Raw genomic sequence first — 55,185 nt, 5'->3', positions numbered from 1 at the left:
GAAAATTAAGGGAAACTGGGTGTGTGACTAAGGGATTTGCTTTGGCTGGGTTGGCAAGTAGGGGGGGGGGGGGGGTGCATAGGGTACAAGGGATGTGCACACGGTTCAGGGGTGTGTGCACAGGGAATTCTTTTTAGACGCAAACGCACCGTATGAGGTTCAAGAATTCAGACAGCTGCTGTATGGGTGATTCATACTAATTGAAATCGGTCCTGGAAAACGGTTGAAATTGGACAGCATATTCAACGTACCTGTTTGCTGTATTGAAATCATCATGATTCATCCTGTACGTGTTTGCCTGTGCAAACTCACTGCTTCACCCCACCAAAGCATACGTAACCTATAATAGTGTATTCGCCTATTTGTTAGATGCGGCTATTGAAAAAGCGGTTTCCATGTTTGAGTCCTAAGGTTTCCCGTGTAGTTTCCATCTGTCCGGGTGCCAGATTTCCCCCGATTTCCCCCGACAACAACTGCCGGACGCACCTAACCGAACCACAGTACACTTACCGGAGGCATTGGCCATAGCAGACACTGCAAGCAGGGCCATCAATTGGACGCAGAAAATATCTGAAGCACAAATTGTCAATAGAATGGGAAGAAAATGGAAGAAAAATGAATAATGACTATCTTTGCAGTACAAACAAAAGTAAAGGGTGTAAGCGCCCGCCGGGGGCTCCCTTGGTTTGGGACAGAGACATGAATTCACTCTCCTTTTTTACGATCCAAAGTTTGTGTTCCCATTCCGCAGTAGGTATGACTGCGTCTTCTCACAGAGGTTCAGTGCCCTCCGCCACTCACTCGCTGCTACTATGTGCCTGTCGTGTACGGAAATGCAGGTTTGGATAAGGACTTCCTCATTATACGCATTCACGCGGCAGCGTCAACCAAGCAGTTATGCTTGATCAACACGTTCGCTTAGGCTGGACATTGAAACAAAGCAGATGTAGATATCTCCTAGAGAATGGCGCTCTACAAAACCAATGATCAAAGTTAATACTTCAGTAGCATGGGGCGTCATAAAACTGGTCTTATTAGGAAAACTTCACTAGTTTGAGGGAAAGAGACAAACGGGAAAAGTCTGAAGAAAAAATTGACTGTCACCACCAGGACTCGAACCAGGGACCCTCGCCTGCAGCTAGCGATGCTCTAACCACTGAGCTATGGTGTAGTCGTCATCCCAGCAGAAACTGTTCAACATTTTCTTCAGACTTCGTAACTCACACTTTCTGTGAATCCACACAGGCGGGTGGGACGCAGCCCTCACTATACCCACACACTTCACGTACACTCTAGCACGCGGGAGCCCCAAGTCATAAAATCTTCACTAGTTTGAGGGAAAGAAATTCTGAAGAAAAAATTGACTGTCATCACCAGGACTCGAACTAGGGACCCTCGCCTGCAGCTAGCGATGCTCTAACCACTGAGCTATGGTGTAGGCGTCATCCCAGCCGAGACTGTTAAACATTTTCTTCAGACTTCGTAACTCACGCTTCCTTTGAATCCACACAGGCGGGTGGGATGCAGCCCTCACTGTACCCACACACTTCACGTACACTCTAGCGCGCAGGGAGCCCCAAGTCATAAAATCTTCACTAGTTTGAGGGAAAGAGACAAACGGGAAAAGTCTGAAGAAAAAATTGACTGTCACCACCAGGACTCGAACCAGGGACCCTCGCCTGCAGCTAGCGATGCTCTAACCACTGAGCTATGGTGTAGTCGTCATCCCAGCAGAGATATTAGGAAAACAGTCATCAGTATTGGGGTTCCTTGGATATTGTAAATCTGGACTGCTGCTTTCTGTCTGCACTGCCACACTGAACTTTGTAAAACAAATTTTCAGCCACAACACATTTTCGGGCAAAATAGCTGAAAATTAATACCAAGAGTACATAACCCCCCAGAGTGTGCAACGCCTGATCCAGCTCTGCATAGGGTCTTGGTCGAGCGTAATCGGATCTTCTGATGCCATGCATACACTTCACACCAGCGGAAGGCCAGTCTCGAGGCAGGGCACCGTTATTTTTGATCCGAGAATACCCGTGACTCCCCGGGTTCCCCTCAGATATGTACGATATTATGGTGCAACGATCCGATTACGCTCGACCAAGACCCGATGCAGAGCTGGATCAGGCGTTGCACACTCTGGGGGGTTATGTGCTCTTGTTAATACCGTTATGCGCCGAATATTTGTTGACTTGCAGTCTCTGGAGTTTTATGCGCACTAGGCAAATCACCAGACAGCAATGGCCACATACTGTATTTCACTGGTTATACGGTGTGCTCGATCATAGGTCGATCACAGGTCCATCATAGGTCCATCATAGGTCGATCACAGGTCGATCACAGGTCGTACCGCCATTATCAGGTTTAAGACATGTTGTTTCAATATGTTCCCATAGGACAAATGTCACGCTCGACCGCAAGTCGCGACTCGCTACTTTGCCCTTGAAGTTCTGCGCAGAAAAAAAGGTGCTACTTATATCCGGGGGAAAGCTGTAGCGTGTGTCACTGTGTACTGTAGAGGTTGTGATAATGACCTGAGATAGCTCTCCTCTCTTGTGAAAGATGACCAACGCATTATCTTGCTATGCTCAATGAAATCCAACCGGGTCAGTCACGCCGGCATGTGCTGTGCAGCTGCTGACACCAGGCCACGCACTGGTGCAGGGCATGAACCCACGCAACAGGATTTCACCACACAGTAGCACTAGCGTGAGCTACTTACGGAGAGAGGCCATTGTGGCTGCACCGATTACCGGAACTTCGCCGCCAGTGCCATCCTGGTGCAAAAAATAGGTTCACACGTTCACATGCACGTGTATACAGCCACACATGTGCGCAGACGCACAGTGCACACACACACACACGCACGCACACACACACACACACACACACGCACACGCACACACACACACACACACATACACACACAAACACGTGCGCGCATGCACACACAGACACACACACTAGCATGTCTGTCATTATCGACCCACGCAGCTCATGCCAAGAGACTTAGAGTACTTAACATACGATTGTGTGTGTAATGTACTCTTGCTCATGCGAGGAGTCTACATTCTCGTAATAGGAATGGTATTATACAAACAAGTGACAGCACTTTCGACAGTTTCTGAGAACATACACTAAATCTTTATAGCCACTGGTGTGAGGGAAAGATGCAAACGGGATCTGAAGAAAAAATTTACTGTCGCCGCCAGGACTCAAACTACAAAAACAATTATAGGGACCTTCACTTGAGGCCAGCAATGCTCTGACTGCTGAGCTATGGTGTAGCTGTCATCCGAGCAGAGACCGTTCAACATTTTCTTCAGATTTCAACAGCATAGCAGCCAAGATTATCAAGAAGCATACTACCAAAAAAGTCCACAAATGAGTAAGTACTTCAAAGTACGAACTTTACAATACTTTGGAATTTAGTGGCCACACCAGGACTAACTTTCTAGCGGGCACTGACTGCGGGGCCTGAACTAACTTTCGTACCTGACTTGTGTTTAGTGGAGAAGTCACTTTCCATGTAGATGTACATACTACGAGCTGTAGGTGCGAACCATACCGTACTTATTTCTGGCAGTATGTTAATCGGGCTGAACTTGACTTCACTGAACAGACATATCCAAAGAGATGAAGGGGGTATTTATTCCCGTAGCTATGCTAAAAAAGTTACTTCAGTAACGTCTGGCGCTAGCCAGGGTGCACACAGCTTTAATTCCGTGTTTGTTTGTTTGTGCCATCGGCATGCCTGGCACTATCCCGTATCTGTCCAGTACCGTGCCGTACCGTACCATCAAAGACGGCTGGCCACAATATTCAAAATAATAGGGCTTTCAAATGCAAGATCATAACGTAAAGAAAGTTGGAAGAATGAGTATGCATGCGAAGTGTATCAGGGGAATGCATGCAGGGCGATAGTGCAGGTTCAAATCCCAGGTTGTCTTGAAAATAAAATAGGAGAAATCAAAAAAAGTATAACAACCCTATTCTTTTTTGCCTAGGTCATCAAGGTGGTAGACGGTGTCGCATTACCCTCGAATGCAAAGAGAAAGTTTGATGTAGCCAATCAATGGAAGAAAACATTAATTTTCCATCAGTTCTAAGAACATGCATGATGAGCTAGCTAGGCAAAAAAGCATAGCGTCGGGCCCTGAGCTTCCAAGCTCTCTCGTTTACGGCAGGTACTTATTTACTGACTTTTGCGGTCGTTTTGTCGACTTCTTTCACAGTGCACTACAGTGAGACTTTGAATACATTATACTAGTACGGGCTACCCTCCATATAACATACTACCCTCCATATAACATACTACCCTCCATATAACATACTACCCTCCATATAACATACTACCCTCCATATAACATACTACCCTCCATATAACATACTACCCTCCATATAACATACTACCCTCCATATAACATACTACCCTCCATATAACATACTACCCTCCATATAACATACTACCCTCCATATAACATACTACCCTCCATATAACATACTACCCTCCATATAACATACTACCCTCCATATAACATACTACCCTCCATATAACATACTACCCTCCATATAACATACTACCCTCCATATAACATACTACCCTCCATATAACATACTACCCTCCATATAACATACTACCCTCCATATAACATACTACCCTCCATATAACATACTACCGTAAAAGCCCCTATATACGCCCACTCGAAATTACGCCCACCCTCAGTGTACAAGCCCAGTAAGGGAAAGTCAACACTTTTATTCCAAAATAGCGCCCATGCCCATGTACCGTAAAGTACCGTTGATCCGCCCCCGGCCTAATTGCCGCCCCCTGTCGATGTTCTGCCTGTGAAGCGACTTCGGCGTGTACAACGAAATACGATGTTGAACCGACGCATACACTGCTGTACGCAATACGTGCCAGCGCAGGATGAAAACTATGCACAATCCAGCACCGTCAGAATGTCCACGTTCTTGTACGTCGTACTGCACTTGACAGCCTTGATCTAATTCCCGCCCCCTGCCGAAAACCCAGCTGGGAAGCGACATGGCGTGGGAGGGGGGGGGGGGGATGAATGGTACTTTACGGTATACGGCCAGGCGTGCTGTCAATACCAGTATATACACAGGTACCGGCACCCAGTACTTACTGCTATGTTGATGGATGTGTTTCAGGATTGCTTTTCCCAACCAGAACACTGTCACTGCTTCATTGAAGTGGGGATACTGTAATTATAGTGTGCATGCTCAGTTTAAAAATGAAATGGATACAGTTTCGAGTCCGTATTGAGCCAGGGGAGAATGTCAACATTTGTATTCCAAGTATACACCCCAGGGCATGCGCTAAGGATTAGAATATTCTCTGACACAATGTCCTGCCAGTTGCAAAAATGGCCGGACATGTCCGGACATGCAACTTTCACATCAAATCACACAATGTTCAGTGTAGAATTAATACCATCGAAATGTTATCACGACGATGCATTTCAGAAGCAGCATGATCTTTGAAGGCTGACGTTTTCAGGTTCCTTGAGCCAACAACGAAGGAATCAGAAAAATTCTTGCTCCTGCGAATTTTATCAACAAAACGGGAACACATCTTACACTTCAAATTTTCGACAACGCTACGATCTGAGGGACTGCGCTCATAGCTCAGCCAAACAGAAGTTGAAAGCTCCCTATCATACTCGGCGACCCACTTGTCACAAGTGGTCGTCTTGACTCCTCTGGGCTTCTTTCCAAGAGGAGCACCCGCATCAGCGGTGCTTGGCTTTCTCTTGCCAGACAACATCACTAATGGCTATGAGACAAAGGATTGAAGTGCCTTTTCTTTTTTGTACTTTGCAAAAAGGTGCGCGGACACTTTGTCCGGATATGTACAAAACATCCGGAAACTGACCGTAAACGGTCGGAAATTGTCCGATGTCCGACCATTATTTCGCGCCCTGCACCCGGTTCCAAAATACCGCCCTTGCCCTTGTATACGCCCAGGAAATAGAGGCTGCTATTCTATACGCCCGGGGCCTATACACAGGCTTTTACGGTACTGCATAACATGTAATTTTAGTTGTGAATTTTCGATAGTAGGGAGCTGCCAGGTTTCAGGTGTAATGTAGAATTAGGTGACTAGCATTCTCTGCACTTGGCCTACAGTGCATACTCCAGTACCATTTAGGTGCAATTTAAATTTAGGTGCCTGGTTTTTCTAACGTAATTAATTAAAATAATTACACCGAAAAATTGACGTGTTATACAGTATGGGATGATACAAAGAGATAAGTACTGTTTTGGAGGACCATGCACTATGCTATAACAGTTATATCGGACCTCGGATGTACAGTCCCCTCGAGGTATGTAATATACTGTACTAAAGCTTCACTGTAAGCCAGTCTACATTGTAAACTGCGGCTTGCCAGTACCAGCAGACACGACTACGTGCTCGTACAGTAGGAGGGCATTTTCGCCAACATGCCAGCTAGCTCCAAGCACCGAGTGCCCGGCTCTGGCAAACCGGAACGCGAACGAACGGAAACAGCTCAGTATTCTTACCAGTGAAAACTTCGACAACTCCTGCAGGTCGTCGGGGACGGGGTCTTTTCGCAGGAGAAACTGACTGGACCGCTGAAGGTATGCACCAATCCAAACTACACTGGCCGTAGATCTACTCGCCTCACCAAACTGGCGGCCGACTTCATGCTCTCAAGGAACACACGCAAAAAAGTGCACTACGTGCTGGGCGCACGTCGATGAGCGGGCCATCTCTTCAAATTTTCGAAGGCCGCGCGCTTGCTTGAGGGAGTCGCGTGGGTCATGTGCATGGGCTCATACGATTTCCAGGATCCAATGTGCCGAGCCGGAGCAAAACGATCTTCCATGCAGCCTACACACGCCAGGCAGCCTCCAGAGCTGCACCCGACCTGCATTTACCGGTACGAGACTACCAGTACGAGAACACGTGATGCATACGACCAAGAGTAGATAAACATCTACTCTTGATACGACCCAGTTCGCAAGGCCAAAGGAGCTCAGGTCAAGAGTCCATAACCCCGTGAACTCTTCTGTAGATACGCACTTTTTTGTAGACCACAGCTCGGCTCGGTGGACGTCTACGCGGCTTCGATAGTTTGCCGAAAGCAGGATCTGTCTGGGCCAAGCAAGTGGACCTTCTGACTCTGACTTCCCCACCTTTTGAGTTCGTGACTTTTCAAGCAGAAATGGGGACACGGCGGCCCTGGCCAGACCAGCCTGATCGGGCGCTACAAAGAGCACAAAAGGTGCATATGTACATGGCATATGCAAGCTTTGCTTGATAGTAAAGAAAAGGACCAAGGAGCTACAAGTTACGCTATAATGTTCACTAACACCACCAGCTAACCAGTTACTGGCTGTCAGCTCTAGCTGCTGGCACGTCTTGGGTGCGCATTCCAGCAGCCTTCCAACTATATTACTTGGAAGGTTCTAAATTATAATGATTATGATAACTAGTGTTGGGACGAATGTTCTTTATGAGAAAAGAATCCTTCTGTTTCAAAGGCAAACAAACGAATTTTCGAATCTTCTATTGAAGTGCAGTATACGAAGTTGTCTTCTGCGACATGATACATGTAGACAAGCTCGGCTGTAGTTTCAGCTGCTTCGCGGCCAACACAGTTCCGTCGTCTTATGCGTCTCCAAGTGGTCGTGGATATTAGAAGTTGCGGACCCGTTCTTTGATGCCAACAGCTTTTAGCCTGGTTTCCCATCAACGGACAGCTTATCGAACTGTTTCCCCGACAATTGACCAACCTGACCTGATGTAGTAGGTAGGTACATTTTTATTTGAATTCGCAGAACCAAACGGGCGGTGTCGCCTTATTACATGGAAGCGAATGGAAACAATAAACTGATATTGTAGGAAATAGCCTAACATGATGTTGTTGTTGTTGTTGAAATTTTATTTTGTATCGCAGACCAAACGGGCAATGGTGCCCTATATTATGATGGCGATAAAGTAACGGCCGAGAGCCAAGGATACAACAAGCAAGCCTCCACGAAAGAGAGAAAAACACAGAAAACACAGACTGCAAATACTCAAAAAGAAAAAAGAGGAAGGGAAAAAAAATAAAGAAGAAGAAAGCACAGTTGAGTCACGACTCCAAGTCCAAGCCTAGATGCTGGCTAACCATAAAAATAAACCTTTAAAAGTCTCTTGAATGATCTATGGCAGGCGAGGGACTTGAACTCTTGGGGCAGGGCGTTCCATAATTTAACAGCAGAAACGAGCGGCCGACAGTCACCAGAGACTCGCCTGGTGGCAGGGACAACATACGCATTTGGATCGTTGATCCGAGTGACGCCTTCAGTCTGGCGACGTAGCCGCTTGGACAGGAGATTACTAATTCTGGCGGTGTGGATACGAAGCATGAGGAGGCGGAGTTTACAATGGGCGTTTTGGATGATGGGGATGAGGCCTAGACGCGGGTGTAGATGGGATCTGTGTGGGAGGGGAATGGCTGGTTGGCAACGCAGCGGATACATCGCTTGTCGAGGACCGAAAGCTGATGCCGTTGGTGCGCAGAGAGAACCGAGAAGAAGGCATTAGATCCATACAACATGTCCGGTAGTATTAACGATCTGTAAAATAGCAGGGCTTGTTGCTTAGTTAAGCAGGAGCGAATGGCTCGCAGCGCCGTCAGTTTCTGGGAGGTCTTCCGTGTAATAGTTGCAACTTGAGTCTCCCACCGAAGCTGGGTGTCGAGATGTAGACCTAGATATCGAGCATTTGTGGTCTGAGCTAGGGGATTTCCATTGCATTCTATGTTAAGTAACAAGGGCTGCCTGCGAGACGCATGAAGGGCTAGAACGTGGGTTTTGGAGGGATTTAGTATTAAGCCTCTTTCTTCCAGAAAGTTGGCCAGGTTGGAGACTGAACGGGAGAGGTTTAAATTCAAGAATTCGACGGATTGACTGATGGCGTCTAGCAGGATATCATCAGCAAACAGCTGTGAGTGGGCTGGAGCTGTGATCTGTTCTATTTCCATTGTGTAGATGGAGAACAAAAGAGGACCCAGCACACTTCCCTGAGGAACACCACACTCACAGGGAGAGAGGGCGGACGACTGGCCATTGCTCAGGACGACTCGCTGACGGCGGTCAGTTAGGTAGCTCATGAACCAACTGAGAGCCGTTGAGGTAATACCAAGCTGAAATAGATCTGTAACCAAAATTTGGTGTTTGACCTTATCGAAGGCCTTGCTCATATCGACAAGTACAAGACCTGTATGGCGCTGCTGATCCGCTGCCTCCAAGTATCTGTCTACAGCCAATGTCAGGGCATCTTCTGTGGAGTGAAGTGGGCGATATGCGAACTGGTTTGCGGGGAACAAGGAATTTCCGGAGAGGAACTTACAGAGTCTCGTGTGGACTACCCGTTCTAGGACTTTGGAAACTATTGGTAATAACGATATTGGTCTATAGTTCTTGGCGACAGCTTTGTCGCCTGACTTGAAGAGGGGACGAACATCCGCAATCTTCAGAGATGCAGGAACAACACCAGAAGCCAGAGATGCATTGATTAGTATGGTGAGGGACGGTGCAAGGACAGGAGAACAGTGTTTGAGGATTGCAGCTGGAACCTGGTCGCTGCCTGCAGCTTTGCGCACGTCGATGTTGGAGAGCAGCTTAGCGATCTCTTGCACACTTGCTGGAGCAAATTCTTCGAGGCATTCCTTCTTCGTGGGACCCAATGGGGCTGAGAGACGTAGTGGTCTAGTTGGGTCTGACACAACACCGCTGAATTGGTCACTGAGCTGTGAGACACTGACGGCTGGTGGAACTGAGGACTTGTTACGACCGCTGAGGTAGTTGATGGTCTGCCAGGTTTTTCGTGCGTTGGCCTGACTAGCAGCAAGAAGGTCCCTAAAGTAGGTGGCTCGGAGATGTCGTGACATACGCTTGGCTTCGTCTCGGGCAGAAGTGAAGACATTGCGTAGTGCCGGGTCTGCAGGTGATGCTTTCCACCGTCGATGGGCCGCGTCACGTCGCTGGACTAGGTCATGTAGAGCTGGCGTCTTCCAGGGGAAGGATTTCCGGGTAGGAGCTCTTGGGCGGTGTAGACGGATAGGAGCATGAGTGTTCAAGGCCGCGACAAGTTTCTCCAGCCACATATCCCACATTTCATCTTCTGTCCGCGCAAAGCAGAAGTTCTCTAGATCGCTATTTAGAAGGTGGTGTGCAAATTGACCCATATCAATTCTTGATGGCACGGTGTAGTGGTAGTACATGTACAAAGCAAAGAACGCTCAGTCAATGAATGATTAACGGAAATACAACACCAGGGAGGCGGTAAACAGCACATGATTGGTACTGTGGAGTACCACAAACGCTCAATGGTTCCTGTAGTGTTCAGTAGTGGGTGCTACTGCTAACAAGACGGAACGGGAGGCAGGCTTGTTTGAACTGGTGGTACTGGGTAATACCACATGTCGGGAACAGGATTCGCCGTATTGTCCAATGGTCTTGCCAGTATCGTCATCGACATGCATGAACATCCGCCACGTCCTTCACAGCTGAGACTTTCAGCTCGTGCTTGTCTTGGTTCGCTCACCTTCCCCTCCTAACATATCCGTTTGAGAGAATGAAGTAGTTGAAGACACCACTCCAGCTGTACCGTTGATTTATTAAAATATGGCGGCAAAGACACACCTGGCAATATGGCGTTAAATACACGTCTGCCCACACACGCTCTCTAGGCTGCAAAGTTCTGGCATAGAGCTCTACTTCTCACCACCACCACCATCAGACATTTGCAGCCTAGAGTGCGTGTGTGGGCAGGCGTGTAATTACCACCATAAGTGCCAGATATGTCTTTACCACCATCAACTATCGCCGAATTTGAACAACATCGGACAGAAAGTGGTTTTTGACCTCCGATATATTTCGCGATATACATGTAGGCCTGAGCCTGTATAAATAATATATTATTATGTTATCATAATTTGAGTGTGCAATATTGAGAGTGCACATTTTCTTTTTGAATTTGATCAGTTTCGTTGCGATTTATCAAGCTTTTTGAATGCGTTTTTTTGCAACAGAAGCAGTGAGAATTCAGCCATTGCGCTGTGTCCATAACTCAGTTTGTGAATTTTTGCCATAAGCACCCTTTTGTCATGGTGCGGCTCAATTATAACTTAGAGCCTTCCAAGTTGGAAGGCTGTTGGAGCCCGGGTGCGCATCCAAGACGTGCTAGACCTTATAGCCAGTTAGAACGTCAGTGCCGTTGGTCAATGTTATCGCATGAGCTGATTGTTTGGTAACTGGTGGTGTTAGTGGACATTTAGCGTAACTTGCAGTTCCTTGGTCCTTTTTAAGTTAATCCTTGTCTCTCCATTCAAGTCTATCTTTGATTGTTAGGTTAATGTTTCCAGACAGTGTGTCCTCCGACTTGTAACATGCTGTCATCGTAAAACGTGTTATGTACTCTTGGTGCCACACTAGTGCCCAGTATGTGATTGTTATTGAACCGAGAAATGTCATATCCTAGTCTGCTGTTGCCAGTCTGCGAGGCCATCGGCACCGAGTGCCCTCAGATGCAAACGACTCGGCCCGATTTGCGGTTGCCATGAGCAGCATCGGTTAAAGCTCCCTCCCGAGGCTCTATACTAGACTGTTTTCACAGCCATTTTGCTCTCTCGACTGTTTTCACAGCCATTTTTGCTCTCTCGACTGTTTTCACAGCCATTTTTGCTCTCTCGACTGTTTTCACAGCCATTTTTGCTCGTTTTTCTTCTGGTGCTGTTGAGGCCGAGGTTGCACTCGTAATTGTGTTTATTCCCGTAGCTATGCAGAAGACGTTACTTCAGTAACGTCTGGCGCTAGCCAGGGTCCACACAGCTTTAATTCCCGTAGCTATGCAGAAGACGTTACTTCAGTAACGTCTGGCGCTAGCCAGGGTCCACACAGCTTTAATTCCCGTAGCTATGCAGAAGACGTTACTTCAGTAACGTCTGGCGCTAGCCAGGGTCCACACAGCTTTAATTCCCGTAGCTATGCAGAAGACGTTACTTCAGTAACGTCTGGCGCTAGCCAGGGTCCACCCAGCTTTAATTTGGTGTTTGTTTGTTTGTTTGTTTGTTTGTTTGTTTGTTTGTTTGGTTGTTTGTTTGTTTGTGTCACGCCTGGCTCTATCCCGTACCTGTCCCGTACCGTATCGCACAGCTGGCCATTTGCTGGCTCCCGTATCTGTCCCGTACCGTACCGTACCATCAAACACAGCTGGCTACAAACAGCTGGCCACAATATTATGTACATGTATACGACTCCCTGTGTGTTGCAACTGTGCTTGAAGGGGACGGTTGCACTTTTTGTAGCTCCGTTTTATCTGAGTTTTCAGTCGTTTCTCTTACTAGTCTTGCCAAGGAGGTGGCTCTGAGTCCACCAGAGTTGCCCCTGGCGTATTTCTGAATTTGCTGGGGCGAGGGTTCCGCGACGCGGTCGCCAAGGCAGTGTCTTTTCAGTCACGACCGTTGTCGTCCTCGTCTCTCCATTCGCGGTGAAGTAGCTGACCCCCGAATGGTTTCAAACTGCGAAGCTTGGAGGAGTACAGTGGTGGCAGAGGCATGAGCTGTGAGTGGAGACGATTGCTGGAGATGGGTGGTAATGCAGGGAGAAGAGTTACGCTGCCTGACGCCGCGTGGGAAATTGTTTGAACCTGCAATTTCAGTTCGAGCGCGGTGGACTTCTAGACGATGTGTCCTCATGGCTGTTTTTCAACACTTGGCCTATCGCTGATAGGCCTGCGTGGGATGTTCTTCCAGTGAAGTCCAGGCGGGACTTCGGGTGCCCACACTCCATCACCTGGTTGATTGTTTCGGAACTGCAGAAATAATTATTGTTTCCTATTTTGTGCGCATCTCTTGTCATCTCTCTTTTCTATACGTCGCACACCAGATGTACTACTATCGCCTTCTTCCTCTTGCTTTCTCTCCCTGCTTGCTGTTTTTTGTTTCTGTTGCCACTGTCCCTCATCATACCCATGCTTGGGTGGTGGGCGTTAGGGTAGCTGCCAATACAGTACGACTCCCTGATGTATAGAGAGACTTTCTGGAAAGAAATAGGAAGACGAGGAGGAAATGAAATTAGAATGGATGTTAGTTGCCGAATAGGTGATAGGATGCGTTAGCAAAAACATGCTTTGGAAGAGAGATCCCGTCGTCTCCAAAATAGGCGTGAACGGGCGAGTCAGCGCCGGTCACAGGAAACGTCGGCAGAGAGATCCCGTCGACTCCAGAACGCGCGTGCTCGGCAGAGTCAGCGCCGTCCCAGGAAACATTTCCATCAGTTCCCACAACATGCACGATGAGCTAAGTAACAAAGCATAGCGTAGGGCCCTGAGCTTCCAAGCTCTCTCGTTTGGTATTTGTGTGTGTGTTTGTTTGTTTGTTTGTTTGTTTGTTTGTGTCACGCCTGGCGCTATCCCGTATCTGTCCCGTATCTGTCCCGTATCTGTGACTACAAAGGCTCTACAGGATTGTACATAACAGCTGTCCACAATATTTGCCGGCTCCTGTATCTGTCCCGTACCGTACCAATATTCGTCGTATTATGCATACGACTCCCTGATGTAGAGGGGGATTTGGAAAGAAATAGGGAGACGAGGAGGAAATTAAATTAGAATAGACGCCGATTAGGTGATAGGATGCGTCAGCATAAACATACTTTGGAAGAGAGATCCCGTCGTCTCCAAAATAAGCGTGAACGAGCGATTCAGTGCCGGTCACAGGAAACGTCGGAAGAGAGATCCCGTCGACTCCAGAACGCCCGTGATCGGTAGAGTCCGGCGGTACCAGGCAACGTCAGGAGAGACATCCCGTTGAGTCCAGAACGCCCGTGATCGGCAGAGTCTAAGCCGATTGCAGGAAACGTCAGGACAGACATCCCGTCGAGTCCAGAACGCCCGTGATCGGCAGAGTCAGCGCCGGTCCCAGTAAACGTCAGGACAGACATCCCGTCGACGCGCAGAAAAACTAAATCTGCAGCCTCTTTTGCCGTCGAACAGGATACGTATTTATATAGGAGACTGTAAAGTTATGTAATGTCCAAATTTCGACGTGAGCAGCAGGTCACTCGCGTTGATTTTTTCGACGTGCGAGCCAAATAACGCGAGCTGAACTTTCGCGTCGCAGACATCCCGTCGACGCGCAGAAAAACTAAATCTGCAGCCTCTTTTGCCGGCGGACAGGATACGTATTTTAGGAGACTGTAAAGTTATGTAATGTGCTCCACAGGCAACCATGCATTCGGCGTTGTCATTGGCTCAACAGGTCAATGATTATGTACATGTATTACTACAAAAAGGCCAGAAAATCCGATTCCTGTATTAAAATCAACTAATTTTCGCTGGCGATTTAATTTCGCTGATTTCGCCGCTTGGTACCAACCGGCCAAAGTAAATCGCAGGCCAACGTTTGTCATAATTATAGGCAAATGATGCATGATTGAGCAATGGATGCATGTGAGAGCAAAAATACCGATCGATTTCAAATTTGACGTGAAACTGCGCGTCACGTCGGAAATAACGTGCATCTTAACCTCTCTAATCGAGAGGTTTCTATTTCTCATCGGCCAAAATTTGTTGATTTACAATATAAGGAGATAAAAATTAAAGAAGGAGCAAAACAAAAGTAGATGATTATTAGAGAAATAACAATCCTCAATAAATTCTGCAAATACTTTTGCCTAACTCATAATATTCAAACCGATTGAAACGTTTTTGCAATACAGTGATGTGGCTAATCAACGGAAAAAGACAATTCCATCAGTTCTTATAACATGTACGATGAGCTAGGCAAAAAAGCATAAAAGCATAGAGTAGGGCCCTGAGCTTCCAAGCTCTCTCGTTTGGTATTTGTGTGTTTGTTTGTTTGTTTGTGTCACGCCTGGCGCTATCCCGTATCTGACGGCAAAAATCATAGGGATGTTATAAATTTTTCAATTCTCCTATTTTTTTCAGGCGTATCCTGGGATTCGAACCCGCACTATCGCCCTACATGCATTCCCCCATACACTTCGCATTCATACCCATTCTTCCAAGTTGCTTCACGTTATGATCTTGCGTTTGAAAGCCCTATTTGAATATTGCGGGCAGCTGTATGTGGCCAGCTGTGTTTGATGGTACGGTATGGGAGACGGTGTCGTATTACCCTCGATCGTACCTGTCCCGTACCTATCCCTACCGTACCGTACCATCAAAGACGGCTTGCCACAATGCATATTCAAATAGGGCTTTCAAATGCAAGATCATAATGTGGAGCAACTTGGAAGAATTAGTATGTATGCGAAGTGTATCGGGGGATGCATGCAGGGCGCGATAGTGCGGGTTCGAATCTCAGGTTATGTCTTAAAAAAGGAACTTTTTAAAGACCGGGGGATGCATGCAGGGCGAGATAGTGCGGGTTCGAATCCCAGGTTATGTCTTAAAAAAAGGAATTTTTTAAAGAATTTATAACATCCCTATGCTTTTTTTTGTCTAGGTCATCAAGGCAAAAAAGCATAGCGTAGGGCTCTGAGCTTCCAAGCTCTCTCGTTTGGTATTTGTGTGTTTGTTTGTTTGTGTCACGCCTGGCGCTATCCCGTACCGTACCGTACCATCAAACACAGCTGGCCAAATACAGCTGGCGGCAATATTCAAATAGGGCTTTCAAAGAATTGAAAAATTTATAACATCCCTATGCTTTTTTTGCCGTCATCAAGGCGGTAGACGGTGTCGTATTACCCTCGATCGTACCTGTCCCGTACCTATCCCGTACCGTACCATACCATCAAAGACGGCTGGCCACAATGCATATTCAAATAGGGCTTTCAAATGCAAGATCATAACGTGAAGCAACTTGGAAGAATGGGTATGTATGCGAAGTGTATCGGGGGATGCATGCAGGGCGCGCGATAGTGCGGGTTCGAATCCCAGGTTATGTCTTATATTTTTTTTTTAAAGAATTTATAACATCCCTATGCTTTTTTTGTCTAGGTCATCAAGGCAAAAAAGCATAGCGTAGGGCCCCGAGCTTCCAAGCTCTCTCGTTTTGCCCGTACAAGAGGAGTTTTTATTCCCGTAGCTATGCAGAAGACGGTACTTCAGTAACGTCTGGCGCTAGCCAGGGTCCACACAGCTTTAATTTGGTGTTTGTTTGTTTGTTTGTTTGTTTGTTTGTGTCACGCCTGGCGCTATCCCGTATCTGTCCCGTACCGCACCATCAAACACAGCTGGCCATTTGCTGGTACCCGTATCTGTCCCGTACCGTACCGTACCATCAAACACAGCTGGCTACAAACAGCTGGCCACAATATTATGTACATGTACCGTAAAGTACCGTTGATCCGCCCCCACGCCATGTCGCTTCCCAGCTGGGTTTTCGGCAGGGGGCGGGAATTAGATCAGGCTGTCAAGTGCAGTACGATGTACAACAACGTAGAGGATCAGACTCAATGTGCTGAATTGTGCACATTTTGATCCTGGATTGGCAAATATTGTGTACAGCAGTGCATGCGTCGGTTCAACATCGTATTTCGTTGTATACGGCGAAGTCGCTTCACAAGGAGAAAATCGACAGGGGGCGGGAATTAGAGAGGGGGCGGATCAACGGTACTTTACGGTACATGTATACGACTCCCTGTGTGTTGCAACTGTGCTTGAAGGGGACGGTTGCACTTTTCGTAGCTCCGTTTAATCTGAGTTTTCAGTCGTTCCTCTTAGGCTGTGTTTACATGAGGCGTTTCAACCCGGGTTGAGTTCGACCCGGGTCAGATTTCAACCCGCCATGTGCATAAAATGAATGGCGCGTTTACATGACGCATTGCGCTTGACCCGGGTTGAAATTTCGCCCCGGGTTGATTTCAACCCTCCCCCCAAGGGGAGGGTTGAAATCAACCCGGGTCAAGAAAATCGTACAAACGTACTTCTGTGCGTATCTCGCGCCAGGTTTGAACGGCACTGCAGATGCAAATTTCGCGCGAACGGATTCACGTGACCATACAGGATTGTAGAAGTGGACTTTTGGCGGCATATCAGTATTTGACCCGGGTCAACTGACTTCATGTAAACGCTCACCTCTTTTGTCTATCGTACAGACTTTCAACCCGGGCTGAACTCGACCCGGGTTGAAATTTCTCATGTAAACACAGCCTTACTAGTCTTGCCAAGGGGGTGGCTCTGGGTCCACCAGAGTTGCCCCTGGCGTATTTCTGAATTTGCTGGGGCGAGGGTTCCGCGACGCGGTCGCCAAGGCAGTGTCTTTTCAGTCACGACCGTTGTCGTCCTCGTCTCTCCATTCGCGGTGGTGTAGCTGACCCCCGAATGGTTTCAAACTGCGAAGCTCGGAGGAGTACAGTGCAGTCTAGTGGTGGCAGAGGCATGAGCTGTGAGTGGAGACGGTTGCTGGAGATGGATGGTGATGCAGGGAGAAGAGTTAAGCTGTGTTCACAACTGGCGCGTGTACGCGTGAAACCACGCGTTTGTGCGTATTTTTGCTGGCTTTTGGGGCGCCATGCGTACGGAAACGCGCCGAAATGGAACTTCCAACATGTTGGAATTTTCAGCGCGTATCAGGCGCGTATCAGCGTACATGCCAGTCACTTTGACTGGCGGGGTCAAAAAATTAGTACTCAAAGGTGTCGCACGCGCTAAATACGACTCGGATTGCTGTTTTTTGTGAAAGGCTGAGCGCGCGTTTGGGGGCGCATGAACCGCAAGCGTACCGCGTCCACGCGCCAGTTGTGAACACAGCTTTACGCAGCCGGACGCCGCGTGGGAAATTGTTTGAACCTGCAATTTCAGTTCGAGCGCGGTGGACTTCTAGACGATGTCCTCATGGCTGTTTTTCAACGCTTGGCCTATCGCTGATATCCCTGCGTGGGATGTTCTTCCAGTGGAGTCCAGGTGGGACTTCGGGTGCCCACACTCCATCACCTGGTTGATTGTTTCGGAACTGCAAAAATAATTATTGTTTCCTATTTTGTGCGCATCTCTTGTCATCTCTCTTTTCTATACGTCGCACACCAGATGTACTACTATCGCCCTCTTTCTCTTGCTTTCTCTCCCTGCTTGCTGTTTTTTTGTTTCTGTTGCCACTGTCCCTCATCATACCCATGCTTGGGTGGTGGGCGGCGTGACCCGTTAGGGTAGCTGCCAATACAGTACGACTCCCTGATGTATAGAGAGACTTTCTTGAAAGAAATAGGGAGACGAGGAGGAAATGAAATTAGAATGGATGTTAGTTGCCGATTAGGTGACAGGATGCGTCAGTAAAAACATACTTTGGAAGAGACATCCCGTCGTTTCCAAAATAGGAGTGAACGGGCGAGTCAGCGCCGGTCACAGGAAACGTCGGCAGAGAGATCCCGTCGACTCCAGAACGCGCGTGCTCGGCAGAGTCAGCGCCGTTCCAGGAAACATTTCCATCAGTTCCCACAACATGCACGATGAGCTAAGTAACAAAGCATAGCGTAGGGCCCTGAGCTTCCAAGCTCTCTCGTTTAGAAAAGCGATCCTGTCAGCTTTTCTATTATTGTGTTCACATGTCCTATAGTCTGGATCGGCTGGTAGACTCTCTGTTCTCGATTCACACTGTTACCCGGCAAAAACGTTTGCGCCCGTTTTAGTTTGCGATTTGCGAGCACAGACACATTTTCACCTGGAGATGTTTGTGATTGGAATCATTTTCCTCAGTTTCTTTACTGCGGCTCTACAGTTCGCACCGGCTCACTTTGGCCATTTCACACCCATTGCGAAAACAGCGAAGGATTCCACATCGCAAAAGGTTTCCTGGTTGACAGTAGAGGATCATCACTATTTTCTCCATTGCCTGTGCCTGGAAACGTTCAAGAGAAACCGGTGACACCTGTTCGGCGAACTTGTTATTTCGCTTGACATCCATACCTGCATACAATATACCCGAACTTCGGTTTATCCAGACAACGAAGTGACGACGGGCACTTCGGTCTGCCGCCGGGCGCTCTTTGGGCGAGTTTCAGTGGAAATATTACTACTCTTTTGTCACTGTTTCTCAGTGTGGAGATAGTAGTGACTGGATGAACGACGTAGCGAATATCTATGTCCTTTCCCCCCCCCCCCCCATCAAAATGTATGTGTTTCGGAGTTACGGACAGTGCCCGGTCCTGGACCACCCAGATAAATGAGGCATTAGTGTACTAGAAATAATAAAATACTAAAGAACTCTTCCTCTCCTCTCCTCCATGCGCTCTCACAGCCGACTCGCTGCTACCCTCGGTAGCCATTACACACACCAACCAGTGAGTCGGCTGTGAGAGCGCATGGAGGAGAGGAGAGGAAGAGTTCTTTACATTTTATTGGCCGAATAGTACCGTTCACCATTTGAAATAAAATACTAGTTCTACTTATTCCTGGAATGAGATCAACGGAATTATAACGGATGTCTTGGTCAATCCGGTATGTGAACTCTTGGCATATAAGTTAAGTGGGTGCAATGGGCCAGTGTCAAGAATTCCGACGAGCAAAAATCGCAAGGAATATATAAATGACGACAACGCATAGACAGTGTCTGCCGGGGTGGGAAATTAGCAAACAGGAGAAACGTGGGCCAGGACAGATGGCCAAGCCAAAGCCACGCTGTGAGGCTGGGGGGGTTACACAAGGGGAAAACCTATTGAAAACGTTGCCTGCAAGCCACAAGAGAGAGAGAGAGAGAGAGAGAGAGAGAGAGAGGGCTGGGGTTGAGAGGCCAAGGAGAAGGCTACACACCTTGCAAAGGCCTTGGGGATTGATTACTGAGCGGCAATTAGGGGCAAATCAAATTGTGGCATTAATGATGTAGTATAATTGCGAGCATAAGAAAATGCACGAGTGTTCAACGGGAATAGGAGAATAAAATAATTATAATAACTGAGGAGTAGACGTCATACTTCATAACGGTTTAAACTGTATAGACAGCTGCAGTTGTGCACTCTATTTGTGTGTGCGGCATTGGACTGCTCTCTGCGACAGCAAACAGTTGATGACGTCATCAGACTACCTACCAAGAGTTGTTGGCATGGCGACCGAGAAGCAGCCAGCGTACCGAGCTAACGGACAAGCGCAGCTGTGGAACGCCACGCCGTCCACACGCTACGGGTTGCACAGCTTTGAAGAGTACAATCAGGTGTTGGTGGCGGCGGCTGTGCACAACACACGTAGTCACCAGTAGTGCTGCGAACGGCTTGGGCCCGGTTTCTCCCTGGCAGCTCACAGCAGGGCGCATTCGCTGGACACGCTCCCCCTGGGCGACGTGTTACTGTAGATACCCGGCAGCGTGCTGCAATTGTCTACGCTTTCTTTCTGCCGCAGCATGCAATGCTGGGCTATGTCCTGCTCGTACACGTTTTCCTCCTCTACTTCGGTCTGGCGGCAGATTTCGATATCACCATACTCCTCCTCGCCTGGATTGTCGCCAATGTAGATAATTTCTGATGGGTCCTGAGCGGCTGGGCTGGTGATCCGCCCGTTCTCATCGGAGCTCGCGTTAAGGGTGAAGGCAGTGTCATTCAACAGCCCCAACTCGCTGCAAACGCTGCCGCGCGGAGATTTGCCAGCGGCACTGCCCGGCGTTGGAGCAGGATCTCTCTCGCCTGGCAGTATCGGCGCTATGCGCGATGACGGTGCATCCACGATGTCGTACTCGTCTTCGTCGATGGATATGACTTGGCCATTGCCGTACAGCGCTTCATTCTGAGCAGCTGCAGTGGCGGCGCCAGCCGTAACCGGGGTGCTGCAGTTCGACGCATTCGTCTTGCTTCTTGTCACCGATGCACTCTTCTTTCCCTTGGCCGTTGCTGGGGTGCTGCCGCTCATGGCTTCTGTTGCAGCCGGTACCTTTGATGGCACTCTCGATGCTGGCACTGGCGGTGCGTGGCCTTTCCTCGATGCTGGTTTGGGAGCGGTGGCAGAAGCGGTATCTATTTTCTTCGGCGCGGGTATGTTGTCGTACACTTCGTTGGAGTCGACGCTGTCCTGCTTGATCGACTCCGAGGCCTGTTTATCCGCCGGAGGTCTTCTCTTCTGTGGCGGGATGTTGTCGTAAATTCCGTTGGAGTCCACGCTGTCCTGGGTCTCCACGGCCGGCCCTCGTGCCACCGCTGCATTCTTGCCGGCCAGTGTCTGCACGGAGATGATGTGATTGGAATTGCCGTTGTTGTAGATATTCTCTTCTTCTTGCTGCACGACAGTGTGAACTGCAGCAGCATCAGATGAAAAACAAACAAACAAAACTCGCATTATTTGTTGATGCCATCTTCAGTTGGTCCGTCAAATAGTAGTGGTATTTGTTTTTTTTCTGGTCACAAGAAAAATCTCCGTGGAGCGTCCGTGTTCTAAAAACAAGAAAAATCTACCACAAAAACTCGCAGGTTGAGCCAAAAGTATTCATGTACAAAGAAAGGACCAACATGTTAGTCACAACTCGTAACTTATTGGCCCTTTCTCTTCACACAGACATAGCCTCTCAGTTTAGTTTTAACTTCAACAATTTTGAAGTGTTATGCAACTTCTTTTTGAAGAAGAGTCTCCAGTGACCATTCACTTCTAGTCCAGGTATGGTATACAGGGGTGTCGAAAGGTATATTTTAGTGTGGTGCGATCAGCCATTTGAAGTACATTTCACTCGTGGGGAGAGGGGTGGCTGAGCGGAAAATTTTGGAAATTTACATCCCAGATAAGTGTATTAATAATTATTTTTATTCATTCACAGGGCACCTGGGAAAAAAAGTGGTACGGTCAATACCGTGGTGACCGCACCGTGTCCGACGCCCGTGGTATATCCAAGGCCAAATAACTGAAGAAAAAAAATTTGTGCAGGGTCTTCAGGAACTATAATATTTTTGGTCATATTCAGCAAAAAATTAACCTTAGACCTTTCATAAAAATCGGTGAAAAATTCAGAAAGTGACAGCCTTTCAAATTTTTGTTCACGAGTGCTATAACAACTGAAAGCAGTCCAAAACAAATTCTAAAATTGTATGGCGCATAGTGCCCATTGTATGGTGCATAGTGACTCAGTGCCCAGGCACTTTGACATTCTGAGCCCATGAAGAGGTGAGGTGCATTTAACAGTCAGGTGGTTAGACGAATGCCCAGAATTGCACCAATCAAGTCAATGGTCAGTGCCACGATAAAGTACTTGTAGCCAAGACTACAGTACAGTATCAATACGACTTCCACGTTGGAGACTGAAAACAAAATTGTGCACGCTACACACAAACACACACCGTGTACCATGTATACGCCTGTCGCAAGCGATGTACGCAAATCCGCAAATACACCGGATGTGCACCCACACATTTTCTCTTATAGCAACGATAGCGAACAAGATCTGAATGAGACAGACCAAGACAAGCGCCAGATAACTGTCTAATACACACAACTGGTGAAGCCATGTGAATCGGCCACCAATGCACACCTGGTACGCACGCGCACACACACACACACACACACACACACACACACACACACACACACACACTTGTACTTGTACTTGCTCACTGCCAAAACTGGTCACGTGGGTCTCCCCGGGAGAGGGGAGAGAGACTCAAAAGGAATCTTGGAAAGATGACTCAATTGGCCATTGAACCACCCAACGGCCGACACCCCCTGAAATCCCCAAACTAGGGTGGACTTGAAATGATCCCACTTATGGGCTCACCACACCTCAGTAAGTGGGTGAGGACAAGGTGCAGAAAAAGGATTGACGGCATCAGGGTATCCGTCCCGGGATCCAACTGCAGGTACCCCCAGTGAAGGTAATACTCGGTACTAGTGTGGGTGGCTAAATCAGAGTGGATCTGATATAAGCTTCACTAGCACCATTGATTACACAAGAATTAATCTAGCCAGAAGCAGTCCATGGTTAACAGGTATATATACTTCAAATAGAAAGTATATGAACACACACACACACACACACACACACCTTGACCTTTGACGCCCATCGCCGGAGGCGATGATAGCAATGCTACGGCAGAAGCCATAGCAACTTGTGCTGGGATTACACCATTCAACAGCTTGCAAGGCTGAAAAATTGACCGTCACTATTCAGCCCGGTCTACACCATACAGCTATTTGGAGTGGCATTTTCTGGCCAGTGAATCCCTATTTTTGGTCTTTTTATTTTAATTTTTAATTTTTTTTCCCGCACACACATCACACCACATACTCTGGCATGCACTGGCTGTTGGTAACCACCCAGGAGAATGAAAGAAAAGTCAGGAAGAGCCTGAGAAAGAGAAGAAAGACGTGTGTGACCATAATCGTCGGGAATCGAACCCGCAATCTATCGATTGGAAATCGCTGCACATACCACTGCACCATATGGGACACACACACACACACACACACACACACACACACACACACACACACACACACACACATGCACATGAGGATTCAGGATTTCCTGGTGGTATGCACCGCTGCGGTGAACAACGAATGGCGCGTGTGACAAATCTGCAGGTTCGAAGCGCAGCGCCAAGTTCGTTATGGCGCTAGTTGATTACTTATGCACGGTGCCAATTTACGAATATACAGCATATCCGAGGTAATAATACTGAAGTTTCACGATTTTTTAATACCAAATGTCTTGCTTTCCTTTGGCTGCCACAAATTGAAGAACAGTGTCAATTTTTTGACAAATTCAAAATAAGACTGCTTTTACTGCTTTCGCCCTTGAGGGTGGTGGTGCTCCTATGCATGCAGAACACTCAGCTGGACTGGATCTCACCCAAAGCACAAAAAGTTCTAACTCCTTTCTATGGTGAAAAAGGAGAAGGACAAAATGTTACTAACTGTCCACCAACGTAACCAGATCTTATACAGTCTTTTTCACCATTCACAGTTTAATTGGCTCACCATCCGAGTAAAACTCCTTTCTATGTTGGAATCTATTCACGCCATGGCGTTCAATCACGAAGTTAGTTGCTCGAAGTTTCAACGGCAACCGCTTCCTTCACTGAGATGCATTCTCTCACAGGACCGGCGGAAGCAATTTCTGATTGGTCCGGCCATACCCTAGCCTTTCATACGCTGTGTATGATATGGCGGGTATACACATGATCTCCTCAGCAGTAAACTTCACACGTCGGTGGCCAAAAAGCTGATCCAGCCATGGCCTGACCAGCCGTACCGATTCCGACGGGCCTGCCTCTTACTCACTCTCTTGCAGTCAAGGTACTTCCCTGACTGTGTGGCCTGTCTCATCACCCCCCCCCCCTCCTGCGCCTCCCCCGCCCCCGCCCCACCCCTATACCAACGTCTTTCTCTGAATTTTCCTTCAATTTGAAATGGAGAGTGCTACAACGGCACGTGAAAATATTTAGAAGCCCAAAAAGATATTTTCAAGATTTGGGTGAGATGCGCTCAGGCTGAGTTTTACACAACCGTAGAAGCGCCACCATCCTCAAGGATCTATGGCATGGATTCAATGCACAGAATGAGGAATGTTAGTGGTGGAAGGCAATATTAGCGATCGGACAACGTGCGCGGCTTACCTGGGCCCTTCTTCAGAGGCAGACATGGCTCCGGGTCTGGGTCTGGGTCAGAGGGGACCGGCTGTGCAAATGCTGCTTGTCTTAATTCCTGAGTTCTTTTCTTCAGCTGCTCTACACCTTCCTTCACACTTTCCTTCACAGTTCCTGTAGCCACGCAAAAAAAGGAAAAGGAAAAAAGTATGAGAGCTAAGCGTTGCATGTGTGTGTGTGTGTGTGTGTGTCAGCAACAACAATGTGAGAATATAGGAAAAGGTGATAAAAACCAAAAATAGAAATAAACGCAAGCAACGCAAGTTGAGAAAACAATGTAGAGGGCACAGAAAGGAAATTTCACTGGTTATCGCAACACAAGTCGAGTAACTTCATTTCAATGACGTCACTGGTTGAAGCGCATTGTTGAGCAGAGATTGAGCTGGATAGTATAGCTATGAATTCAAGCCGAAAGCAAATTTCGGTAGAGGTTTCTATTACCAGATTCTGTAACCCCTGCCCCCTGTTTCCATATGATTGTAATCACCTTAGGCCTGCAGACGTTCTGACTGGTAAGCAAGAGCACCCTAATTTCAGAAATTTTCGGTGTTCAATATTTTCGGTATGAGGGCAAAAAGGCCAGGTTAGGTGAACACTGAACAGAAATTTTAGGTACAGAGAAGCAGTTCCCAGACCAGCCTCCAAGCAGGAGGCAATAACGATCGCCGGTGCGTGGGCTTATGCAGGGCCAGGACCTTAGAACACATCATCCACTCACACAACCTTGAAGCATCTGAGTCGCAATGTCTGGCTGCAAACCCAGGCAAGGCACTAGTTGCTCTTGTGGTACCGTGTTTCCCCGAATATAAGTCGCACCTTTTTACACTAAACTTCAAGGGAAAAGAAGGGGATGCCACTTACAATCGAGAGTGACTTCCAATTTATATGCATGTACTGAAACAATGTGGATCCAACCTCAAAGTGGGGATGCGACTTACAATCGAGTCCGCCTTACAATCGAGTCTGCCTTTATACAACCGGCGAGATACGATACTTACACAGTGCCAGCATAGACCAAGCAGCAGAGAGCCTGACAAGACACTGAACAAGCAGAACTAGTTGTCTGGAATTTATTTTAGTCTTTCCGTCCCAGGCGTGTTCGGACTAACGTCGATTTGCCCAGCTTTTCGACATGATTATTATGGGTCATGAACTAAATCTTCAACCGGACAAGCTCCCTTGCTTTGGCATTGGACGGAATTATTCACCGGCAAAATGTTCTGCCTGTACAGCACAAGAGGCATCATGTGTTTTCCAAGACTATAACAAGCCCATACACACCTTGAAGCCTGATACGCATCTGATTCATCTGTTCAATGTGCTCAGGTGACTTCTTCTGGACAACAAGGAAGCTAACGGTGGCGATCAGAGCAATACCCAGTAAAGAGCAGACGGCGGCCAATGCCCCATTTGCAGAATTGCTCAATTTCGTGCCTGGATCACATGCATATGCACATGCACATGTACGTGGAGAGACAGACAGACAGAAGAGAGAGAGAGAGAGAGAGAGAGAGAGAGAGAGAGAGAGAGAGAGAGAGAGAGAGAGAGAGAGAAAGAGAGAGAGAGAGAGAGAGAGAGAGAGAGAGAGAGAGAGAGTGAGATAGAGAGATAGAGAGAGAGAGAGAGAGAGAGAGAGAGAGAGTGAGAGAGAGAGAGAAAGAGAGAGAGAGAGAGAGAAGAGAGAGAGAGAGAGAGACGCACACACATATAGACACAAAGAGACAAACACAATTATGTTCAACCACACAGACACACACGCTTGCCTAGTCCTATATAACTAGACATGCAACGTCCGGTACATTGTGTGAGAAAATACTGAACTCATCAGTAGCTGTATCACACTTCAACCCAGTCCCTTGACAGACAATGCGGTTGAGTGCCTCAGAGAGCGCTACTAGGATCCACTGTAGCATCAGTGCCAGGCTTGGCATACCGTCTCAGAAGAGTGGGATGACATGGTGACTAGTATGCAATGTTACCTGATCCTGGAGAACAGTCACTGCAATTTGTGTTGGCTCGCGGAATTAAAAAATAAATAAAGCATCTCCCAGGCAGCGTGCTGCGCTTGAATTGGCAACCATGTTGCAGGAGTGAGATGACGCAATGGCTAGTATGCAATGCTACCTGGAGAACAGTCACTATATTGGCTGGCGGAAATAGTTTTAAAAGATTCTCCCAGGCAGCGTGCTGGGCTTGACATGGTGGTATATACGCAATGCTACCAGAGCCGGACAGACAGCCGGACAGACAGCCGGACAGACAGCCGGACAGACAGCCGGACAGACAGCCGGACAGACAGCCACGAAATTGTCTGATGGGAATCTCCCAGACAGCACTCTGGCGGAGCACCCCTGGCCTGGTCCGCTGCCTACTGTTCCGACTTCCGATATCCAGTGGCCGTGCTGAGAGGATCCGCTTATCGACGTTGAGGTACATCAAGACCAGCTAGCAATGGGGATTTTCTGGTACATGCCTTGACTCCCTGGTACGAATTGATGCTCAAGGACCAACCCTGGGCAAGTGGCAACCAATAACGGCTGTAACTCTCTGGTGGAGTGACAATCGAGTACCAGAAGATCAAACGACCTTAATAATTATAAGCGATCATGCTGTATGCTGTCCTCCTCTCTATCTCTGCAGAGCCAGCATGCTGTGGAGCCGTTTACCATCATCTCCCGCAGCGCTTCCATCACCAACATGCCCGAACAAATCTCTCAGCCAGATGATCACCTATATACTCACTAAGCTGTTGGCATACCAACTCCTTGACTTTCGGAATGGCTTCGACTGGGATGTGGTATGTATTTCCTGTGTTACCTCTTTGCTTGTTACACCCTTGCTCAATGGCACACACAGTACTATAACAGAGTAGCAGGATAACAGCATAACAGTACCTGTATGACAGTATGACAGTAGAGTTAAACCAGTCAAAGCAACTACTCGGATAAGGCGACCACCTGTCCCAGACGACCACTGCAGGCAGGACCACCAAGGGATGCTATTTCCAGCCAAATGACCCTGGACCTGGATAAGGAGTCCACCTGGTAAGAGAGACCGCACTTTGAAGGTCCCTTCAGCGGTCGTCTTAGACAGGTTTCACTGTATAACATAAATATACAACATGGCAGAGGATTGAACTCGGATGGCGAGCCAATTAAATTATGGTGAAAAAAGGAGAAGGAAAAATGTTACGAATGAATGTCTCGGTACTCCTTGTCAGTTTTGTGCCATTTTTGTTGCACTCGCTGCCACTGTATAAGATCTGGTTACATGGGGGGACAGTTAGTCATAACTCGTAACATTTTGTCCTTCTCCTTTTTTCACCGTTGCACATAACTGCAGTTGTTTGTGTGCCACGTACCTGCTTCACCAAACCCGCCATGGCCGGCCGCTGTGGCGATCACGACATGGAATGCGCGGACAGTGCCACGAGAGTTCCGTGCAGAGCACGATACCCATGTAAGATCGGACTTAGGTATGAAGAAGACTTGGCTATGGGTGACTCCATCAGCCGATACCTGCAACACGAGATAAGGAAGGATGGTAATCGCAGACTTATGATGCTGCATGATGAACAGCATTTGTGATGCAATAAACTGGTCATTACAAAACCGAGGGGAAATCCTAGTGCGGTGTGTGTGTGTGTGTGTGTGTGTGTGTGTGTGTGTGTGTGTGTGTGTGTGTGTGTGTGTGTGTGTGTGTGTGTGTGTGTGTGTGTGTGTGTGTGTGTGTGTGTGTGTGTGTGTGTGTGTGTGTGTAAAGTCACTTCAATCAGCTGCGTGGTGGATACCAGGCTAAAAATAGTGGCGGTCAATTCATCAGCCTTGCAAGCTGTTGAATGGTGTAATCCCAGCACAAGTTGCTATGTCTAACATAGCTGTTCGCTATCATCGCTTCCTCGATGGGCAGGTCTGAGGTCTGAGGTGTGTGTGGTGCCAGCTAGTTTGGTTGGTGGGTACACTTATGCCAGATAGTGCTGGGTCTGCTGCCGACCGGCTCGGCTGCTTGAAGGTGTAATGTTGTACCGGCTACCGTTGTTGGTTTCAGTGTTCACTTTATTTCTATTTGAAGCATACATAAAGTAGTGTAGCGTAGAAAAGCATGACCCGTATAGAAGCATGACTTGAATAGAAGCCGATGTTTTGAAGAGCGCCGTGACACAGAAGCATGATTTGAATAGAAGCATACGTGCAAGTACATGTATGTGCACACTACATGCATGACAATGTGCACTGCACAGTGTAGACTGAAGATGGTGACGTAGAAGCGTGTTTTGAATAGAAGCATGTTTTGAATAGAAGCATAGTTTGAAGCCCGGTTTATACGGCTGTAAGCACCGAGGGGAAAGCTTTTATACGCGACATTACGGTACCTGTTAACCCTGGACTGCTACTGGCTAGCTTAACTCTTGTACAATCAATGGTGCTAGTGAATCTTCAATTGCCAAAATGAAGTTGTACATGCAATGTTGGACAGTCAACATCTTGCAGTAAAATAACAACTCGGCGCCAATAGCGACACCATCTTCACACCGTTTCAACAACTCGCAAATAGCGGAAAATCGCACACAACGGCACCTATCTCGTGCACGATCGGGCGGTCGCTGTCATCATTCGCAAGGTTGACCGTACGTGTGATGCTTACCCAAGTATTCTTGGCAACATTGGGACCGTCAAGGGGCGTGCTAGCATTGCTGTTCTCCCACTCAATGCCCTCTAGTACACGGCCGCTGAACGAACAGCGCAGCAGAGCTCCTTCACCATACAGAAGACGGTGGAACCTGTGTTGCTGCTTCGGGCTCTTCAGGCTGGGCAGAACTACAGGTATAGGCACACACCAAGGTCACACAGAACAAAGTCTCAGGAAACTCATAGCTAAACGTTGGTTTACTAGTGCAGTGTGGATCGGCTATAGAGTTGTCGGCTATAGTAATATACCTCTTATAGTGATCGTACTCTCAAATTCATTTTCGTAAACCACCCCTTTCTATACATATCGGATCGGCTGTAGTAATAATCGGCTATAGTAATATATCGGCTATAATGATACGATTTCTTTGTCAAAAAGATCTTATTGCATACATTTTTCATCGGCTATAGTGATGATCATAAAAACTTATACATCGTACTTGGCATGATCTGATCGCGGCAGTCAGGAAGCGCTGGTACGACCATGATATCCCTTGGAGGAAAGTCGAAATGTTTGGCGTTGGCTGTGCTTGTTGTTCCGGAGCATCCTCGAGCGAGAGCGGAGGCAGTAATGAGTACCAGCGCTGAAGCGCTACTGTGGTCTCCGCCGAGATGTTGGAGAAGGCATTCAGGTAACAGCAAAGACGATCAGGGACGCGGAGAAGCTTCTCCGTGACATACGACATCACGCGTCGATCGACCTGCCACTTGGAACGGTTTCAGCGGTGATGAGTCGAGCAAAGGCGACCCTGACTGAGACTCTACTCCCACTAATCGATCCTGTAGATATTGTTGATATGTGGATTGAATATGTTGAAGTGTTTCTTTTCCAAGAGAACACATTTGTTGAGCACAGCAACTCCTTCAAAACTCATGTCAAAAGTCACGAAGTTTTTGTTTCCGCAGGAAGTAGCTTGCACTGCGCGTACTGCACGGTCACATGCACAGCACGCTTCTGCACGCTTCACTGATTCGAATGACACCATACACGCATGTGTCAGGCATACCTAAGTATGCATATCGCCAAGAGTACATAAACAAGAGTGTGCAACTCCGGATCTCTCCTGCACAATCTGCAGATACTCCCGCCCACGGCGGAATTTTTTGTTGACGTCACCTTTTTTCAGAAGAACGCGCATTTCGCCGCAGAGCAGTGTGAGAGCACGTGCTGGGCACCGACCTTGTAGTGTAAAGCCGGCCAAGAGCACGAGGGAAAACTTTCCGAAAGACTCGCAGCTCGTGCGTCGTCGAAAAGATTACGTCAACAAAAAATTCCGCCGTGGGCCAACCCATCCGCGAGTTGCACACTCTTGTTTATCTACTCTTGATATCGCCTGTAGTAATATATCGCCTATAGTGATATTTTCACGAAAATCAAACACCAACGCTTTAGCCGATCCGTACTGTACCGGCATCCCTCTTATACACCAGCACCCGCTTTAAACAAGCATAATTTTCAGCAACCGAAATGTCCTTTTCATGCACATTGCAGCAGAAAATTATAATTTTTGAATCCAGCACCCTCCCTAATCCAGCACCCTCCCTAATCCAGCACCCTCCCTAATCCAGCACCCTCCCTAATCCAGCACCCTCCCTAATCCAGCACCCTCCCTAATCCAGCACCCTCCCTAATCCAGCACCCTCCCTAATCCAGCACCCTCCCTAATCCAGCACCCTCCCTAATCCAGCACCCTCCCTAATCCAGCACCCTCCCTAATCCAGCACCCTCCCTAATCCAGCACCCTCCCTAATCCAGCACCCTCCCTAATCCAGCACCCTCCCTAATCCAGCACCCTCCCTAATCCAGCACCCTCCCTAATCCAGCACCCTCCCTAATCCAGCACCCTCCCTAATCCAGCACCCTTCCTAATCCAGCACCCTTCCTAATCCAGCACCCTCCCTAATCCAGCACCCTCCCTAATCCAGCACCCTCCCTAATCCAGCACCCTTCCTTATCCAGCACCCTTCCTAATCCAGCACCCTCCCTAATCCAGCACCCTCCCTAATCCAGCACCCTCCCTAATCCAGCAGAATTTCCGTAGCACAAATGGTGCTGGAATATAAAGGGACTACTGTAGTTTAAACCCCTACTCTCTGACCAACCCCTACTCTCTGACCAACCCCTACTCTCTGACCAACCCCTACTCTCTGACCATCCCCTACTCTCTGACCAACCCCTACTCTCTGACCAACCCCTACTCTCTGACCAACCCCTACTCTCTGACCAACCCCTACTCTCTGACCAACCCCTACTCTCTGACCAACCCCTACTCTCTGACCAACCCCTACTCTCTGACCAACCCCTACTCTCTGACCAACCCCTACTCTCTGACCAACCCCTACTCTCTGACCAACCCCTACTCTCTGACCAACCCCTACTCTCTGACCAACCCCTACTCTCTGACCAACCCCTACTCTCTGACCAACCCCTACTCTCTGACCAACCCCTACTCTCTGACCAACCCCTACTCTCTGACCAACCCCTACTCTCTGACCAACCCCTACTCTCTGACCAACCCCTACTCTCTGACCAACCCCTACTCTCTGACCAACCCCTACTCTCTGACCAACCCCTACTCTCTGACCAACCCCTACTCTCTGACCAACCCCTACTCTCTGACCAACCCCTACTCTCTGACCAACCCCTACTCTCTGACCAACCCCTACTCTCTGACCAACCCCTACTCTCTGACCAACCCCTACTCTCTGACCAACCCCTACTCTCTGACCAACCCCTACTCTCTGACCAACCCCTACTCTCTGACCAACCCCTACTCTCTGACCAACCCCTACTCTCTGACCAACCCCTACTCTCTGACCAACCCCTACTCTCTGACCAACCCCTACTCTCTGACCAACCCCTACTCTCTGACCAACCCCTACTCTCTGACCAACCCCTACTCTCTGACCAACCCCTACTCTCTGACCAACCCCTACTCTCTGACCAACCCCTACTCTCTGACCAACTTCGCCATTCATCACACCAGCAACAGAACTCCAAGTAGGAACAATATCTCCAACAACTAAGCCAATCACTGATGAACAGGCTGGAAATTGCGGCTAACGGCCCTGACTAAATAGCCAAACAACAAACAAACAGAACATTATTGTGTACCGTAGGTTGTGTTATGTTTTCTTATATTTTACTTCAACATAACATCACATGCTCTCTCTATCCTGCATTCAAGATTGGCATACAAAGAGTAATTGGAAAAAGGAAAGTCGAGAGCTCATGATATCATACCAATTTCTACCTCCAAGCACTCACCATCACAGTTCCTGTCAGCTGTTTGTGGGTCGCCTCCCGGACAGACACAAGTTGCAGAGTATGCAACTGTGATCGTGCATTTGGCCGGCGGATTGCAGACAAGCTTGCCTGATGTACACGCATCCTCTGAAACCGAGTCACGGCACAAACACAACAGAGCGGGCGCGCGCGCGTGCGCGAGAGAGAGAGAGAGTGAGAGAGAGAGAGAGAGAGAGAGAGATCAATATTGCTCGCCGGTGCCAGTGCTCTTGCAAACAGGTACAATCACAACATCATGGCATATGTCTGATTGTTATCAGCTCCCAGGAAGTACAGCTGCACAATGCTCCTGCAGTGCAACCTTCGACATTAAACAAACGATCCGAGCACAGAACATTCTAATGGGTACCTTCTTTGGCTAAGGTCTAAAAACATTGATTGGGTCAAACCTTGTAATCTCTACTTGTTGACTCTTGTCTAGATGTTGGAAACCCAGGGATAGCAGTGGTTGCAGTGTAAAATTATCTACCTCACGTGCCAGCAGGTATTTCTCTCAAAAAACGTTTTTTTCCAAATAGTTTAAAAGCAGAACAACCCGAGATACTACTACTACGGACATTGTCATGTTACAATGGCCAGAGTAGCTGTGCATGTACATTCACCATCTTCACAGACTTACGGAACAGGCAGAAAACAGGCTGACGATCAGCGAGGCGTGCGGCCCACGTGGAGGTGCCGTTGCTCACGTGAACTCTGCCTTCCTGCGTGAAGGACGTCAGGGGCGTGCGCTTAGCGTACTGCTGCCCGAACCTCCGCATAAACGTCTGCGCACACGGTTGCAGCTGCTTGGGCATTATAGTCCACTCGCCGATGCTTTTATCAATCGCGTCACAAGCGGTAATGCCGTGTTTACCTGCCACTGGAGCAGATGGTAGAACCAGTCGGAGTCGTTTTCCTTGACACCAGACTGGAAAGCATTAAGTCACAGAACAATGGCCGATCAACAAGCAACACTGTACCAGCAAACCATTAAACATTGCCCTCAAATCTCTTCTCTAGAGGGGCTTCACATCTTCGTCACGTGACAACATTAATCCGTGTGGATAGTGACAATAATGGCATGTGGACATTGGAACCAACATGGCCGTCATCATGTGACCTTTCAGGATTTCCGGAAGAAATTTTGATAGGTCCGGTCACATCATAGCCTTTCTTTTGAAATCCTTTATTCTCACGATGGCCTGTTGCCAATAAGGGAAGAAGAAATACAGCCACGGGGATCGGATAAAGAGAAATCAATTCTTAAATTAATAATGCAATGTATCCATACATCTTCACTCTCCAATCTTCAAACGGTCTCTGGGCTACTCCAATCACTAAACGGTCTCTGGGCTACTCCAATTACTAAAAGAAAAAGAGATCTTAAATTTTGACAGGATTGGGAGAACTTCAAATTCAAAGGATCAATTGGGGAAGTGAACTGCCTGAAAAGAGAAAAATCGCCAGACCCACCAGGACTCGAACCCGGGACCTTGCTTGTCATGAGCAATGCTCTAACCACTGAGCTATGGGCCGGGCTGACCCTAGAAGGCGCTGACATGTCTTTCACTCCAAAGGCAGCTCACAACACGTGCCACACAAAAGTCATACTGACGGCACTTGGGTCTTTCTCTCCCCCCCCCCCCAGGGGACCAACCACGGTCAGTTTCTGGACCCTACCAGAAGTGAAAAGAGAGTGATACATTTTGAAAGGATTGGGAGAACTTCAAATTCAAAGGATCAATTGGGGAAGTGAACTGCCTGAAAAGAGAAAAATGGCCACACCGGTCCTGGTGGGTCTGGGTCTGGCGATTTTTTCTCTTTTCAGGACGTTAACTTCCCAAATTGATCCTTTGAATCTGAAGTTTTCCCAATCCTTTCAAAATTTAGCATTCTCTTTTCACTTCTGGTAGGGTCCAGAAACTGACCGTGGTTGGTCCTCTGGGGGGGGGGGGGGGGGGGAGAGAAAGACCCAAGTGCCATCAGTATGTGTGGCACGTGTTGTGAGCTGCCTTTGGAGTGAAAGACATGTCAGCGCCTTCTAGGTTCAGCCCGGTCCCATAGCTCAGTGGTTAGAGCATTGCTCATGACAAGCAAGGTCCCGGGTTCGAGTCCTGGTGGGTCTGGCTATTTTTTCTCTTTTCAGGCAGCTCACTTCCCCAATTGATCCTGTAGATATTAAATTATTCAAATTTTCCGGCAAGGCCCATCTTCAGGAAGATGGGCCTTCCTGAAGATCCTTCCTGATCCTTCCTGAAGATGGGCCTTGCCCGAAAATTCGAATAATGTAATATCTGAAACTAGGAAGGAGGCAGAAAATATTACAAAAAAATGTATTGCCTACACATGCATCTACGCAAGAATCACCACCAGCCAATTAGGACATGTGTCAAAGTATTGAACGTTTTCGTTCCCTTCTTCTCAAAATACTACAGGGAATGATGGAAATTAGCTAAGAGACTACAACTATAAGGAAAAGAAGTTCAGAGATACATCACTCCAATTATGTGTAGAAGTGACACGAAAAAAATTGATGTGAAGAGTCAAGAAAACAACATGCAAATCCAATAAGTGACAAAAACGTAGTGACACGAAAAAGAGAGAAAATATCAAGAGATCAAGGGATCTATTTCGCACCTTCACGACGAACAGTGCCAAACAACTGCAAGGACAACACATTCTCCTTCTGAACACAAAGCTCAGGGTCTAACTTACGTATGTACAAAGCTTCCAACACGGCAAGATGTAACAAAGACCTACCATGCGACAAAACAGAGAATTCATCATCGGAATTCCACTCACGACAACTAGCATTGCCCGACAGGTGACACTTGATTGCCGAGGTTCTGTTTCCCTGACCTGACGACTTGGAAGTTGTCACCTCCGATCCTGCCGCTTGCCAATCTCTCCCATTACGCCCTGCATCCCTGCAATTCCGATTGCCTCGGTCGACATCAGTGTGCTGCTCCACGTCCAGTCTGGCTGCTCCACGTCCAGTCTGTCCTGCTTCCGCGGTCTACCTCGTTTCTTCACATTAACCGTTGTTGTCACTTCCAGTATTGGTTCTTTGGCTCCTCATCAATTCGTGTACTCAATTGGCTTCTGGTGACTGGTCCGGGGCTCGATTGTTCAGATGTCAGTTTCAGTGGTTTCCGTATCGGTCTCTCCTTCTTGTTGACTGTTGTTCGGGTTGGCTCCAGCCCTGTGCCCGACGAAAAGGAGGAGGGGTCGGCAAGCGTATCCACAGCGGACTTAGACGAGTCCACCTCAGACACAGACCGCACCGGACACTTCGGCGGACGACCACGACCACGCCGAGGCCGAGAACCATGTGCAGCTACAGGGACAAGATTCAACGGTACATGTTGACGAATCCGTGCGCCCAGGTGCGGAAAGGTTCTACCTACGCACTGATTTTCATAATTTTGGCACTGAAAGAAATATATTAAATTACTTTTGCTTAGGGTAGGTAGAACGTCCTTCTTCACGCTGAATGCACGGGTCATCCCAAAGATGACATACAATTTGACACACAGATAAGAGGAACAAACAATATTCCGCACCTCCTTCTCGACACGCGAAGAACCGGCACCAACCCATGGCAAACGTAGTACCACAGGGCATCTTCCGGCCCAAAAGTCCAAAAGTTCTTCGTCTTTTCCATGTTCGGTTTCTGGTTGATGAGTTTCATTAAAAATGTCTTTGGATAGCCATTCTTTGTCATTATCGTTAAGAGTCGTTCTAGTTCCTCGTCCAGCAGATGAGGGGAACATATCCTATGTGCACGGTAGGCAAGGGCCTTGACGATGTGTGTTTTTGGACTTAGTTGGAGTAAAACTTGACCATCGGATATACAAGCCTGTGAAATTTGGCTTTCTATAAATGGTCGTGTCCATGTTGTGCGTATCCATGTTACGAGAAATACTAACATCCAGGAAAGAATGGGTATCATTATTTTCAATCATCTGATGCTGGATGTAAGGAGTTGAGAGTTTCCATGAACCTACACAGGTTTCTTTGTCGTCGTCGTGACAATACATCTTGTTTTGCAAGGCTCAATGTGACAGTGTGTACAGGCAGCAGCAGCAGTACAGGCTGAAATTTTAATGCAGCTCTAATGTGCTTTGGCCCTGGGAGGCCGAAATTTGGACGCGATGAAAAATTTGTGGAATTACAGCACGTTGTTGTCACAACACAGAATCAGAACAGCAACCGAGCAATTCAAGCAGAAGCTAGAGCAGCAGCCTCAGCAGCCACAGTAGCAGCCTCAGCAGCCACAGTAGCAGCCTCAGCAGCCGCAGTAGCAGCCTCAGCAGCCACAGTAGCAGCCTCAGCAGCCACAGTAGCCACAGCAGCCACAGTAGCAGCCTCAGCAGCCACAGGAGCAGCCTCAGCAGCCACAGTAGCCTCAGCAGCCACCGTGAGTAGCAGCTTCAGCAGCCACAGTAGCAGCCTCAGCAGCCACAGTAGCAGCCTCAGCAGCCACAGTAGCAGCCTCAGCAGCCACAGTAGCAGCCTCAGCAGCCACAGTAGCAGCCTCAGCAGCCACAGTAGCAGCCTCAGCAGCCGCAGCAGCCTCAGCAGTCGCAGCAGCCTCAGCAGCCACAGCAGCCACAGTAGCAGCCTCAGCAGCCACAGTAGCAGCCTCAGCAGTCACAGTAGCCTCAGCAGCCGAAGTAGCAGCTTCAGCAGCCACAGTAGCAGCCTCAGCAGCCACAGTAGCAGCTTCAGCAGCCACAGTAGCAGCCTCAGCAGCCACAGTAGCAGCCTCAGCAGCCACAGTAGCAGCCTCAGCAGCCACAGTAGCAGCCTCAGCAGCCACAGTAGCAGCCTCAGCAGCCACAGTAGCAGCCTCAGCAGCCGCAGTAGCAGCCTCAGCAGCCACAGTAGCAGCCTCAGCAGCCACAGTAGCCACAGCAGCCACAGTAGCAGCCTCAGCAGCCACAGGAGCAGCCTCAGCAGCCACAGTAGCCTCAGCAGCCACCGTGAGTAGCAGCTTCAGCAGCCACAGTAGCAGCCTCAGCAGCCACAGTAGCAGCTTCAGCAGCCACAGTAGCAGCCTCAGCAGCCACAGTAGTAGCCTCAGCAGCCACAGTAGCAGCCTCAGCAGCCACAGTAGCAGCCTCAGCAGCCACAGTAGCAGCCTCAGCAGCCACAGTAGCAGCCTCAGCAGCCACAGAAGCAGCCTCAGCAGCCACAGTAGCAGCCTCAGCAGCCACAGTAGCAGCCTCAGCAGCCACAGCAGCAGCCACAGTAGCCACAGTAGCAGCCTCAGCAGCCACAGTAGCAGCCTCAGCAGCCACAGTAGCAGCCTCAGCAGCCACAGCAGCAGCCTCAGCAGCCACAGCAGCAGCCACAGTAGCCACAGTAGCAGCCTCAGCAGCCACAGTAGCAGCCTCAGCAGCCACAGTAGCAGCCTCAGCAGCCACAGCAGCAGCCACAGTAGCCACAGTAGCAGCCTCAGCAGCCACAGTAGCAGCCTCAGCAGCCACAGTAGCAGCCTCAGCAGCCACAGTAGCAGCCTCAGCAGCCACAGTAGCAGCCTCAGCAGCCACAGCAGCAGCCTCAGCAGCCACAGTAGCAGCCTCAGCAGCCACAGTAGCAGCCTCAGCAGCCACAGTAGCCACAGCAGCCACAGTAGCAGCCTCAGCAGCCACAGCAGCAGCCTCAGCAGCCACAGTAGCAGCCACAGTAGCAGCCACAGTAGCAGCAGGCACAGTAGCAGCCTCAGTAGACAAACCTACTTTGATTGCATCTTGTGCCGTGGTAGTCCTTGTCGCAGTTGCATATATTCTCAGTGCTGGACATCTCCCCAGCTATGCAGGATCCTGCAGGAAATATCGGTGTTGACAAGAATAGGCAAAGCAGTTAGGGCTGTCCGGCATTATCGATACTTTTCACGGAACGAAAAAGTTTAGTTTTGACCCTCCTTCCCTCACCGATCCACCCCTTCAACGAAAAATATATTGACTTGACAGCTAGAATGGATTGATTTTTCAGCTATCCATAATTTTCAAAACGAAACTCTCCTCAACCCACCCACCCACCCCATAAACGGAACTTCTTCTCTTCATGAAAAAGATTGATAATTACGGACGGCCTCTTAGCATTGAACAATTGTATGGTGGAATAAAAAAACTGTTCTGAACATTTCTTCCTTTTACATTTGTATCCCAAATCTATCTCTCTCTCACATATAGTTTAGTTATAGGCCACTCACACGACGTGCAGACTCGCTTTTATCGTACCGTTTCCAAGGATATTTACTCGCATATGATTAACTTGGACACACACGTGCAACTGATTTTTGAACTTAGAAGAAGAAGAAGAAGAAGAAGAAGAAGAAGAAGAAGATATTCACACAAAAAAAAACAGTGGAAAATAAGCTTGATCCAGCATTATACAAATGCAATAAACACCTTCAAGTTGATACAGTGAAATGAGAATAATAAACACAGCTCACATCTTCCCTGAACCTGTCAGACAGGAGCAGGGTTGACGCTGTGAAAGAGGTCAGTGTGAAGAGTACTCTCCATATCCTAGTGTTGCACACTCTGGTGGACGCATTGCTTGGAGAGAGAAGGAGAGAGTTGGAGATCGTCCGCGATCGGGGCCAATGAGTTGGGAGACGGGTTCCCTCACCAACTATCCACTCATAACGATGCAGTATCGTTTGCGAGATCTCCAGAACGTACAGTACATTGGCAAAGAAGAACAATATGAAAACTGAATACCAAACGGCAACCAAACAACACCAGAACTCAGCGCAGAAGTAGCACACCAAACTCCAAAGCCATCACCACGCAGGTTCCACCAAAGCGGATCCGCGAAAGCGGAGAATCCGCTCGCATTTTTTTTGGCGTAGCGAAATCCAAACTTTCCGCCAAAGCGAAACTTACGGCGGGGGGGGGGGGTACTCGTTGGCGAAACCGCCAAAAAAGTGCATGTGTGACCGCGCCCTAAACAACAAAGGCTTGTTTTTGTCCTTTAATAGTCCGAGCACGATTTTGTTCCCAATACAATTATCTCTCGTCCTATCTCATGTCTTCAGCACACTTGCTGTCATCATCAATGTGTCCTGCAGGTAAGTAAAGGGTGTAGCCGGGGTGCTGCTGGAACTACAAGAAAGTGTGCGTTCAACGAGGATTACCATGGCAACTCCTGTGATCGCGGTAAGATTACCACGGTGACTCGTTGTGATTGCATTAATTCTCCGTATCTCAATTTTCTGGCAAAACAGAGAGGGAGTTAACAATTTTCATGTTTGCTTTCTCTTCACTTACATAAAGGCAGAAGAAAAGTTTAAGCTAGCCAGTCTAGAAAAAGAGAGTATCTTCATGCTCGCTTGAGACCAAGTCGGACTGAGCTCTAAATCCATCACGCAGACAGCACTTACGGCTGAGACACAATGGCTTATCAGGCAACACCCATCCTTCACGCTCCTTACAGCTGGCACGGTCAATTGTAAAGTACGCATCATGACAATTTGCCTCAATCTGGTGGGAAATCGTTGTGATACTCAGATTTCCATTGGCAATTTGAAGTTGTGGACAATAGTTCACACCTGCAGATAGTGACATGGAAACAAGCAGTATAAACTCGGATGTTGAGCCAATAATAAATGTAGAAAGGAAAAGAACATAATATATATGGATACGAGTTGAGAGCAAGTGTCCACCACTGTGACTAGATGCTATATACAGCCAGAAAGTGCAACAAATAGATTTTTGGTTGGAGGAAAGCAAATCAGCACACGAAGCACAGAAGCCATATAACGGTACTGACGTTCTACACCTAACTGGCAATCAGCTCTAACACATCTTGGAGGCGCACACCAACAGCCTTCCAGCGCGAAAATGTAGCGCCCCTACCCATTTGTCGATTTTTGTGTTTTTCAGGGAATGGTGTAAACACAAAAATGCAGTCACTAACAGAAGGTTCATAAAAGGCTCACTTGTCCGGGGTGAGGTGGGGGGGGGGGGGGGGGGGTTCAGCCCTGTACATTGCATTTTTGCATGGCAAGACAATTTTGGAAAATGGAAAAAATGCATGACGAGGTCCATAACCCCAAGAGTGTGCAACCCTGTAAATGGGTATCCGCGCGGCGGAATTCCAACATTACGTCAAACATGATGTACACGTTCATTGCGCTTGTACTACTCCCTGGTTCCAAGCACCGTGGAATGCGGAGTTTTGTCCTTTGTGGCTCGGCGGCATGACCTAATGTTGGAATTCCGCCGCGCAGTGGGCCTAAAGCAGCCAGGCCCCAGTTGCACACTCTTGGGGTTATGGACTCTTGATGTCATTGTACAGTGTTTGGGGGGGGGGGGGCACATCATGTGACTAGTAACGCCAGGCATGGCATACTATCCCGCACATGCCACGCATCGCACCTGAATACCGTACCGTACACCTGAACACACCAGTTGGCTCTCGTCACTGGCGTTACTTCAGTTCGAATAACAAGCACGATGGCCTAGTTCTTGCAAACTTGCAGGGCACTGCAAATCCTAGATACTGGTAGTTACGGTATCCGGCCTGGTGGCACCCGCACAGACTTACGTCGCTGGCACAACACGTCGGGAGCTGTTATTGACGGGTTGGTCACAGTAGTGTAGGTAATCTTCCTTGGTACAGTGTCCACCCACGTCCATATACCACCATAGGCGCCACGATAGATTGCACACTCCACTACGCCGGGTGTCAACACCTCCATCTGCTGGCTCCGACAGAATAATTGAGAGTTGTAAAAATTGTACCGTATCCCGTCAGACGAGCGAATCACAAGAAATTCACCGCCGGGCGCGCGGCAGTAGAGCTTTTCTGTCACGAGACGATCAGTCATAAGAACAGAAACAGAACATGTCATGCTTCCGTTGATTTCACTTCCTCAAAATTCAATATGTGAGTTGCAACACAAAAGGGAACACAGCATTGCCTGTATGGAAGACTACTGCAAAATCAGACCATCGAGTACTGCTATGTGTTTTACCATGTTGAGGCCAAGTAAAACATTTGATTTTTATCGTCTGCGTCTGCCCCAATTTTTGGCCCGCCCGGCCTCAGTTTTTTTAAGTACACTGTTTGTGTACGAATCTAGGGGCGTACTTGACTTTTTTGGGTGGGCACACTTTTCAAGCATGCGCTGCTCACTGCAACACGCGTACATGCACTGCATGCGTTTTTCACCTCTACGTTCACGGGCGTAAGAATTTTACGTGAAACTTCACCTCTCTAATACCATGGAAAATCCTGAAAAATGTCCTGCGCACGACTTTCAGCCGCGGCTGACTCTCAGACGGTTTGTTTCAGCCACAGCTTGTACAAGTGGCCAGAAGCCGAAAAACAAAATTAATTCTAATTATTTTGAATGCGCTTGAAAGTTGGAACACACCAATTATACCGCTTGCATGTCTTTATTCTATGCATTTTCTAATACAATTTCCTGCATCTTTCTGTGAGAACCGGACCTAAGGGACGGTGAGAAGGCAATCATGCCTGTGCAATTATTGGTGAAGTAAAATAAAAGTCAAAAACAACAACAACAACAACAACAACAACAACCGTACACTTAAGTACGCAACTCTGTATGCTCGTGTGGCGACCACCCCTGCCCGTACACTTAAGTACACAACTCTGTATGCTCGTGTGGCGACCACCCCTGCCCGTACACTTAAGTACACAACTCTGTATGCTCGTGTGGCGACCACCCCTGCCCGTACACTTAAGTACACAACTCTGTATGCTCGTGTGGCGACCACCCCTGCCCGTACACTTAAGTACACAACTCTGTATGCTCGTGTGGCGACCACCCCTGCCCGTACACTTTTAAAGTAGTCATTAACCACTAGGCCCTGCCCACCCAATTCTTCCTCACTCTTTCTCCTTTCTTAAACTATTATCTCTTATTGGCAACTGGCTATCGTGAGAATAAAGATTTGAAACAACAACAACAACAACAACAACAACAACAACAACAACAACAACAACAACAACAACAACAACAACAACAACAACAACAACAACAACAACAACAACAACAACAACAACAACAATCCCCGTGCCTGTAATTATTTTTCTCTTATTGGCCACAGGCCATCGTGAGAATAAAAGAATTCAAAACAACAACAACAACAACAACAACAACAACAACAACAACAACTCTTCAAGACTGCACCCGGAACCTACAACAGAGTGTCACAGCAGCTGGAGACTGGCTTCAAAGATGGCACCTGCTGGGTAACACAAAGAAAACAGTCATCCTCCCGTTCTACCACAATACCCCCCCCCCCCTAAACAGCTACCCCAGATCACCCTCAGGAACAGTCCGCTTACCGTAGCACAAAAACACTAACACCTCGGAATAATCTTTCAGCATGACCTCCGTTGGACGGAGCATGTTGAATACATGAGCCAGAGCACGCTAAAATATGACCACAGACCAAAAATTCGATTTTCAGCTTTTTGTTCAAAAATGATCTAACACACCTAATGTTCGATGTCTGAAAGTTTTGGATTGATCTGACACGTCTAAGTGTTGCTACAGTGGTAGTATATGTTGCACTGTTGCAATTGCGGAATTCTATGTACAGCAATGGGATTGCCATTTTTGCACACAATTGATATGCCCCTTGGTTCATCCTTTCCGGGTCAGTTCCTCTGTCCAGGGTCTTATAGCATGAGCTGACAGATACTCAGCCACATCCGAATTGTCTATAGGCAGCTGAGCTGGGTGTCCGAAATACCTCCTGTTTGGCCAAAAAGGAAAGGATAAATCGTGGGTTTTGATAAAAAAATCGATTCTGGCTTCCTAGGAAAATTGTTAACCATGGGAAAAGGCCTGAAACCTGGCCGAAATTCTAACTCCTTAACGGCTGGTCCAATTGTTCCGAAACCTTCACAGAACAATTTGCTGTGTCCTAACAAGCCATTCTATGTACTTTGTTGTCCAAATTCCCCTTATCTTCATACTTTTTAAGACCCAAACCTGATTGTAAATCTTTTTGAAACAGACTATAAGGTCCATAGCGCAACTCTGCGTGACCATGAGAGCATTTTCACATACTTGTACATATTGTGCTGTCGGTTCATGTCCGGATAATTAGAATGCCTGGATAATTAGAAGATTTTTTCCTGGCATTTTGAGGTTCAAATTATCAGGATTTTTTTACGAGAAACCACGAACCTCGAGAACAGAATACTGCATGATAGAGGTGGTTGCAAACGCAACTGTGGTGGTGAAACTGGAGCATCTCCGCCGACCTGAGGTCTCGGCTTCATTGACACTTCAGTGCACCAAAAACTGGGGTGCAGTAGGCACAGGGGGAGAGGGGGGGGGGGGTAATTTAGGATTCCACCTGCACTACTTAATATATGTTCTCTTGCTGTTGTTATTGCTTTCTTCAATTCTATGTAGGTATGCATGTGCACTTTCACAAAAAAAAATACTTGCCTGGATATACCCCGGTGAGTGTGTGACCCAATGATGTACAGATTATAAATTGTCTGAGGATTGCCTTTGCTTTGCTGTGCGCATGAAACGCAGCATTACAACAATGGCCTGGCCGGTTGTTGTCTGTTCTCTTCTGCCTTTGTTGTTTTGCTCTGTCCTTGTGGTGTTGAGCACTTTGGTCAATCTTGGAATTATCCCTATTGTGCACATAAGGAGATCAAGTACTTACTGAGTATGCAGAGCGTGATGGTAGCAATTCCGGTCGGGTCAAAGCTGCCATTATTGTACAGGACACCACCTCCATACGAATTGACAAAGTCGGCCAGCACTGGACTCTCTGCTCCGAAGCCAAACTTTTGCAGTAACACCTGTGCGCACGATTGAAATTCCCTGGGCATCAGGGTCCAAATCCCGCTATTGCCATCGAGTGCCTTGCAGGTGGCAATGGCTTGTATGTAGTCCACCTGTTTGCGCGATGGAGCTATTCGAAGCTGCTTTCCCCAGCATGTATCTATAGAAACAGACACACAAAGTATCGGACCGCTCTTGATTGGGGATAAAATCTGATTCAGGCAAACGAGCAACGAAAAACCTATTTTCGGGCCACGGCTATCCATAAAACAGACTTGGTCGGCAAAAAACTACATTTGGCTCTTATGATCATAGATTCTGAAGCCAGTATTGGTTTTGAAGAAGTGAGGCAGTGCATATGTGCATAAGGTTGTCCCTCTTCAATCCACCACTTTATAAACATCACCCTCTATAAACCAGTGCACTAATTTTCAGTAACAAAAATGTCGTCTTCATGTCCATTCCAGCAGTAAATTCGATAATCCAGCACCCTCCCAATCCAGCAGAATTTCCGAAGTACATGTACAAATGGTTTGAAGCTCAAAGTAGAGCTGCTGTTAGCTCATAGCAGAGCTGCTGTTAGCTCATAGCAGAGCAAGTGTTAGCTCAAAGTAGAGCTGCGGTTAGCTCAAAGTAGAGCTGCGGTTAGCTCAACGTAGAGCTGCTGTTAGCTCAAAGTAGAGCTGCTGTTAGCTCAAAGTAGAGCAGCAATTAGCTCAAAGTAGAGATGCTGTTAGCTCAAAGTAGAGCTGCTGTTAGCTCAAGGTAGAGCTGCTGTTAGCTCAAAGTAGAGCTGCTGTTAGCTCAAAGTAGAGCAGCTGTTAGCTCAAAGTAGAGCTACAACATTACAAGATTACAACAAACTCACAGCAGCTTATAGTCGCCAGAGAAGCGGGTCACTTTACAGGTCTCATCAGAAACTGCCACATGTGTAAAGAGCGACCGAGTTTTGGAGTCTCTAGATCCACCAGCATAGGGTAGATGTCTGTATTTCATGGCAAAAATGGGGTGCACGGCTTACAGTCCAGTGCAGCTTATGCTCTGGAAAATACGGAATTCATTCCTTTATTTTTTTATGAAATCGTTAAAGGGGAAGTTAAGGCAAAAATTAAAATTTCACCAGTTGTAGTCTTCTGGGTGCTGAGTCGAATGGTCTTGGTCCGAGAAAGCTGAGACGCTCCCTTCCTACTTGAATCCCAATCGAACTCGCGCATTTCCACCGAAACTGGGTGACTGCGCCTTATTAGATGGGGATTTGTATGCAAAATGTCACTAAAAGCGCCATTTCGTTCCTATAAAAGCACGGATGACCGCGATTTGCCCATATGTTGTAGTCTTTTGGACGCGGTGTCGACTGGTTTTGGTCCGAAAAGGCTGCGATGCAGCGTTCCTCCTTTATTCCCAATCGAACATGGTTGAACAAGTGGTCACGTGCTCCTGGGTGCCCAAATCACCTGGTCACCACGCCAGCAGGCGACAACGTTCCCACCAAGGTTCAACTCGAGTTCAACTCGAGTGACAGGACTGCACCCACAAAAGGTCAAACAGGCTAGTAAGTTGTACCCTGCAGGCACGGTGACCAGGTGACTGGTGTACGCAGGAGCACGTGACCGCTTGTTCAACCATGTTCGATTGGGAATAAAGGAGGAACGCTGCATCACAGCCTTTTCGGACCAAAACCAGTCGACTCAGCGTCCAAAAGACTACAACATATGGGCCAATCGCGGTCATCCGTGCTTTTATAAGAACGAAATGGCGCTTTTAGTGACATTTTGCATACAAATCCCCATCTAGTAGGGTGCAGTCACCCAGTTTCGGTGGAAGTGCGCGAGTTCGATTGGGATTCAAGTAGGAAGGGAGCGTCTCAGCTTTCTCGGACCAAGACCATTCGACTCAGCACCCCGAAGACTACAACTGGTGAAATTTCAATTTTTGCCTTAACTTCCCCTTTAAAAATGTGTGTAAATTCCTACTCGAGTTGACCAGAACGTTTTCTTGTGACTATCTTCAGCGATTGTCGTCACTCAAGTGATTGAACAAAAATGAAGAGCAACAATTATAATTTGAAACTTGGGTATTGAGCCAATAATAAAAGTAGAAAGGAAAAGGACATAATTTATGGAAACGAGTTAGAGTAACTCTCCACCACTGTAACTAGATACTATATACAGTCAGAAAGTGCAACAACTAGGCACAAAACTGACAGAGTACTGAGACATTCGACGTCCTGACACCTAGCTTCAACACATTTCCGTAGCGCTAACTGACAGCCTTCCAACTTGGAAGGTTCAAGGTTATGGAAAGACCAAAGAGGGGAAGGCAAGCGCAACGAAAACGAGCACAAGCTACAGTCCCAACGGAACAAAGAATGTCGATTGTCACTGGACGATGACGAGACCAGTAGGCGATTTGACAAAGCGGTCTAACTACAATTCGAAGCAGCAAAGCAGCACACCACCCAACTTGGGTGGGTCAAAAATATCAAAGATAAGTTAAGAAGGGGGAAGCTTTGCGAGAACGAATTGTACAAGCCGAAATCTAAACTCCTACAGTACTGTCGGTTAGCGCTACGGAAATGTGTTGAAGCTAGGTGTCAGGACGTCGAATGGCTCAGTACTCTGTCAGTTTTGTGCCTAGTTGTTGCACTTTCTGACTGTATATAGTATCTAGTTACAGTGGTGGAGAGTTACTCTTAACTCGTTTCCATATATCCTTTTCCTTTCAACAATTATAATTATAATTATTATATTAATGTTTTCCGGTTACTCTCATTGGTTATCATTACCATACGGTCTGAAAACGTGTTCTTCTATTGGTCAATTTAAAGACCTACTATCACAACTGCACTAGACGCAATGATTATTATCGAAGATCATTCTCGAATTATAATTGAAGCATTGAAAGCTTTGTTGGGACTTGTGTCCATGTTACATCGACAGCGCAATCGATTTTAGTAACCGACATTGTTAAACTGTTGTTTTCACGGCGTTTATTTTTATGTTCGTAAGGATAGCACACATGATTTGGAGTGCTTTCAGTTCACACTACAGCCGTGCTATCCAGCCGACTTTGACATGTTGCTACCAGCATGCAAGATTTCTGACTCTGGAAACACTGGCCATCTCTCTGTCTAGAGATTAAAGAAAGACGAGCATGTCCTTGAACATTGAGCCAGCAAAGTGGAAAAAATGCAAATCATTAAAAAAAACTCTTAACTCGTATCCTTGTGTACTTTACCTTTCTACATTAAAAAACTGAGTTATTTAAAACTAGTCAGTCCCGGATTCATTGGAAACTGGCACCCTAGCTGCGTACTTGATTGATCTCTAGAGATCGATGGACTCGCACACAATACGTGCATTGTAACTCTGGGACCGTTCACCGTAGAACGCTGAGACTTCGCAGGCGACCCCCTGGGATACAGGCCGTCATCCTACCACCACGAAAGAGAGGTCTTCCTGCTCAATATCATCACGAGAATCGAGCTTGAAGTGATGCGTAAAACAAGTGCAGTCAAACCTCGTTAGGACGAACTTCAAGGGACCAAAAAAGTGTGTTTGTCTTATCCGGAGTTCTTCTTATCCAGACCTGACAAAAAAAATTGATAAGCATATCATATGGATTGTATTTATGTGAAGGTGCATGCTGCAGCAAATGTAAAACATTTTTTTAATAACATAACCCAGCAACAGGTAAGTACAATGTGCAATGTCATGACAGCATTTCCTCCGCTTTGTAACATGTTTGCCAGTACAAGAGGCCTCGACTATCGGAAAAATAACTACAGCCAGCCCACCCACGGGGAACGAAAGTTCGTACAACACCTTGATTTTGTTCAAATCACGCTTGAAATTAGTGCATCTTCACGAAATTTCGCCGTACAGGAGTTCGTCATGAACAAAATGATTTTGACTTGATATGATGCCTGGCCAACCATAGGATTGGCCCTAGTTCGTACTAAAGGAACGTTCGCCGTATCAGTGTTCCTCCTAATGAGGTTTGACTGTACGGTGAAAAAGTCTGTTTGGGTTAATACACAATGAATGCAGACTGATGAGGCTTTGGAGTTCTTCGATCGACTGGACGAGGGAAACTGCTCCGACGCCTGCCGCGAGTCAAGCGCCGATTATGAGAACAGCGATGAGTTGGAATTTGACGAGGTTGTCACCACTGAAAGCGTCGACGACGATGCAGTTGAACATGTTGTGAATGACGATCGGTCTGCAACTGCGACCCCAACTGACAGTTCAGTTCAGTTCAAGATTATGAGGAGAGGCCAACAGGTCGACGAACAACTGAGTCTTAGGCGCGGGCATAGTCGTGGTCTTGTTTGTGGGCTTGGCCGTGGACGTGGTGCTGGGAGAGCCAGAGGTCGTGGCAGAGGAGCGCAACATGTTGCACCTGCTTCAGCTGTTGCTGTCGACGCTTCATCCTGGAGCGACGAGAATGACACTGAGAATACTGGTGCGCTGCCAGACTTTCACCCTGCCCGAGAGCCAGGGGTGCTCACTTACCCAATGGTACGGCCTCTTTGAAAGAGTTGGATATTTATTTTATCGCCATGTTCGCAAATGTAAAAAATGTTTCTGGACCCATTTGGTCAACAGATATTCACAAGATGTTTTTTTTATACTTTCAATGAAATCAGTGATACTCTTCCTTTCAAAAAAGCCCTACTTTTTTGTCTCAAAAAGTGAGATTTGGATCGTTATGACCAGCTCATGTCGGGTGGTCGTTCCCTACATATTTTAGGTCGGTTGGTTAAAGGGGTTGACTTACATCTACGTAAGGCCATGGTAAAAAACGAGAGAGCTTGGAAGCTCAGGGCCCTACGCTATGCTTTTTTGCCTTGATGACCTAGACAAAAAAAGCATAGAGATGTTATAAATTCTTATAAATTTCTCCTTTTTTTAAAAGACATAACCTGGGATTCGAACCCGCACTATCGCCCTGCATGCATCCCCCGATACACTTCGCATTCATACTCATTCTTCCAAGTTGCTTCACGTTATGATCTTGCGTTTGAAAGCCCTATTTGAATATTGCGGCCAGCTGTATGTGGCCAGCTGTGTTTGATGGTACGGTACGGGACAGATACGGGATAGCGCCAGGCGTGACACAAACACACAAACAAACAAACACGCAAATACCAAATTAAAGCTGTGTGGACCCTGGCTAGCGCCAGACGTTACTGAAGTAACGTCTTCTGCATAGCTACGGGAATTAAAGCGGTGTGGACCCTGGCTAGCGCCAGACGTTACTGAAGTAACGTCTTCTGCATAGCTACGGGAATAAAGTTGATTCTCAGGTCATGCGCCTGTGAAAATCGGTGCGAGCGAGTGATTTTTTATTTAATTTCCCACAATTTTTTTTATTTCCAAAGATAGGGTCACACATATGTACATGGTCACATGTTCATATATTCAGGCCAGAGAGTAGAAAAATACTGGTATTTTACTACTCCCTGATTCATGCCTTTCGCATTGACCGTTTTCATGCGCGCATATGCATGCATAGAAATTTAAAAAAATTGTCGGTGCGCCGCCAAAAATCGGTGCGCGCGTACTTGAGAATCAAAGATAATTTTTACCATGGCCTAATCACATAATTTACATTTGCGCTAAACTACTTCTTGAAGTAGTTGGTTTCTTTACACATGCCCCGCTGGATGACCTGTGAGTTATTATTTGTACAGGTTTTCAGTAGACATTTCCTAATTGCTGGTTTGTAGTGGGTTCCCATGTCCTGATGTTTACGTTTTCGAAATTCACGCTCCAGGCTCTTCGTGCGATAAGTTATTTTTCATTCAAACCCTGTGCCGTTGGGTATCCGACATCGCTTTCCGACTTTCCGTAGATTTATGTCTCGGATCAGGAAATGTGGCATTGAAAACGTTTACACACACACACTGCACTGGTGTGTTGGTCCACTGCTTGAGCAGCGGCTATACTGGATAACATGTAATTGTAAGTGTAGTATAAGTTCGGTGCCAGGGACCTGCCAGGTTTCAGGTGTACTGTAGAATAAGGTGAGCAGGGTTCCCTTCACATACAGTGCATACTCTAGTGCCATTTACATGTAATCTGATTTAAGGTGCCTGGTTTCTCTACTGTAATTACCGAAATTTATAAGTTAGGGGCCATCCGGCATTATCGATAATTTTCACGAAACGAAAAAGCTTGGTTAGGACCCCCCCCCCCCTCCCACCTGAACAAAAAAATAGATTGACTTGACAACCAGAATGCATTGATGTCTCACATATCAATATTTTGCTAAACGAAACTCTCCTTCACCCACCCACCAAGCCATAAACGAAACTTTTTCTCTTCATATAAATATCGATAAAATTAATATGGACAGCCCCTTACATCGAAAATAACGTGTTATAATATAATATACAATGTACTGGGAAAGAGCTTCTCCCACAGTAGGGGCAGCAGGAGTTCTGTTGCGGCTTTTTCGTTTCGCGCTCTTCACAGTCACTGGGCATGCAGCTGGGCCTACGCAGACCTCAATGGAAGGTTGTGCAAACGTGCAGCTCGTAATTGTAGTCGTACCAGAAATGCCGGCTGGTTCAGTAGTAGCTACATGCAGAGAGCACTTCTGCTCAGTGGTCCTCAGCCTTGTAGCATGCTGTCAACCGATGGGTCCATTGTTATTAGGCATCATCTCCACTATAAATAAAGTATACAACAACAACTTACGGCTGTGGCACAATAGCCCCCTATATACCCATTCGCCATTTTGCGTACAATTGGCATATCCGGTCAGAAAATATCCGCTGTCACATGTTGCCGAAACCTTGTCGGCAACAAAGGACATGTTCAGAAACCCGTTAGGAATTCTCACAGTCGGACAGTTTGGAATTGCTGTGCACAGGGACACACACACACACACACACACACACACACACACACACACAGAACCTCACGTGCAAGACAAAACTACCCAAGGGCGTAGTGCAGCCTGGGCTTTCTTCAATTACATGTAGCTGACAATGCTCCTGTAGTGATTAGAGCAGTTTAAAGTACTGTAAAAGCCATATATATAACGAAGTGCTAACTCTAATGAGTTAACGAGGAGAAATCTGTCGTTAAGATAAAATCGTTATACAGAATCGATACATATACTGGTCTAGTGAGCGTTGAGAATGAGTGAGAATCGTTACCTTTGCTACACGTAAACCAGTCAATTTTGGGAAATCGTTATATATGCGCCTCGTTAGAATAATGGCTTTTACAGTTCGCCGATGGACAGTAGCGAGTTTAAAAGACAAGTCAATCTTTGGACTTTCAAATTTGGACTTCACTGAGAATTTCAAAGTATTAGGAAATTAGAGGCCACATGCACCGTTCTCTAGACTGCGAGATAAATTAAATGAAATCGATATTTCGGCCTCAGGCCACCATCAAGATTGGGTAATTGCAGTGGAGTCGACTGCACCCCTGAAAGAGAATACAGCTGTCGAGCACTGTAGACGTCGGTATCTGTGCCACACCAGCATTGTTTTCTGCAACCAAAATGTCACCTCCCATCCACACACACTCACACACCCACACCCACACCCACACACACCCACACACACCCACACCCACACCCACACCTCCCATCCACACACACCCACACCCACACCCACACACCCACACCCACACCCACACCCACACCCACACACACCCACACCCACACCCACACACCCACACCCACACCCACACACACACCCACACCCACACCCACACCCACACACCCACACCCACACCCACACACACCCACACCCACACCCACACCCACACCCACACCCACACCCACACCCACACCCACACCCACACCCACACACACCCACACACACACACACTCACACCCACACACACACCCACACCCACTGTAGTTCATTTAAAAAACATTTAAAAAGATACTACAGTCGACTCCACTGTAACGAACTTGTACATAGCGAGTTTCGTGTTATAGCAAACCAGTTTTCATATACCTGTTTGAACCCATACAAAACTGACCCTTTATAACGAACACTTTTTGTTGATTACAAACTATCGGCCACATGCCAGTCATGTCACGTTGCTTGTACGGGATGAGTGCATTTGGGTTATGAAAAACTTCGGCTAGAAAGAAATGAGCCCGAGCGCGCTAAAACATGACCACAGCTTTTTTTGAAAAAGTCGAGATAATCGCGATTTGAATTCAGCGGCAAAAAAATACGACGAGCAGTGCAACGCGAGTCGCTGTTGTTCTCCTCGGTCGACTGGACTGTTCCGGATGCAATTCTTTGTTGCAAGTAAGTTTATTTGTTTGAGTTTGTATTCCATGTTGCGCTGAGTCGCCTAAACTGATCGTCATCGATGTATCGACAGAAGAGCCTAGTAGTAGTAATGTACTGCGGAGCGGAAGAAGACGACATCATCGCACTCCATGCGCAGGATAAAATATTTTGAGGATTCGGGTCGGAAACAGAAGGAAGACGATGATGTCTACAGCGAAGAGTCATTTGAGGGCGACACTTTCATCGAGCGTAAAAAGAATTGATGCTGGTAGTCCCACGATCTGCAGTGACGAGGAATTCTACTCTAATGACAACCTGGCAAGCGATTGGCATCGACACTGACTTGGGAGGTGAGTCGGGCGATGATTTGGCCAGAATGGACATCGCTGCACATATCCGGGACAATGCCAGTATTGGTTGCAAGTGCAAAAACAATCAATGGACTCTGCTGCTCCCTCAACTTGCTCAAGTCGATAATTTGAGTACCCTTATGCGGAACATCGCTAGCATGAGCAGTATGCAACGAAAGCAGTACTCTCTGGCGAGCGGAGAAAACTGTGTGCAGATGGGCTTTGGTGTGGGGAATATGAGTGCGACGTCTAGTATGGTGAGGAAGACTGTGTGCAGCAGTGTATACTGTATATCTGAAAGTAGAGGTGGAGTGTGATGGAGAGGACATGGAGTGCCAACTTCTTCGGCCAGCTACAGATGTTGACCGTGTTTTCGCTGGCGGTTCTCCAGTGGTGCTCCAAACAGGAGGCATTTCGGACACCCAGCTCAGCTGCCTATAGACAATTTGGATGTGGCTGAGTACCTGTCAGCTCATGCTATAAGACCCTGGACAGAGGAATGGACCTGGAAAGGATGAACCAAGGGGCATATCAATTGTGCGCAAAAATGACAATCCCATTGCTGTACATAGAATTTCACCATTTCAACAGTGCTGCATATAATGCCATTGTAGCAACACTTAGACATGTCCGATCAATCCAAAACTTTCAGACAGTGAACATTAGGTGTGTTAGATTATTTTTAAACAAAAAACTGAAAATCGAATTTTTGGTCTGTGGTCATATTTTAGCGTGCTCTGGCTCAAATACTTTTCGGCACAATGGTGTTTGACACGTCAGGAGTATATTGTATGCCGCGTTTGGCCAAGAACTAGTCAAGGATTTGAGTTTTTTCCAGAGTTATTCTGCAATTCCCTATGGAATGCTCTTTCAATTCTGCTTCTAAAGTACATTTATTCAAAAAGGCAAGCAGTAGCTAGAAGATGATTTCAGGCAAGTATTTCTCCGAAAGCTCGGGATCAGTAAGCACATTGCGCATTGCTGTGTGGGCTGTAGGCTGTACAAATTATGTTATTGCACAATGGGGAAAACACCGTATCAATCCAGGCCGTCTAACGGGAACAAAAACTTACATCGTTGACAAAGCACATCGGGAGCATTTCCGGTCAAGAGACTCTTGCTGTCGCTGTTCGTAATCTCCGGTGTTTGGCCAGACGTCCATGCCTTTACACCGCTGTAGACACCAGTGTCGCTGGCTGCGCATTTAGCGACATCTGCCGATAGTAACTGCAGTCCGTTAGACTCGCACACCTGCTTGGCACTTGTATACGTATATCCTCCTTGCCCATAGAAACCCGTCACAACAAAATCACGTTGCTTTATTGTGCAGATATGACTTTCTGTTGGGACAAAATTAGCCAGCACAGGCACATAATGAGATTCAAAACAATAGAAAAGATGAAGGCATAATATTCATGCATACGGTATGCACTTATTGCATCATATTGAAAACACAAATCCAACATATATCTGTGCATATCATGGAGTTCACTTGGCTCGGCCCTCGCCAGAACTGTACACTAAACTTTGGAAAGAGCTAACTGTTCTCTATGATGTGTGAGGCATTTTTTATTGCAGAATAGGAGCTAACGGCTTTTGTTGACGTCACTTCTGTCATTTCATTGTATCGTATTACTCTTCAGACATCAATCCTGAATGACATAAGCGAAAGTGGCACCCCCGCCACCTTCGCGGACATGCTTTTAATAATAAGAAGAAGAAGAATAGAAAAAGCCATTACATTTACTTACTGAGCATGCAGAATGTAATGCGAGCATTGGAAGGGTTTTCAAACCAAGTGGAGCTGGCGTTTCTCATGTGCACACCGCCTTCAGGAGAGAATCTTTCCAGCAGCGGTTGGCTAGCATTAGAGCCAATCATCTGCATGAACAGCTTGGTGCACGGGCGAAACTCCCTGGACACCAGCGTCCATTTTCCGCTATTTCCATCGAGTGCTTCGCAGCCAGCAATTGCTTGTTCCCGATTGAGCTCGCTCGTGGACAGCAATCGCAGTTTTTTTCCACGGCATTCAACTGCAACAGAATGGTTAAGACAGAGACCATCAATGCTAGCAAAATGTATAATCTACGCATGCCATCATGACTGATTCTTTCACAGGTCAAAATTCGAGTACAGTGCATAAACTTCAGTGTAGCGGACCCCCAAAGGGGCCGTAAAGTCTGTAATTTTAATAGCCGAGGTACCATACATGTGTATTCAAGGTC

The 55,185-nt window shown here is 47.4% G+C and overlaps 1 protein-coding gene and 1 long non-coding RNA gene across 2 annotated transcripts; both read right to left on the bottom strand.

The window, feature by feature from the left end:
- Positions 1 to 19,429: 19,429 nt before the first annotated feature.
- Positions 19,430 to 44,492, bottom strand: LOC135811892 (uncharacterized). The gene is made up of 11 exons (XM_065325133.1): positions 44,217 to 44,492; positions 41,098 to 41,358; positions 39,932 to 40,099; positions 38,280 to 38,363; positions 33,176 to 33,463; positions 32,518 to 32,643; positions 29,206 to 29,378; positions 27,923 to 28,079; positions 25,843 to 25,995; positions 24,532 to 24,675; positions 19,430 to 21,225 (listed from the first exon to the last, which is right to left on the bottom strand). Exons 1-11 carry the CDS (start codon positions 44,383 to 44,385, stop codon positions 20,240 to 20,242), a joined length of 2,709 nt encoding a protein of 902 aa, XP_065181205.1. The 5' UTR covers positions 44,386 to 44,492; the 3' UTR covers positions 19,430 to 20,239.
- A 6,556-nt stretch (positions 44,493 to 51,048) lies between these two features.
- On the bottom strand, positions 51,049 to 54,892 carry LOC135811891 (uncharacterized). The gene is made up of 3 exons (XR_010552717.1): positions 54,712 to 54,892; positions 54,034 to 54,300; positions 51,049 to 51,207 (listed from the first exon to the last, which is right to left on the bottom strand). It is a non-coding gene; the product is annotated as an uncharacterized LOC135811891 (long non-coding RNA).
- Positions 54,893 to 55,185: the final 293 nt, after the last annotated feature.

Source organism: Sycon ciliatum, chromosome 3, assembly GCF_964019385.1.
Source record: "Sycon ciliatum chromosome 3, ocSycCili1.1, whole genome shotgun sequence".
Taxonomy (NCBI): domain Eukaryota; kingdom Metazoa; phylum Porifera; class Calcarea; order Leucosolenida; family Sycettidae; genus Sycon; species Sycon ciliatum.
The sequence above is the reverse complement of the archived record's forward strand: the minus strand, read 5'-3'. Positions and strand labels throughout refer to the sequence as shown.

What these genes read in the sequence shown, in the direction of transcription:
- LOC135811892 (XM_065325133.1), bottom strand. Translation starts at nt 44,385, where the DNA reads ATGCCCAGGGAATTTCAATCGTGCGCACAGGTGTTACTGCAAAAGTTT. An exon ending in CGGCACAAGATGCAATCAAA is followed by an intron (nt 33,464 to 38,279) that starts GTAGGTTTGTCT and finishes AATGCTTTCCAG; the next exon opens with TCTGGTGTCAAGGAAAACGA. An exon ending in TGGCGGGTTTGGTGAAGCAG is followed by an intron (nt 25,996 to 27,922) that starts GTACGTGGCACA and finishes CATGTGATCCAG; the next exon opens with GCACGAAATTGAGCAATTCT.